A 72,089-nucleotide genomic window follows, 5' to 3' on the forward strand; every position below is an offset into this window, starting at 1 on the left:
TCATTTCTGATGTCCCTTGCGTGTTATTGCTGGAATATTGCTAAAAGCGGCGTAAAACCATACTCACTCACTTACTGCTGTCATTGCTGACCACAGCAAACACAGCGACCGTGTGTGACCTCACAGACTGCAACTGCTGCGCTACAGACGGCCTTTCACGTGGCGAGGTCTATGCTGATTATTTGTCCGCTGTGGACTCAAAGTGCGTTGTGGGATTTTCATTTAGTGTGGAAGCCTCGGTGGCTGAGTGGGTTAGATCGCTGACTTTCTGTGCTGGTGATTAGGTGCATCACCCTGGCAGGTGTGGGTTCGAATCCCGGACGGGACAAGATTCTGTACTCTACTAAGAAAGTGTTATCCCAAATATAACATTTGTTACGTGTGTATCATTGCACACACAAGCAGTGCACGCCAATATTCGTTTTTCAAGGAATGAGAAAACATGACAAAGGCACAACTCTGTTAATCTAAGCAAAATCAAATCCTACAATTTGCCCAGTCAAGTCACTGACCACATAGGGGCGGTCGGGTAGCCTAGTGATTAAAGCGTTCGCTCGTCACGCCGAAGACCAGGGTTCAATTCCCGACATGGGTACAATGTGTGAAGCCCATTTCTGGTGTACCCCGCCGTGATTTTGCGGGCATTTTGCTAAAAGCGGCGTAAAACCATACTCACTCACTCACTCACTAACCACAGTTCGTCATCCATTTAAATGGTGAACCTGCCACCAGATGCGAGTTGTCTGCCTTACGGCACAAAGCCTTAACGTTCCTCAACTGTCACACACACTCACTCAGACATACACACACGAGCCGTGAAGATTCGGGGTAGAATAGGTCTTCAGTAACCCATGCTTGCAGTATAAGGCGACTATGCTTGTCGTAAGAGGCGACAAATGGGATCGGGTGGTCGGCTCACTAACTGGGTTGTCATCGTATCCCAAATGCGTGGTTCGATGCTCATGATGTCAGTCACTGGAATGTCTTGTCCAGACTCGATTATTTACAGACCGCCGTCATATAGCTGGTATACTGCTGAGTGCGGCGTTAAACAACAGACAAACAAAACACACACACACACACACACACACACACACACACACACACACACACACACACACACACACACACACACACACACACACACACGTTATACCCACACATGATACACATACATGATACATGCACACACACATAATACACACACACATTACACACACACATACACACACATAATACACACATACATGTAGTACACACACTGGCTGCAAGAACCAACTAATACGATGCTCCAGTTGTTATCATGCGTGACATCGCCGATTCCTAACATCAGTATGGGGCGTTCCTGTTTCTATCAACCACTAGTAAGCCAGTGTCAGTCACGAATATTTACAGGCTTGCGACATACAGTTGGACGGTGACTGGTTGCTGTGTATTGCATTCCTTCACGCTATCTGGATAAGCTTACAAGTCCACATGCCAAGCAAGTGGTACACTATCTAGTCTAAGGTTTCACCACTATCGTTTACTAATACACAGTAATGAGTGAGTGAGTTGAGTTAAAAGCCGCTTTGAGTGAGTGAGTATGGTTTTACGCCGTTTTTAGCAATATTCCAGCAATATCACGGCAAGGGTCACCAGAAATGGGCTTCATACATTGTACCCATGTCGGGAATCGAACCCGGGTCTTCCTCGTGACGAGCGAACGCTTTAACCACTCGGCTACCCGACCGCCCCAAACGCCGCTTGGAAAAAAATAAGTTATATATGGTGGATAGAGGTTAATGAGGGAGAAAAGCCCGAAGGGATGCAGGCATCAGACGCCTACCACATTGGTAAACCCCACAAGCACGGATGTGGTGCTGACAATCCTAGAAATATAATCTGGGCGAATCGGGATTCGAACCCACAATCACAGGTTTCTGGCGTGCCCAAGGGACGCAACTCTGCACCGAGAATTGAGGCGTCTGGGACGTCAGGCCACCCGTGCCCCCACGTATAATGAGCCAACCATCTTTTTATACATAATATCAATCTTCGTGTTTATTTATCATGCACATCAACCCATTTTCCTTGCCGGCCGCTTCAACAGTTATTCTTTATTTGATTCCTCCACATAAATTGCTGAATAACTGTAAACTCACAGATGGAATATATATCACATGTTCGTTGGTTCGATGCCCGATGCGTTATACAACAACACCCGTTAAAAAGATGGTACTTGTTATTTCCTTACCTGGCGCTCGGCATTAAGTTGTCCGGACTGGTCGGCACGTAGTCAGTATACTGTGTCTAAATAATGTGTTAATGTTAAACTGCGGCATGGTGTCTCAGTAGGCCAGCTTATAAAGTTGTACAAGCAGACATACACAGGTTCGTTTATGCACGTCGGTATATACGAGCAGTGATCTTAAATCCCCATTTCACATCGCCTCACATTAAATAATACATGCTATGTTTATGTTCGAAAGGGTCAACTTTTACCTATACTTGTACCACGAGTATAAACACACGAATTCACACTCAATGCGAGAGATGCTATTATATTTCGTACATCTGCACTGGCTGTGATCTGAATGTATTGTGTCTAATTTAGAACAGCAATGCGCGCGCATGCACATTAAAAACTCGTGACTGGGTGCAGTCAAACGTATCGCTCCTCCCACCATGTCATTGTGACCTATACCGGCAAGGTCAAGGTGAACTATTGTAAACACCGCCTAAACCACAAGCCAAGCTAAAACATGGATTTCCTTGAAACTTGCGTTGTTCTGCTTATGGCATATCTTGTTCTGAAGTATTTAGGGGCACTTGTAACTCCGAAGTTAGATCTGGTGATCGGAGGTTACTGTCATCCTAAGTTTAAGAAGGTTGAGGAGCTAATAATGTAGGTTGCGATTGTACGTGTTTGTATGGCATGTACATATGTGTCAGTGAGTGAATGAGGCTTAACGCCGCTTTGAACAGTAGTCCAGATGTATCTCGGCGTCTCAGCATAATGTGGGAGGAAAGCCCGAAGTGATGCGGGTCTCAGACGGTTATCACTTTGGTGAAACCAACAAGGACTTGTATGGTGCTGACAATCCTAGAACCATAATCGGGGCGAACCGGGATTCGAACCCACGATACTAGGTTCCTGGTGTACTCAAATGATGCAGCCCTGGACAGTGAATTGCAGCGCCTTAGGTGACTTGGCCACCCGTACCCCCATATTTATATAGGATGCTACGTACACCTATAGGATATGTTTAAACTGCAATCATTTGCTTTTGTACCCGTGAAGAAAAGGGTTAGAATTGATCTTCAGCAACCCATGCCTGCTGTTAAAGGCGAATTTGCTTGTCGTAACGGCATCAGGTGATCAGGCTCGTTGACTTGGTTAATGCATGTCATCGTATCTAAATTTAGTAGATCGATGCTAATGATGTCAATCGCTGGATTGTCTGGTGCAGATTCGATTATTTACAGATCGCCTACATATAGCTGGAATATTGCGGAGTGCGGAGTTAAACAACAAACACAATCTGCTTTTGTCATTGCTCTCAACACATAGGTTCGTCCCAAACATACCTCTATCGATATGCAGGTGACCTACATGCGACAGTTCAGTCCAAAAGTCTAAACAAATAGTACTGATAAAGATAGGGCTTCGGAATAGAATGGAGAGTAATATCGCTTTGTTGTATTTATAACTTGCACAGACCGGTGACAGGGATAGACATTAACCAATAAAGCCTATTTGCCTAAATAGTGATAACATTCAGCAATACCCCACAAAAATGTTTTGAAATTCTACTAGCCCTAGGGATCAGTGCAACTGGTCCGGGTTAGCGGTCTCGTGTCGATTTCTATCGCTGCAGGGGTAAGGTCGCTTGGGAAACTTGAATTTAAAGGATTATGGGTCAGTACTCTACTTGAACACACAATAACGATAATCCGATAATTTTGTCTCAACCACATTTGAGATGCTTCGGAATCGTACAATGGAATTTTAGTGGATATTTTCTTTTTCTGGCCTTGACGTTTTATGTGATGATTATCAATGATTTTGTCGCCTTTTATTCCTTACTCTACCAATGTAGGTAGTTAGGTAACAGGGAAACAATAAAGAGAAACATTTTACCATAATATCATGAAACCATGATATGAAATTGAAGGAAGGAATGTTGCACGATAAGGTGACTTATCTGACATTGTCCCATAAGTGAATACTGTTTAATTAAGAAATAAACGACGAGTGGGAGTTTTTTGTTGTACAAACAGGCCCGTGTGTTTTTTTCACCCTGCAGTGTTTTATCGTACGACAAACAACGACCACGAGTCGTTTATTTCATATACATGAGATATCAGTATTATGTACAGCCTCTTAAGGATGTAAATAAAATGTTCAAGCTTCAAAAATATTTATCCGTGTTTAAATAATGATGACTCCCTGATTAGAATAGGACCTTGGAAATGTCGGACAATATCATATTATGAACGGGTGTGTGTGGAGTGTGTGTGTGTGTGTGGGGGGGGGGGGGAATTTGGTCTTTCCCGCATATTCTTATAATTTGAACGTCGATTATCTGCACCTTTTCTCCCAATACCGATTGTCATATCTCTCTACCTTGGGGATGCGATTGTTCGGCCATTGCGTTTATCTACGTTGCCTCCCTCTAAAAAATAACGTCGTCTAATTTACTACGTCATCAAGTTGCGAGTTGTTCGAATATCCACAAATGTCGTCATTATATAATGCAAATTGTGAGGCGTGTTCAAAAGGCAGACGGATAGCCATTTTTCTTTATTGCACTGACAAATGTCTTTACTTCTGATATGGTAAAATGCACAAATATGGCTACAATTAGTGAAAAAGGCAGGTATTTAGAACTTTCAATGAAAATCTAAGGTTGAGAAAGTCCGTGACCAAAGATGTATATATGTTTGTAATATTTTGACGTTAATCTCCTATGTTGATCTCCTATGGGTCAAAAACTTTCCCATGTTTAAATATTGGAAAAGAAACGCTTTATGAAAACCTCTAAAATGACCATTTTGACACATGGTATGCTTACCAGTGCATTATCACAAGTCTCAAAGATGCACTTATTGACATGAACAAAGTTTAGTTCTCATTCACATGAACATGTCTTATAATTTTCGTAATTTCGAAACATTAAAGTTCATTCTTAAAGTATGCAGATCACGTGAGGCAAAAAGGGCCCATATCCTACCGTGTCCGATGCATCACAATTTAGGTTTCCATTGCTAGCCGCAGGGAATTGAACATTTGGAGGTTTACACTTTGATGCCGCAGATTAAGTATCCAACATTTGCTCTCACGTATATCGCACACATTTAATATGTTGCGAGGGGACGCTGTTCTCACGATCATGGACTGGTCGATTGTCTTTACGGTTGGCCTGCGATATGAAGAATTGCAGGAAACGTACGCTTAACTTTGGAATCTACGTAAAGATAATTTTGTTTTAAATTCATTTACAACATTGCTGTAAACCTGCAAAGAAAGAAGTTTGAATTCAGATTCTCTTTGCCTTGCAGGAAGAAAGTGATAAGCGGAAAGGAAAAGGGTGGGGCTTTTGCTGTCTATAATCGAGGTGAGGTGTTGATTGACATGTGGGCGGGGTATGCTGATGAGGAAGCCAAGAGGCCATGGACACGAGACACAATGACAGTCACGTTTTCCACTACAAAAAGTATCGCAGCTATAACTATTGCTAAAAAGGTAGAAAGGTAAGGAACAGTCATACCCATGGAGGCATAACCCGAGCAAATGAATGTTCTGTTCAAATCGTATAGTTACTCAACAAAGAACTGATACTGGTATATAAGAAATTATTCATGTGCTGTGTCTAATTCTTTGCACTTTTGCGGAGAATATTGATATAGTTCTCCTAAAGTAAAGTTTAATGTAACTTTGCATAATACCATCAAAGCTGCAGGAATGTGTTACATGTGGTGTGTTGAAAATAAGAAATTCATCATTACTTTTGTAACCACCATTCTGTTGATCCCATGTATTACTATTTTAATACTGTATTAATGTGAACAGTATTGCTGATTCTTTTATTGTACCAACTGCTAATATACCAGCATTCATGGGGTGAAAACCTATTTAAATGTATTATGGGCCTGTGAACTTACATTTCTGAAATAAGTCTGTGTCTATGTCTATGGAAAGACATAATAAAATGGGTTTTTTGAAGAGGATGTGTATTTTAAAGCTATCGTAAATTTCAGTGGTTGGTTGGACTACAGCAACCTTGTATCCGACTATTGGCCAGAGTTCGGCTGTAACGGAAAAGAAAACATTACAGTTGAAATGCTGCTCAGCCATCAGGTAGGTAGATGAAGAACAGGATGTGCAAATATCAGGACCACCAGAAACACAGTTACTGCATCAAGTAGGTAGATGAAGAACAGGATGTGCAAATATCAAGACCACCAGAAACACAGTTACTGCATCAGGTAGGTAGATGAAGAAAAGGATGTGCAAATATCAAGACCACCAGAAACACAGTTACTGCATCAGGTAGGTAGATGAAGAAAAGGATGTGCAAATATCAGGACCACCAGAAACACAGTTACTGCATCAGGTAGGTAGATGAAGAAAAGGATGTGCAAATATCAGGACCACCAGAAATACAGTTACTGCATCAGGTAGGTAGATAAAGAAAGGGATGTGCAAATATCAGGACCACCAGAAATACAGTTACTGCATCAGGTAGGTAGATAAAGAAAGGGATGTGCAAATATCAAGACCACCAGAAATACAGTTACTGCATCAGGTAGGTAGATGAAGAAAAGGATGTGCAAATATCAGGACCACCAGAAACACAGTTACTGCATCAGGTAGGTAGATGAAGAAAAGGATGTGCAAATATCAGGACCACCAGAAATACAGTTACTGCATCAGGTAGGTAGATGAAGAAAGGGATGTGCAAATATCAGGACCACCAGAAACACAGTTACTGTATCCGGTAGGTAGATGAAGAAAAGGATGTGCAAATATCAGGACCACCAGAAACACAGTTACTGCATCAGGTAGGTAGATGATGATAAGGATGTGCAAATATCAGGACCACCAGAAATACAGTTACTGCATCAGGTAGGTAGATAAAGAAAGGGATGTGCAAATATCAAGACCACCAGAAATACAGTTACTGCATCAGGTAGGTAGATGAAGAAAATGATGTGCAAATATCAAGACCACCAGAAATACAGTTACTGCATCAGGTAGGTAGATGAAGAAAAGGATGTGCAAATATCAGGACCACCAGAAATACAGTTACTGCATCAGGTAGGTAGATAAAGAAAGGGATGTGCAAATATCAAGACCACCAGAAATACAGTTACTGCATCAGGTAGGTAGATGAAGAAAAGGATGTGCAAATATCAGGACCACCAGAAACACAGTTACTGCATCAGGTAGGTAGATGAAGAAAAGGATGTGCAAATATCAGGACCACCAGAAATACAGTTACTGCATCAGGTAGGTAGATGAAGAAAAGGATGTGCAAATATCAGGACCACCAGAAATACAGTTACTGCATCAGGTAGGTAGATGAAGAAAGGGATGTGCAAATATCAGGACCACCAGAAATACAGTTACTGCATCAGGTAGGTAGATGAAGAAAAGGATGTGCAAATATCAGGACCACCAGAAACACAGTTACTGCATCAGGTAGGTAGATGAAGAAAAGGATGTGCAAATATCAGGACCACCAGAAATACAGTTACTGCATCAGGTAGGTAGATAAAGAAAGGGATGTGCAAATATCAGGACCACCAGAAACACAGTTACTGTATCCGGTAGGTAAATGAAGAAAAGGATGTGCAAATATCAGGACCACCAGAAACACAGTTACTGCATCAGGTAGGTAGATGAAGATAAGGATGTGCAAATATCAGGACCACCAGAAATACAGTTACTGCATCAGGTAGGTAGATAAAGAAAGGGATGTGCAAATATCAAGACCACCAGAAATACAGTTACTGCATCAGGTAGGTAGATGAAGAAAAGGATGTGCAAATATCAGGACCACCAGAAATACAGTTACTGCATCAGGTAGGTTGATGAAGAAAAGGATGTGCAAATATCAAGTCCACCAGAAACACAGTTACTGCATCAGGTAGGTAGATGACGAAAAGGATGTGCAAATATCAGGACCACAAGAAACACAGTTACTGCATCAGGTAGGTAGACGGAGAAAAGGATGTGCAAATATCAGGACCACCAGAAACACAGTTACTGCATCAGGTTGGCAGATGAAGAAAAGGATGTGCAAATATCAGGACCACCAGAAACACAGTTACTGCATCAGGTAGGTAGATGAAGAAAAGGATGTGCAAATATCAGGACCACCAGAAATACAGTTACTGCATCAGGTAGGTAGATGAAGAAAAGGATGTGCAAATATCAGGACCACCAGAAACACAGTTACTGCATCAGGTAGGTAGATGAAGAAAAGGATGTGCAAATATCAGGACCACCAGAAATACAGTTACTGCATCAGGTAGGTAGATAAAGAAAGGGATGTGCAAATATCAGGACCACCAGAAACACAGTTACTGTATCCGGTAGGTAAATGAAGAAAAGGATGTGCAAATATCAGGACCACCAGAAACACAGTTACTGCATCAGGTAGGTAGATGAAGATAAGGATGTGCAAATATCAGGACCACCAGAAATACAGTTACTGCATCAGGTAGGTAGATAAAGAAAGGGATGTGCAAATATCAAGACCACCAGAAATACAGTTACTGCATCAGGTAGGTAGATGAAGAAAAGGATGTGCAAATATCAGGACCACCAGAAATACAGTTACTGCATCAGGTAGGTTGATGAAGAAAAGGATGTGCAAATATCAAGTCCACCAGAAACATAGTTACTGCATCAGGTAGGTAGATGACGAAAAGGATGTGCAAATATCAGGACCACAAGAAACACAGTTACTGCATCAGGTAGGTAGACGGAGAAAAGGATGTGCAAATATCAGGACCACCAGAAACACAGTTACTGCATCAGGTTGGCAGATGAAGAAAAGGATGTGCAAATATCAGGACCACCAGAAACACAGTTACTGTATACGGTAGGTAGATGAAGAAAAGGATGTGCAAATATCAGGACCACCAGAAATACAGTTACTGCATCAGGTAGGTTGATGAAGAAAAGGATGTGCAAATATCAAGTCCACCAGAAACATAGTTACTGCATCAGGTAGGTAGATGACGAAAAGGATGTGCAAATATCAGGACCACAAGAAACACAGTTACTGCATCAGGTAGGTAGACGGAGAAAAGGATGTGCAAATATCAGGACCACCAGAAACACAGTTACTGCATCAGGTTGGCAGATGAAGAAAAGGATGTGCAAATATCAGGACCACCAGAAACACAGTTACTGTATACGGTAGGTAGATGAAGAAAAGGATGTGCAAATATCAGGACCACCAGAAACACAGTTACTGCATCAGGTAGGTAGACGGAGAAAAGGATGTGCAAATATCAGGACCACCAGAAACACAGTTACTGCATCAGGTAGGTAGATAAAGAAAGGGATGTGCAAATATCAAGACCACCAGAAACACAGTTACTGCATCAGGTAGGTAGATGACGAAAGGAATGTGCAAATATCAGGACCACCAGAAACACAGTTACTGCATCAGGTAGGTAGATAAAGAAAGGGATGTGCAAATATCAGGACCACCAGAAATACAGTTACTGCATCAGGTAGGTACATGAAGAAAAGTATGTGCAAATATCAGGACCACCAGAAACACAGTTACTGTATACGGTAGGTAGATGAAGAAAAGGATGTGCAAATATCAGGACCACCAGAAACACAGTTACTGTATCCGGTAGGTAGATGAAGAAAAGGATGTGCAAATATCAGGACCACCAGAAACACAGTTACTGTATCCGGTAGGTAGATGAAGAAAAGGATGTGCAAATATCAGGACCACCAGAAACACAGTTACTGTATACGGTAGGTAGATAAAGAAAGGGATGTGCAAATATCAGGACCACCAGAAACACAGTTACTGCATCATAGGTGTAGAGAATGATGGACATATACCAGGGCCAAACAGAGACACCAGATACACATTTACTGCATCGAATTGGGGTGGGGAACGCCTTACATATATCAGGACCTCGCCGAGACGATCGACACCAAGTTACTTCATCAGGTCTATAGATGTAGAAGATGACTTGCATGCACTAGGGCCACACGAGGAGAATAGAAACACATCAAATAGGTCATCTATCCATCCATCCTTCCATCCATCCTTCCATCCATTCTTCCATCCATCCATCCATCCTTCCATCCATCCATCCATCCATCATTCCATCTCTCAAAATATACCTCTCAAAGACAACAGACACACATTCACTGCACCAGGAAGGTAAGTGTTGAGAATGACGTGTAAACACCATGGCCACACTGGGAACACACAGCTACGCCATCGGGTTGGTAGGTGTGCAGACTGATTCCGTGCATTGGGAAGGCCGTTTGCCCAATTCGTGCAATGGGCAATACGGCTTGTCCAATTCATGCAAAGGAGTTTTAAAATCTTATTCACAGAAGTCAAAAGGACAAAGTAATTTGATAAGGATCTATTCACCGAATTATTTTACAAAGATCTGTTCACTGAATTGTTTTCACACACGGATGCATCAACATTAAATCATAAATTACTATTTATATGGTTTCTTAATTTCTGTAAAACACAAATAAAATACAGTTCGAAAAAAACAAATGTAGACTTTAATGTATCAACCATAATTATTTTTGTTAACATTACTGAACGATGAACTTCGCGAAGTTATGTCTAATCACAAAATTTTATTTCCTGCTTAAAAGCATGGGTTGGGTTATATATAATGGACATGCAGTATATTGTTTTTAAATCAATTTACCTGAATGAATATTTTAAAAGGTATTCATTGTATTACATTTAGTTACACTTTGTGCAAACTGTGACTGAACTGAGTGGTGATGTGATTCAGAGACTCTTTATATGCAGATAACACATGTTGATATGTGTTTTTATTTAGAAAATAAAGTTTCTTAAGATCACATATTTGTTTGGGTGTTATCTATTACAGTTTATTCACTTAATAATAGAGTTTACTTTATTCAAAACAAAACATTTAAAACAATACCTATTTCAATTGCGTGTTGAAGGCAGAACAATTACCTGTCCATTGCCTGAAAGGAGCAAGCTGGTTCCCATATTGTGAAATATTTCTAGAATAATTTTTTCATTCACAACTATTACCCATTGCATGCAGTGAGCAGATAATTGTTTGCCCATTGCATTAGGCAAAGGGTATACCTAATGCACGCAATAGGCAGTTGCACAGATTGGATGTAATACATATATAAATAAAGGTGATAAATTCCTCTCCATTGTCATAGAAAGAGTCAATTGTACAACATATAAACATGGGGTGAATATCACATAGTTACTGCATCAGGTAGGTAAATATAGGGGATGATGTACATACATGTACATGTATATGTCATGCCCACATAGGGAGATAAGACCAACAGTTACCGTCCGAATTAAGAGGCGTGGAAAGTCGGTTTGAAATTATTTACTAGCATGGCATTTGTCCCGTGTCTATTACTTAGTTAGTGAGTGAGTGATGATTGTTTAACGCGGCGTCACTCATCTTGCTGCTATCCGCGGCCAATTATAACAGTGTTAGGTACAAAGGTAAAGAAATTGAATCCCGTGATTGTATTGTTATGACAAGCTATATTTTCGAATGAATTCACATGGCCTGTAGTTGAATACAGCGTCCCAGATGCTAGATGTTTGGATCTTATTACAGGAAGAAACAGGCATCAATAAAGTATATAAGATAACGAAAACATTCCTTGCCCAATGTTAGACATCCAAATCGTCCTGTGCATTTTGTCTTCATGTTGCATGACCTCTAAATGTCAGTTTCCGTGTGTTGACGTCGTTGTTGACGTTGCAATGTCGTTCTGGCTCAACATTTCACTTGCAATATATATCAGGCTGGTCGTGTAATCTAATCAAATCAGATGGCTTACTTTCTTCAACATGTCACGAGCTCCCATATCTTACATCACCAACTACTGTAATAACCAATAAATCGCCAACTTGGATATGTTGATGTTTCTCTCGTAAATTTAAGGCTGGTTTGGTGTGGCTTAATGGCGAGAAGACAACATTACGAGACATCCGGGACTGCCCTGCTGAGTTTGAGAAGCTGTTAGAACGCGCAACTCCCGAATGGCAGCCAGGTGAGTGAGTGAGTGAGTCCACTTACGTCATGGCGTTTTGTACAGAGACATTTTATTAATGCTGTCTGTTTGTTGTTTAACGCCGCACTCAGAAATATGCCAGCTATTTGACGGTGGTCTGCAAATAATCGAGTCTTGACCAGGCAATCCATTGATTGACATTATGACCATTGATCCATGCAACTGAGATACGATGACATGCATCAACCAAGTCAGTGAACCTGCCCACCCGATCCCTTCTTACGACAAGCACGGCCCCCCTTTACGGCAGGCATGGGTTCCCGAAGACCTATTCTACCCTGGATCTTCACGGGTCTACCATTTCATAAAAAAACGATTCAGTACGAATATGTGATTAAAAACCACAACAAATGAATCATTACTCAATTCTGACTCGAATTACGTGAAATAAGCAACTTGATACACACATAATTGTCATAACCACTGTTTTATCCGTGAACAATGAAGAAATCTTGTGGAGGAGCAGAAGGAGGTTCCTTAGAGACAACCGCGTCGAGAAGGTAGATTGTGACGTCAGTGTCCATAATGACGTCACCACGTCTCACGTCAATATCTATATATTTATGTCTTAGGTCAAGAATGTTGTTATCATCACGTCAATAATGCCATAGCTCCCTGGTAATCACTATTACACACGTTCTTATAACAGAGTTTAATTAACTTGGTTGTTTCCATCCAAATTGATAATGATCTCAAGTACCGTTAATTTTGGATAGCTCAGTATATATCCAATGCACCAACATATTGTGATCAAAAAGCGGCCAACTCAAAATAGCCCCCGTCCTAATGTTCTCACATACGATGGCCAATTCCCTGCATGTGGACATGTATCTTCTCTCCTTCTCATGCCCAGGTACCAAGCGGGGATACCACACTGTAACATACGGCTACTTTGTTGATACACTAGCAAGGAAGGCCGACCCGAAGCACAGAAATATATCAACAATATTCAAGGAGGAAATTCAAGATCCATATGGTAAAAAAGTAACAGTAATTACCGGAATATGTACGCCTATGTTTGTGGACGAACTGTATAAACTGTCAATGAGGATAAAACAACGTATTAAAAATTAACATATTTCATCCGTTTGTATATTATTTTGAGCTACGATTGTATGATCATTAACTTATGCATGTTGTGACGAGGTTTATACCATAATTTGATAACTATTATTATTATTATTATTATTATTATTATTATTATTATTATTATTATTATTATTATTATTATTATTACATCATTATTATTATTATTATTGTTGTTATTATTATTATTATTATTATTATATTATTATTATTATATATTATTATCTGAGGTGGAATAAAGGATTATCCTACTCGATTGTAAATCCATGATGCGTGACAGAAATAATCCTTATTACTAATAACTGTTATATATTTTTGATTAAAAGAATCTACGGCAAATGTGAGCATTTCGATTTCGATTCTTGTACACGATGTTAAACCCCATTTCACCTCAAATCACTTTGATCACAAATGGAGACACCAGCTCTGTCAATGTCTTGTTGAGAAGTCATCAAATTAAATCAATAGTTGATATCATTTTCAATTATTTGCGACAATTAAAAACATGAAACAATAGACGTGAGCTAACCAATCAGCGTGAAGCAATATATAATATTTGTTATTATGATATCCGTTGCGCTTGGACTTCACTGAAAATATACTGCTTTTACAGATATCGATTTTTATATCGGTCTCCCAAAGGAACTGAGCTACAGGATGGCGAGAGGGCACTACCTCACTATTGCAGAGCTCTTGATAAGCAGTCTTGCCGTCCCTAGAAAGTTTATATTTTTTGCCAAGGTGATGTTTTCGCCTTCCTCCATGTTTGGAAAATGAATCAAAACTATGGATTTTCCAGTAAGTTTGTGTGTATGCTATTTTGAAGAGCATTCGTTTCGCTTTGTTCAAATCTACATTGCGGTTGACCAAAACACTAAGTGACCTTTAAATTCATATAAATTGAAACCTTGTTATTCCGATTCCATCTAGATGTAATGAATGGACATGGTTATCTATTGAAGTAAGACGAGTTCTATGGATGGACAACTTCTTTATTACAAGAGAACTCGTCTTACTTCATCACTCCAACTTCTAAATGCCACTCAAAGAAGTTATGGTTATCTATTGCACCAATGGTGCGCTAATATGGACGATGCCACTAGGAACAGCATCGTCTTGATTAAGTTCGATATTACGGTATAATTAGATTTTGCTAAGCCAGGAATGGTTAACGTCACACAATAACGTAGTTGTAAATAGCTTGATGTAGCAAAGGCCATTGGGTTGATTGGAAATGAGTGAGTGGTGTTTTACGCCGTTAAAGCAATATCTAGGTCGGAGATATGATAGATTGGGTTTAATAGTGGCAAATCGAGCAATGGCCTGCGACAAGCAAACCCTTTAACCTCTGTGCCAGCCCACAGCCGTATTGGCATACAGAATAGACAACAAGATGGTATTTTTTCGAGAAGTTGGTATTCTGGAATGAATTAATTACCTTTGTCTGATATGGTAATAACCGAAGAACATTTATATATTTATCTATGACGTTGCTGGGGCTGTTACATGCCAATGAGGAGAATCCTGGTAACCATTGTATTTGTTCAATATTGCTTCCTTCAGTCTAAAGGGGAAACATATGGCCACAAGAGATAACATTCGCAGATATGTGCATGTTACAGTCAATGTGTAAATGGACTGAAATTGTCACTTAGGCAACTTACAAAATGCTCAAATTTGTTATTTTCAGTTCAAAATGGCTTAAACACATCACAGCACACGAATTATGATCGGATTAGACTAAAATGAAATATTGCAAAAGATACTTTGACATTCGTTTTCTTTTAATCCCATCACTTTCTGTCACTGGGGGATGAAATAGAGCATTAACAAGTTTGGAATTCGTTAAATAGATAGGAAAAAATGTTAAATTAAATGTTACACATTGCCTGATTTTACCCATTTTTTGTGACATATATGGAATAAGGATATCTGGACAAAATGTTAAAAAATACATTTTTTTATTGTATATTATTTCCTGTATGCGTTGTTGAGACCTACATTACTAATATGATTGTATCGTCACTGTTATAGAGTACTGAACTCAATGACCCTGAAACACGAAGCATTGGGTTGTCATCGTTTATCGGTTGCGGGTCTGCTCGATCGTTAGGAAAACTCTACAGCTATATTGCAAATGGCGGCACATGCAAAGGGAAGCAACTCTTTCCACCCAATCTTAATGAGCGCCTAACGAAACCAGTCACTTCAGGATATGACGAATGCATCACCAAGGAAAATACCTATGGACTTGGCTTTATGTTCCGGGATAATCCACAGGTAGTAGGTCACTTCAGTCTAATTTTATGCTCGGCGAATACCAATAAGAAAAACCATACTATACCCGTTTTATCATTTTTAGACTTAGTCTCATAGAACTTAACAAGAGTTTTAATTAAATATTATTGTGTTGATTATATTTTGATACAATTGGGATGCTTGATATCACCCGCACACCTTCCACGTAACGTTGACCAGGGAGACATGCACATGAATATCATAATGAAACGTCTTCGTGTATGTCACAATTTTGCAATTTTGATTTTACACCTAGAATAATAAAGAATCGCATACTATATATTTCTATAGATTTTTTAAAATCGTATTGCCTTAAATTTTATGACAAAACACATATCTTTTATTTTCAATATTACCAACTAATATTGAGATACAGAACCATAAATCGATGACATGTTTTGTAAATTCTCTACGGCAATAGATACCTTTTCAATTACTTCCACCCACTTTTTGTATCATATGATATGAGTACTTACTACTACATGGAGGACCAAATAGTGGTCCTGTACGACGTGCCCAAGGTCTATCGTGGTATCTTGAAAGAAAAAAAATATGAAATAAATGTCATATGGAGATATTTTTAAAATATATATGGAATTTAAATGGCATTTGATGCTAGAGAAGGGTTAGTGCTTGACATTTTTCAAAGTGTATATCTGTATTAACAGGTTCGTATCATGCATTTGGCTTCTTGTGTCTCTTACAAACTAGTTAGCGAAAGGTGTTGTGCTCGAGATATCTCCCAAACTGATGATTACACATTTGACATATACATATATGCTGTAACTGCACTGGGAAAACCTGAAACAATCATCAATGTTTGCATTTGTTCAAGAAAGCGCGTCCAAAATATATTTTTAATTCACATAAACAGGATGAATGTGTACCTTCATAACAGCCAGTTTAACTTTACAAAACATGTGATGATATTGTATATAATGCGTCTTTAACTTTACAGGGAAACCTGGTCTTTGGACACCCAGGTCTTGGAGGTCAAGTGGTATATGCAGACCCAACCAATCAGATTTCTCTTGCATACGTTACAAACTACAACTCCATATTTGGATTCTGGGATGACGCAAGGTTCTTGGATTTGGAGAAGACGTTCTATGAATGTTTCCGCGAATATCAAACTACGTAAACCAACATTCCTATCACAAGATAAATAATGACACATTTTGCCATGTGCTTACAGACTTTACAATGTCAAAGTCGTTACAATAAAAGACTTCGAAGTCGTAAAATTACCGAACGGAACATGTTTTGTCCACATTTTGCAAAGCAACCTATACTTTGGTTTCAATGCAACTGTTCCATCAAGTGTGTATTCCCCTGCTTTATTTAGTCACACTTGTGTAGTTGTTTTAATTGCGTTTATAACGAACACGCTTATAACGAACTGACGGATATAACGAAATGATCCCGTCCATTTGCTGTAAAGTTGCTAATATATATATGATGTATGTATGCTTATAACGAACTACGGTTATAAAGAACTAAAAGTAGTGGTCCCTTTAAGATCGTTATAACCGTAGTTTACTGTACTTACATTATGATGTTAGGTGAAATGGGATTTTCAGTCGCGTTCAAGATTATTTCATTTTTACAGCAGTGTGTGTTTGGCTGCTTGTGTGTGAGGCTGGATGTACTATTCATGACTTCTGTCGGTTTTAAAGTTCTAGCCCTCTGAGATGTCATGCCGCAGTTTAAACATGGGAGTTCGACTGAGACGCTCTGACTCAGAGCCGGACAGTCCTTGTTTACACCCCAATGTGAACGCCAGGCAGGGTAACAACACATCCTTTGGTATGACTCGGCCTGTGGATCGAACCCCGACCTTTCACTCTCCGGGCAGACGCTCTGTCCACTACGCTACGGAGTGTTAAAACGTGTTGAAGACGGGTGTACACGACATGGCGTTTGAGTTAGATATTTGAAAGATATCACATACACAATTTAATACACATTCTTTACTTTTTAAACATTATTTAACATAAGTTATTAAGAAAAAAGCTTTGAGCGATAACATATCGGAGAAGGTTTAAGGGTATGTGATATTTAGTTGTGTTTCACTCAAACAGTAACGTGAAATATTTCATCAAAGTTGGTGACGGGTGTTCAGTTTTGTTTGTTGTTTAGCGCCCCACTCAGCAATATTTCAGCTGTATGACGGTGGCCTATATATAATCCATTCTGGACGAGACAATCCAGGGATACGCAGTTGGGATACGATGGCATACATCAACCAAGTCAGCGAGCCTGACCATCCGATATCGCCAATCGCCTCTAACGACAAACACGGGTGCCTGGAGATCAATTCTAACCGGATCTTCAAGGGTGATGGATGTTTGAGCAGTTGGCAGAGATGTTGGTACCTCGACACAAACGAATCAAGTCATATTCCCACTATAATTCCCACTCGGCTAAACAGTTGCAGTCGCTGGGTTTTTTTCATAAAATAACCAGCCAGTGGTTTAATATTCGACACACCACGCATGGTTTAGTAACGTGAGTAAATTAGCCTCGCCAAACAACAGCGATAAGCATCTCATGTGGGAGTAAATTGATTCATACCATCGTAGAATGTCAATGTTTCTAATTATGAATGCTATACTCTCAATATGAATATACAAGTGCGATAAAATGGAACCAGTTCGGCAGGATCTCGACGAAGTCATTGTATCGCGTCCGTGGTTGACTGATCCCTTTGCTTTTTCAAAAACCATAATTTCCTTAGTGTCATCTGGCCATGTTGTCAACAGCTGTGACTAAACAATAGCTGACGGGGTCCCGGAGAAAGATTTAATTATCTGATACCAGGACCTGGGCGACATCAGCTGCCTCTGAAGATGGGATGAAGGTAAACAGATTGGTGTCTCATTGTCATTGGTATCAATTATTTAATGCTGTGGAAGCGAGGGAGCAGCATGTATACTTTGTTCATTTCCTGTCTTATTTCATGCATTTTATGGATAGTAGTGCTACAAATGAAGATCAGCACCGATTTTCTGCCTTCCATATTCAGGGATGCGTCACCACGGTGGGTACTTTTCACTGTAAAATGATGTCACACGAATAGACAAGCGAAATGGACTTTGTAGAAGGGTAGAATTTGTTTGACGTGGGATCCTTTTCTTCTCAGGTGGGCGGGGGTTGCTTGATGGTGCATGATTCACGGGTGGGTTTACTAGTATCTAGTATGCCCTTCACAGGTGGACGGGTTTGTTTTAGGTTCCATCCACTATGTGCTTCAAACGTTCCGGGGGGTCCTGTACGTGGCATCCTTTATGTGCTACACTGGCGTGCGGAAGTTGTGTGGCGTGGCATTAAGCAATTGCTCTTTTGACGTAGCAGCGTATCTTTATATGAACGTGCTTCACAGATGGTCGGGGATTGTTTAACGTGGCATTCTGCACGTGCTTTACAGAATGGTGGGAGTTGTTTGACGTGGCATTCTGTACGTGCTTCACAGAATGGTTGGTTGTTTGACGTGGCACTCTGTACGTGATTTACAGATTGGTGGGAATTGTTTGACGTGGCACCCCGTACGTGGTTCACAGATTGGTTGGTTCTTTGACGTTGCACCCCGTACGTGGTTCACGGTTGGTGGGTTGTTTGACGTGGCATTCTGTACGTGTTTCAAAGAAAGTCGGGTTGTTTGACGTGTTATTCTGTACGTGCTTCACAGATTGGTGGGTTGTTTGACGTGACATTCTGTAAGTGCTTCACGGATTGACGGGGATTGTTTGACGTGGTATTCTGTACGTGTTTCACAGAATGTCGGGTTGTTTGACGTGACATTCTGTAAGTGCTTCACGGATTGACGGGGATTGTTTGACGTGGTATTCTGTACGTGTTTCACAGAATGTCGGGTTGTTTGACGTGGCATTCTATACGTGCTTCACAGAATGTCGGGTTGTTTGACGTGGCACCCCGTACGTGGTTCACAGATTGGTGGGTTGTTTGACGTGGCATTCTGTACTTGCTTCACAGATTGGTGGGTTGTTTGACGTGGCATTCTGTACGTGCTTCACAAAATGTCGGGTTGTTTGACGTGGCACCCCGTACGTGGTTCACAGATTGGTGGGTTGTTTGACGTGGCATTCTGTACGTGCTTCACAGATTGGTGGGTTGTTTGACGTGACATTCTGTAAGTGCTTCACGGATTGACGGGGATTGTTTGACGTGGTATTCTGTACGTGTTTCACAGAATGTCGGGTTGTTTGACGTGGCATTCTATACGTGCTTCACAGAATGTCGGGTTGTTTGACGTGGCACCCCGTACGTGGTTCACAGATTGGTGGGTTGTTTGACGTGGCATTCTGTACTTGCTTCACAGATTGGTGGGTTGTTTGACGTGGCATTCTGTACGTGCTTCACAAAATGTCGGGTTGTTTGACGTGGCACCCCGTACGTGGTTCACAGATTGGTGGGTTGTTTGACGTGGCATTCTGTACGTGCTTCACAAAATGTCGGGTTGTTTGACGTGGCACCCCGTACGTGGTTCACAGATTGGTGGGTTGTTTGACGTGGCATCCCGTACGTGGTTCACAGATTGGTGGGTTGTTTGACGTGGCATTCTGTACGTGCTTCACAGATTGGTGGGTTGTTTGACGTGGCATTCTGTACGTGCTTCACAAAATGTCGGGTTGTTTGACGTGGCACCCCGTACGTGGTTCACAGATTGGTGGGTTGTTTGACGTGGCATCCCGTACGTGGTTCACAGATTGGTGGGTTGTTTGACGTGGCATTCTGTACGTGCTTCACAGATTGGTGGGTTGTTTGACGTGACATTCTGTAAGTGCTTCACGGATTGACGGGGATTGTTTGACGTGGTATTCTGAACGTGTTTCACAGAATGTCGGGTTGTTTGACGTGGCATTCTGTACTTGCTTCACAGAATGTCGGGTTGTTTGACGTGGCATTCTGTACGTGCTTCACAGAAAGGCGGATTATTGACGCGGCATTCTGTACGTGTTTCACAGAAGGGCAGGGGTTGTTTCGCATGGCATCCGTTACGTGTTTCACAGATTGGTGGGTTGTTTGACGTGGTATCCCGTACGTGCTTCACATATAGACGAAGGCTGTGATGCCATATTCTATAGCACCAGAACATAGTTCACTCTCTTTCAATTACTCTTAGGGTCTTTCTCCAGAAAGCATTTAATTTTCATATCCGCAGACATTTTTTTGTCTATGTTGCTATTTCATCCCTTAGATGATCTTGATCAGGTCATTTATGACATGAAGCAATTATCAACGGACCATTGGCGCTACACACGGTTTTACAACCGCTGGTACTGCTGCTGTAGTCGTGTCCTGGTTGACACTGATATGACGAAAAACGGCCTTTGCGATTCTGTCCAATATTCACAGGGTATTTGAAACTGACGCTTATATTAATAACACTGTGACACAACACACCTGTGCTAATTATTGTCCAGGTACCTTACAGCACGACCCCCGAATAACCGGGGTAGAATAGATCCTCAGCAACCCATGCTTGCCGTAAAAGGCGACTATGCTTTTATTAAGAGGCGACCAATGGGATCGGGTGGTCAGGCTCGCTGACTTGGTTGATGCATGTCATCGATCCCAATTGCGTAGATCGATGCTCATGATGTCAATCACTGGATTGTCTGGTCCAGACTCGATTATTTACAGACCGCCGTCCCATAGCTGGAATATTGCTAAGTACGGCGTTAAACAATAAACAAACAAAACAAATCTTACAGTACACATCACTAATGCTTATTTTTCATATAAGGACTGAGATGTACAACACTCTCCAACATGATCGGTGGATTGTCATTACCACGGTGGCGCCCCCTACACCGGATGTGCAGTACCTTGCACAAATACCCGGATGGAAAGTGGTGGTGGTAGGGGATAGGCAAACCCCTAACAACTGGACGTAAGATTTGTAGATAGACCTACAGTAACTGTATTCAGGCCATTTGGTTATAGACAAGTTTAACATACTTCTATAAGATAGGTCACGCATGAGCGTAGACGTCATATGATATAACGTTTCTTTAAATATTCCTGTAAGGGCCTGACCATTGGATATACTGGTATTAGGGGTTCCGGGGAGTGGGGAGGGTGAGGGGGGATTTTATCGAAGAAAATAGGTTGTCCCTGTACTAAATGCTTGAAAAAATATTTATGCTTCAGACTTTTGAAAAACAAGAAAATGACTGAGACAAAAATTACATTGTTGCAAGGTGTATTCTAATAATAAAAGATATATTAAATTATTAGATGTCTGTGTTTTCCTCAGTAGCTATAACCACTTTTAGTCCCCAGACAAAATCTCAGCATCCCCTCCAAAACAAACTCCCTAACCTGGATCACCGTCTCTAACGCCATGACAGAAAAACAGTGTTTTTGCTATAAACGCCGTTTTTGTGTGACTTTAACTCAAATTAAAAATATAAGTCGTTGTCCCATCAATGTTTTGCGGCATAGTTATGACATAAGGGAATAATTGAAATAAGTGTTAGCAATAATAGTGAGTGAGTGAGTGAGTTGGGTTTAACGCCGCTTTTAACAGTATTCCAGTTATATCGCGGCGTGTCAGCTTAATGTGGGAGGAAAGCCCGAAGTGATGCAGGTCTCAGACGTTTACCACTTCGGTGAAACCCACGAGCACGGGTATGGTGCTGACAAACCTAGAAACATAATTGGGGAGAACCGGGATTCGAACCCACAATCATAAGTTTCTGGCGTGCCCCAGAGACGCAACTCTGCACAGCGAATCGCGGCGCCTTGGACGACTGGGCCACCCGTGCCCCCTTGCAATAATAGTTTACTTGTACTTTCGTTGCTGGCTGTTTTCAGAGACACATTTTAATTATATTTGATTACGAAATGAAATGACAATTTAATCTCCCTCTCTTATTTGCGAAACGATTGCACGTAAAGCAACAACATGGTCCTGTATTTTCATGGTTTCTGTATGTTGTGTCCATTAATGTTGGAAAGGAGAAGAGAGAAAACATTCGTTATTTATGACAGAGGTTTTGAAAGAACTTAGTAAGTCATGGGGTTGTGGTAAACGGGTCCAGCACAGCAGCGGTTGTATCAAAAGACACCCAGTTCGTAGGCAGAGGCTGAATATATATGTAAAGTGTGTCATAAAGTCTAACAGTTTAAAACCTGAGAAACCCAGGCTATCACAAACATGTACAAATATGTCCTGTATGACCCACAATTGTTCTCGTTGAAATCGTATGGTGCGATGACAGTGAGAACTGCTAACTTGTCCCTTTAAGGTCGATTAACTAAAGGCCTTCCAGTTGTTATAATAGTAATGTTGACAAAATAGTAATACATGAAAGTTTTGTTTTTTGCTGAAGCGTAAATTATGGGGTCTATACATGCTGTAACATGTATGTACCTCTACCGGGCGGGTATTATGTTGAAAAAGAAAACCAGAAAATATCTTTTGAAGATTGGAAATTATAATGAGCGTCTAGAAGGCCCTTAAAGTAAGTTGTCTAATATCAAGAACAATACCATGCTAAGATCAAGCGTGAGGTGTGTGTGTTTGATGTATTTTGAGGAGACAATGCGCTGAAATCATTCACTGATATACATTTCAGTGTAAATCATGCGGTCAATACATGCTATAAAATGTTGTTTGTGTCGGTCCGGCCATATGTTGAGCATGTACATGAATTTAGAAAAGTTGTTTAGAAGATTAGTAATGGTTAGGATTGTTACTGAATCATGTAGGCACACCAAGTTTTGTAACAACAACAACAAAATGAAGCTAATATCAAGCTTAATGTACAGTAAACTACGTCTATAACGAACTCACTTATAACGAACTGACCGATATCACGAACTTATTTTTTAGTCCCGGCCATGTGTTGTATATAGGCTATATATATGCGTAGAACGAACCCTTTGAGTTCGTTATAACCGTAGTTTGCTGTATGTACATTTCGTGTGTGTGTGTGTGTGTGTGTGTGTGTGCGTGCGTGCGTGCTTGCGTGCGTGCGTGCCTGCGTGCCTGCGTGCCTGCGTGCGTGTGTGTGTGTGTGTGACCATGCGCTGAATTCCTACACTTATTTACATTTCAGGTATACCAACTGTGTGTTCCTCAGCTATGAACGGCAGCAAAGCCTTGGATATGATACTACCAAGATGTTACCGACTGATAGTTACTCGCGGAAAAACATTGGGTATCTATTTGCTATTGAGCATGGCGCGAAAGTCATTTACGAGACCGACGACGACAACCGGCCCCTGGATCAACTGGCAGATTTTATATATGGCCCTGTCACCTCTGGTTTGATGTATAATGGAACGCATTAATTCAATCCCTACAGACACTTTGGTCAGCCAACATTCTGGCCACGGGGGTATCCTCTCGAGCACGTCACCGAAAACACAGCACCCGACTATAACCTGCATGTCTGGAAATCGCCTCTTATACAACAGGGGCTCGTAAATGGTGACCCGGATATGGATGCATTATTCAGGTTGACCCGTAAGAAGAGAAATAGAATCTTGAATGTGACGTTTGACATAATGGCACCAAACGTTATTGTTCCAAAGGGAACATTTTCCCCTTTCAACTCCCAAAATACGTTATTTTTCTATGATGCATTCTGGGCCTTGATGCTCCCAGTGACGGTGACGTTTCGTGTGTGCGACATATGGAGAGGTTACTGGGCACAGAGATTACTCTGGGAGATTGGCGGCACTCTAGGCTTCATTGCCCCTAATGCTTTCCAGAAACGAAATCCACATTCTGATATAAACGATGCCTATAAGGAAACGGATCTCTACTTCAAGGCGGAAAAGCTTACGCTATATTTGCTCCAATGGTCATGTCCAGTATCCTACAGTCTCTTCGACTGCGCCCTATTATTGTCAGAAAATATGGCGGAGAAAGGCTTCTGGGGTTCTGAAGATGTAAAGTTGACCAAATCTTGGCTGTCTGATTTGACGAAGGCTGGGTACCAAGAACCCAAGAGAAAACCATCCTCAGAGGCAAGCGTTGCCAAATATGGACGGGATCCTGACTTGTTTCATCTTTCAACTTTCAATACATCGGAACAACCGTTAATGGTCCAGTATTCTGCGTTATGGGAACAACCAGATAACAATAACATCACAAAGAGTAGAATACTTTCCGCTTGGAATGTTGTTGCCAAAATGAACAAGATGTGTCCAGAAACAAACTACAAAATCCCCGAATTTGCTCACACGGGTAATTATGCACAACTTGACAACATCCTTCTCGTTATAGTATTCAACTTTCCATACTATCAAAATGTGGAATTGTTGGAAATTTTGTATTCTTTACATTTCCCCCAAAGACTTTACTGTGGTACAAATTTGGAAGAATTTCGGTACCAAACAGGGCGTCTTGAGAATACTCTTTCTTTCGTTCAAGTGAAGGTGCTTGAGGGATCTCTCTCGTATAAGTGTGCCATTGCAGCTATGTACATGCAGTATCGTGTTGCTGGGTATTTGATCATAGGAGACGATACGTTACTGAATTCATGGTCGGTGATCAAGACATCATTTCCTAAGGACAAGCTTTGGATTTATAAACCTCACATTAACCTTCGACTGCACAACACACCGAAGCGTTGCTGCTTATTGCAAAGTATATATGGTGTTCCTGCACTTCAAAAATCTTTATCTGAACTTCAAAGTTATAACAGTATCTACACCAGATACAAGGTATTTATCAAATCCAATACGGGTTGGTCCGACGGTTTCTTCAAGGCATGGTCTGATATCGTGTTTGTGCCAACATCATATGTGAAAAAATTTCTACTTATTACGAACATCTTCGCAAAGAATTGGCTGTTTCACGAACTAGCTTACCCAGCTGCATTTTACGGGATTGAAAAAGAAGAGAATATATTTAGCCCTCCTGGTACCTACGTGTGGGGCAGCGACCGGAGCAATGCCACTATATTTTTTAACTCGAGTGAGTTGTTTCTTCACCCAGTTAAACTGGCAAACATAACAAATGACTACAAGCTAAGACAATTTTATTGCGAGACCGTCTTCCCTCTGATATTGTAAGAATTTCATTATTAGTATTATATGTATTTATTATTAATATGTATATTTGCGTGACGCCCTTTTTACTGTCATGGATTTGTCTGTGTTGTTCCATGAGAGCTGCATAGGTCAGTGACGGACACTCGCCTTTTCATCAAACTCTTGTTTCTGTTATTCAAGTTATATCACGGCGGGTCAGCTTGACGAAGGGTGAAAGCCCAATGTAATGCAGGTCTAAGCCGTTCATCGCTCTAGATAAAGAGTACGATGCTGACAATGGTTTATTGTGACCGCTACATTACCAAAGATCATGCACCATCCAACTAATGCGCTCGTATTCTTACTATTGTTTTCAAATGTTTAATCACGTCTGTATATGTTACTGGTGAAAATAAATAGAGCCAGTGGCTCGTTAGTTCATCTGGTTTGCATTTAACCCACACTTAGACCCTACACATTGCCACACTAAATCCATCACAAATGCAAAATATCCAAACACCACGTTTTTGATCTGTGATATTTTTGCCACGTGAGACTACGACAATTTAAGGTTTGAATTGGTCGGATTGACGTAGAGATAATTTAACAGATGAGTGAGTTAGTATAGTTTTACGTCGCTTTTAGCAATATTCCAGCAATATCACGGCGGGGGACACTAGAAATGGGCTTCACACATTGTACCCATGTCGGGAATCGAACCCGGGTCTTCGGCGTGACAAGCGAACGCTTAAACCACTAGGCTACCCGAACGCCCTTTTTTAACAGTAGTGGACAGTAACCACCTAGCACGTTTATTGCAATTGGAAACATATTTGAAGAAATGCATAATGGAAACATATTTGAAGAAATGTATATTGTATCTTTATCTGGAGCGGTATATGATGAATATTAATTTTGTTGACCTAACACAAAACTTCAAAAGAATATTCGATGTCAAACACTTGATAGAAAAAACTAGTTTGATAAATTAACTTGTAATTGATTTGTAACATTTGAACAACTGTTATTTATTGAAAAGATCTTACATATTAATGGAAATATAATCATTATGTAACCATAATGAACCTCCGACACAGATTCCATTGTGTGAATAGGGCAAAAAAGCGTTGCAAATAACCATAGGAAATATTTGCTGAAAGCAGAATCCATTGTGCGATTCCGGCTTCATCGCAGGTACATTATTTACAATCAAATAGAGATGATACTAGGTGTTCGAAAGGGTGAGCGTTTCCTGCCTCAAAATTGTTCACCTGAAAAAATATGGGGTATAGAATATATAGTGACGTCCAATTGGAGACCACAAATATGGTTAGAATATGTGAGCTGCTATCTGTCGAACAGACTGGCATCCATTCTAAACGAAACTGTGTTGAACATATATACTGAACCAACAAAGAAACGTCGGGCTTTATTTCCACCAAATATATATTTCATTGTCATGATGATGAAAACTATGATATAATATTCCATAACATGCACTGCCCTGTGAGTAGGTATCAACAGAAATCAGTCACTGAAACATCCGTAGAACGATGTGGCTGAAGTTACTGTGGAAGTGGTGTCACAACTGAAAGTCACTTCATCAAAACCGTTTAAAAATTTTGGCCACCCTATGCATCAATCAGAGCTCTTCATCGGCGTCTCATTGGCGTCACTAATGCCTGGATTTATTGTTGTGGATTGCAATTCCATTCTGCAGACAAAGCAGTTTCAGGTTCCCGGATGTTCTGAGGCTGATTCTGACGTCATCTTACACGTCTGTCCAAAGAGTCCCACAAATGTTCAATTGAATTCATGTCGGGAATTTGGGCTGGCTAAGGCATGATATCCACGTGGTTAGCCTGCAGGAAGTCCCGTGTGATGCGTGCGGTGTGACTTGTGGCACTGTCATGCTGAAAGGTCATGTTGGCGTTGGCGTTGAGGTAAGGAACAACATGCTGTGCAAGTATATTGTCCCTGTAGCGCATCGTATTCAGATTTCTACGAATAGGAACAAGAGCTGTGCGATGGCCGTGTGCAATTCCAGCCCAAACCATTACAGATCCAGCTCCTCGAAAAGGATCTCTCTCAGGAACACAGGCGTCAGCATAACGTTCATTCTTCCGTCTGTACACCCGATGTCGACCGTCACCTCTGGAGAGTGAACAGGATTCATCACTGAAGAGCACTCCCTGCCATCCACGTCGAGTCCAACGCAGATGTGCACGAGCCCACTCTCGACGTTGGGTAAAAAAATGCCCAACGTATGGCCTCCTGGCTCTCAAACCATGCTGTCTCAGCCGAATGCGAACAGTTTGAGCACTGATTCTGTTGTTAGGAGTTCCTTGAGATTTTTGTGCAGTAGTAACAGTTGTTGGGAGAAAACGATTGCGTAAATATGACGTCACAGCGGTCTTGAGCTGGTATTGTTACATGTGGACGTCCACTTCTCGTCCACGATCACTGGTTACTCCAGTTGCATTGTAACGCTCCCTCAGACGTTGTACTGACCTCACGGACACACGGACATGTAATGCAACGTCTGCTGAACGTAAGGCTGTGTGCAACATTCGGATGGCTCCGTCACGAACATTAATGGGGATTCTTGGCATTGGTTTTAAAGGTAATCATGGGGAAAAGAATGAGTTTTCGGTGTTTTCTCGTGTGTTCTAACAATTGCCGTCTTTGATAACCAGTCACCCTTTCACGCATACGACATGTTACTCGTGTGACGACCGTGCGTTTTGCATGTTTTTAGGATTGTTGTTGAAACGTTTGATAACGCTCAATTAACTGTGAGGGTTTGATACCCGAACACGCTTGTCTTGTCTATCAACTAAATTACTGCAGACAAAAAATAGAAATATAGTTCATTTTATAAATCGGACGATTCAGCTTACATTTACTTTGTTCCTTGATAGAAAAGAAAAACACTGAATAAGCAGCCAACTTCTGTCGACATGAAAAGGGCATTCCATACCATCAACCACAATTGCCTATGGTTAAAATTGATAGTCATGAGGAAGAATATTGGATGATATATTTTTCTGAGATGTGCATAGTTCTCTGAATTTCAAGCAGTTTTATACAAACGTGTTTCCTGTCACCCTGGGTGTCAAACAGGGATACAAATTGTCACCGACCTAATTCTCCATATGTATGAATGACTCGGCTGAGAAATTAAATTATCAATATTGTGTAGTAAGCTTTGATACCAGTTTGGTATCCGTATTTCTCTGTGCGAATGATACTGCACTGATAGTACATCCTAAAATATGTCTGCAGCAGATGTTGGAGGCCATATAAGTGTATCAACTGAGAGAAAAAAAACCATTTAACTTCAGATCCAGACCCGTAAAGATCCGGGGTCGAATAGGTCTTCAGCAACACATGCTTGCCGTAAGAGGCGACTAGCGGGATCGGGTGGTCAGTCTCGCTGACTTGGTTGAAGCATGTCATCGTATCACAGTTGCTTGGATCGATGCTCATGGTATCAATCACTGGACTGTCTGGTCCAGACTCGATTATTTACAGACCGCCGTCATACAGCTGGAGTATTTTTGAGTGCGGCGTTAAACAACAAACAAACAAACACAAGTAGGGGTACCATAACGCAGTAGCTTTTGTTTTCTGAGGTGTTTTTTCTTTCATAAAAGAGAGCTGAGATTTTTCAACATTTTTCACATTTCACATTATACCTTTCTACTTAAACATATTTTAACTGACAGAGGTAGGTGACTTTATACCAATCCACGGATTTCTGCGCAAACAAGTTATTAATTGATTTATGGCCCTATTTAGGAGCTTTATGGGAGTATCACGCCGTCATGGCGCGTCATGGCAATAATCTAAATACACACATTTCCAAACACATCCTCATGAACCAAGGGTAACGTCCGAACTGTCAGACGGCCTATTGTCAGACAGCTTATACCGTGATTAGGTAAGGTTGATTGCACTAGTAATTGTTACCTGTTTACCTGAGTCGTAAGTGGAACAACCCAACACAAATGACAGAGAACCAAAATATGAGGTATTTGACGAAATGATTATTATATATTTATGTTAATAACAAATTTACACATAATATAGAATTTTTGTCATTTATGTGACAGAATTGTAATATTATCATAGCATATCCGGTGAACATGAAATCACTATATTTGAATTACAGTTCATAACAAATCGTATCCAGCTCTGCACTTGGGGATCTTCTTTGTATTGTACAGCTAGACCAAGGTCTTGAGTTCCTCTCTGCGACTCGGTGAACTCAACTCAACGTATCCCGGCCATATGATTGTTACGACAAAATTAAAGACGCTGGCAGTCTTTCTAACCAGCAAACTGCGAACGTCAATGTATTGAGTCCGTTTCCGGCTTCCCAAGACGTCGACGGGACTTTTGTTACAAAACGCATTGACCATGGATCAGTAAAGCTTTCAAAACGTTTTATTGTAGATATGTGTTGGACATTTCAAAATTTAAAGCATCAGTGACAAAAATTGTGTCTTATGCTGTTCCCTATTTTGACTTGTACCATTATGTTTCCGGTGTTTTTTTAGGCGAACAATTGACTTTCCTTTGCATGTCATCATTCATAAACGCATGTTCATGATATGGTCGGAATCGTACAATCGACTTTGCTTTTGGCGAAGATTTCTTACGAATAAGAAAAGGGTTTTGTCGCTATTGTTATTATTATTTTTCTTTCTAATATGTATTTCATTTAATAAGAATGCAAAATAAATTCCAAGTTCAATAAAAGATTACTTCAAAGATTTGTTCACAGAACACAAGCAACAGGGCACAGATCAAAGTCCTGGCTTCCCATTGTCCATCCCGATCAGTGCTAATTAACTGTTACGTGTTGGTGTTGTCCATTACTTACCACCAGTCCTATCTGCGCCAATTAACTTTTGATACCTGTTCGTTATGTGTCCCACACAATGATAATCAACGATTGTTTATGTTGATTTCTGTTTATATCGAGCACATGTTTACAGCATGGAGTTTGTACATGAACTAATAAGCATGCGCAATTAAAGAGCGATCGTAAGTAAACTGTATCTTAACCAATACTACGACATTAACTGTTGGCTTCCCTTGTTTCCACCTTTGTTGTTCTTACAGGTACATATATATATTCTCTGCTTCATAGCATTTATTCACCTGATGAAGGAGTAAGAATATATTCCTAAACGTTGTGTTCTTCAGACGCTGACATCCATCAGTTCTCTCTTCCTTATACGCATCACTTCTAAATGCCTTTCAAAACTAAATATATACTATTCAAAAGAAAGTAACGAACATCCGTTTCTTTCATATGACTATGGTTAGTCATGAGAGAAAGCGATAGAGCAAGAAAGCAATACAGCGAGGAAGCAATATTGCCCATTAAAAAGCGTTTAGCTCATATTCAATGATACATTCCTATAATTATCATCTCTATTTTCACACACACACACACACACACACACACACACACACACAGACATACATATATGCATGCATGCATGCACGCACGCACGCACGCACGCACGCACGCACGCACGCACGCAGCCAGCATGACAGCTTGACAGAGAAAGACAGACAGTCAACACAACCCACAATTTGACAAAACTATACTTGAAATATACATAAAATATTATAATGACAGCTGATTTAATATGATTTAGCATATACTCTTCAAAACAAAAACGCAAAACGGATATTTTTGGCCATAGAAGCAAAATTAGAGGACCAAGAGGTGCAAAATGAAGAGGTTTAATGTTTTATAGTGTCAGTGACAAATGTCCCGGATCAAAATTATCACAACAAGGACATGCAAACCATTAATCGGGAAACACTACGATTCGGAAAAAACGCACCCAGTGCATTAACAAAAGGGCCATGGTGCTGCACGTACTGCACGTGCAGCAGCACTATGAAAGGTATCAAAGTGCAGGGTTTTTGATTGCCTGGCATCTGCGTCAATCCAACAGTCACAGTTCAACAACATGCCAAGATTAACAGAAGTGCAAAGAAACAACGCCATAGGCCGCTTGCAGGCAGGGGAATCCCGATCAGCTGTAGCCAGGGTTTTCAATGTAGCGCTCAGCACCATCACAAGGCTATGGGATCGGTTTCAACAGCATGGGTCAACACGTGATCGGCCAAGGTCGGGACGACCAAGAGTAACAACCCCCGCCCAAGATCGCTACATCCGACTGCGCCACCTATGTGAAAGGACGACCACAGCCAGCACAACCGCATCCCAAAAACCCGGACTGACCAGACCGTACGAAAACGTTTAAGAGCAGTAGGTCTAAGAGCAAGACGTCCTGTTCGACGCGTCATATTGCGTCGACAACATCGTCAAAAACGACTGCATTGGTGTCGTCAACACAGGGTATGGTCTCAACAGCGATGGAGAGATGTCTGGTTCAGCGACAATAGTTCTCCTCCGTCGATGGGATGGAAAAGCACGCGTCTACAGATGTCGGGGAGAACGTTACGCTGGAAAGAGCGTACAGGAAGTGGACAGGTTTGGTGGGGGTAGCGTAATGGTGTGGGCAGCTATCTCTCATCATGGCAGGACAGGTTTGGTCCATATCCAGGGCAATCTTACGGCTCAACGATACATCAACGAAATTCTCCTACCACACGTACTCCCAATTGCAGCCAACGGCAACGGTGTATTCCAGCAGGACAACGCTCGACCACATATAGCACGGATCACAAGAGCCCGTCAATACAACAACAACGTTGATGTTCTCCCCTGGCCATCCAGTTCCACGGATGTGAACCTGATAGAGCACCTGTGGGATGAATTGGATAGACGGCTACGCAGACGTCAACCACAACCCCAGACGTTGCAGCAGTTGGCTTTTGCGGTGCAGGCCGAGTGGGCTACTATTCCCCAGGATGTTATTCGCATACTCGTCTCTTCCATGGGCAGGAGATGTCAGGCCCCTATCGATTCCAACGGGGGACACACGCGTTATTGATGGAAGCTGACCTTCACCTTGGACTTTTCCTATGTACCGATAACTCAGATGACTACAATCACCAAGTGTTCACTGTACAACATTTTGGCTCAATATCTTGTACGGTTCCTCGTATAAAGTTTCCTACCTCACACAATTCTGGCTTTGCGTTTGTTTTTTTAAGAGTATATGTCATATATAATCATAGTAAAGCACTTCATTTTGATTAACTGTGTGGCCAGACTAATTGGGATGTCTCGCCATATGTATAGTTCACCCAAGTATACATATCAACTGTGATGGGAGCAGTGAGGTAATCTAGTGGTTAAAGCTTTCGCTCGTCATGCCGAAGATTCGATTCCCCACATGGGTTCAATGCGTGAAGCCCATTTCTGGTGTTCCGCGCGGTGATACTGCTGGAGTATTGCTTAAAGCGGGGTAAAACCAAACTCACTCACAGCAGAGTTACTCAAATTATTATATGCAAGTACATATACTTGTAGATTTGCACCAGACAAAAGACACAATACAAGTTGATCATAAATCAAATGTCAAAAAGAATATTTACGGACAACAGTGTTATGGCATTCACACTGTAACATCATATACTGCTCAAAACAAGTTGAAGAACACCCACACTTATAAGATTGTGTTTTGCAATACAATCAGCCATGACGGATTAACCAAAGCCATATGAAAGAATCGGGTGTTCTTTAACTTCTTTTAAAAAGTATATATTTAGATTTTAACCTGATTTATTCAGAGCGTATTGCCATGACCCGCCACGCGCCGACGGCGTGTATCGTCACACAAAAGCCCTAAATAGGGCCTCTTGTTGTCGCTTTCTCATGTCCCGTCTCAGCCACCATCCGTCACAGAGCCTTGCCACCCGGTCCAATTTAGTCCCCTCTTCGGACCAGCAACGAACCAGCGCTTGGGTCATAGGTTCTCGGACGGTCTTATATTTGATGTGGCTTGTGTTGCCACCATCCGTCACAGAGCCTTGCCACCCGGTCCAATTTAGTCCCCTCTTCGGACCAGCAACGAACCAGCGCTTGGGTCATAGGTTCTCGGACGGTCTTATATTTGATGTGGCTTGTGTTGTCTTTGACCTTTAACAATTTGGAGATTCTGTCAGCATTGTTCCGTCACTTGCCTGGATGTCTTTTAATTCTTGGTTTTGTTCCTTGCAAAACAGTGAAATAACATTTTTCTAAAGAATGACACGTTGCAACAATGTAATTTGTTTTGCAGGTATCAAATGGGCGATCCCTTACAAGTCTTTATACATGTAAATAATTCATAGAGGTAACATTCCACACACTACTGCATTGCATACCATCCTAGGTAGCGTTCATATACGTACAGCAAAAATAACATGTCATATCTATATTACTTATTATTTCTAAGGTAGTGTCGATACAGGTTTACAGGAAAGACACACCTATACTTTCTCAGGAAGCATACATTCGGACAATTTCGTATATTGTACAAATCGGTTGCAATTCAGTAAGAACTGCATGCTTGCCGTAAAAGGTGACTATGCTTGTCGTAAGAGGCGACTAACGGGATCGGATGGTCAGGCTCGCCGACTTGGTTGATGCATGTCATCGATCCCAATTGCGTGGATCAATGTTCATGATATTAATCACTGGATTGTCTGGTCCAGACTCGAATATTTACAGACCGCCATCGAATATTGCTGAGTGCGGCGTTAAACAACAAACTGTAAGAACTGAAAATTAATATAACTCAATGCATTACTAGCTAACATAGATTTATTGATTAGAGCTCAACAATATGTGATTCGTCTATTATATGTCGCCAGAACAAACGAATTAATTAACGAGTCTTTTATTCCACGTACCTGGAATAGTTAATGTAATGTCGATACTGCTTCCTCACTCCCGCATTGTGCACTGCCTGAAATATTTTAAGGGATTATTCACATTCACACGTTCATAATATGACATGTTTTAATTAACAAGAAATTGTAAAATGACCACGAGTTAAAGAAAATGATAACGATTTAACGAAAACGAATGTTATTAGAGATCCACGCTCGAATGACTGAAATTTTTTTTGGTATTGTCGAGATGTTAATATTCTGACGGATTTTAGGCCAGAGATAAATCAATAGCCAGTGGTAAGTGTTTGTGTGTATATTTAGACCAGACTGAATAATAAGTAAAGGACCCGTGAAGATCTGGGGTGATATAGGTCTTCAGCAACCCATGCTTGCCGTGAAAGGCGGCCACGCTTGTCGTAAGAGGCGACTAACGGGATCGGGTGGTCAGGCCCAATTGTGTAGATCGATGCTGATGATGTCAATCACTGGATTGTCTGGTCCAGACGCGATTATTTACAGACCGCCGTCATATAGCTGGATTATTGCTGAGTGTGGCGTAAAACAAAATAAATTAAGCATCCAAACCCATTTGGCACTGACTGGCTGATTACTTACAAACTTTGCATCCCTCATCAAGGTTTGAGGGAATGAGTAAGGGTTTCTTTACGATGCATATAGCAATATTCTTGCATTATCACCAGAAATGAGCTGCACACATTGTATGAATGTCGGGAGACGAATATGGCGCTGGATGCAAGAGCGTGTGAGACTGAAGATTTTGTCTGTACATTTTGGTCTTGTTTAGGGTGCCTATGTCAAAAATCTTCACGATACGGTACAGTGCACCAAAACCAAACACATAAATTTTATATATATTACTCGTCCTATTTAATCAAATATATCAAACGTCCTAATGTGCACATATATTTTACTAGGTGACCTAGAGACGTTATACCCTGTTTCAAGTCTACTGAACTATGTTTCTGAAGCCGGATTCGAGGTGGCATAATCGGAGCAGATGTACCAATATCTCTGTTAAATAGTGTCCAATAGCAGTTTGGTCTGACTGCGTGAGATTGTGAGTAATGAGTGAACTGTCTTGCGAAACCAACCTGCTTCTTCAGTTTCATCAACTTGTATTTGAGTTTTTTCATTTCTTTAAATTGTGCGCTCAAAGATCCTTCCATATCCAAAACGTCACTTGTAATGGTATGACAGAGAAATTCATTGTTGCCTCTCGTCTTTGTGGGTTGCCTTTGCTCTGTGAGTAAAATATGATAACAACTAAAACTCATCCAAAATCGATCATACGTGTTCCAATGTCACAGTCAAAAGTTCTTACAAACGGGACAGCCTCCGTGGTCTAGGAGAGAGGAAAGTCCGGGGTTCGATACCCGGCCACGTCAAGCCAAAAGACGTTAAAAGATGGTACTTGTTGTTACCCTGTCTGGCGCTGTCTGACTGGTAGGCTCGGAGTCAGTATACTGTGTATGAGTGGGGTATTGCGGCATGGTATCTCAGTGAGCTAGCACTATAAATCGGCATCAGTCCGGACTAGTACAAGCAGCCACACACACACAGACACACACACGCACGCACGCACGCACGCACGCACGCACGCACGCACACACACACACGTGCATGCACGTTACTATACAAGTGTAATAACCTGGAACGCGACGTTAAACCCAATTTCACCTGGGATCATTTAGCAGCCCCAGTGGCATACGAAGCTCAATGGTAAATGCGTGGTATTAGCCATTACACGTGATTACTTCATATAGGTCTTCAGCAACCCATGCTTGCCGTAAAAGGCGACTATGCTTGTCGTAAGAGGCGACTAACGGGATCGGCTGGTCAGGCTCGCTGGCTTGGTTCATGCATGTCATCGATCCCAATTGCGTGGATCGATGCTCATGATGTCAATCACTGGATTGCCTGGTCCAGACTTGATTATTTACAGACCGCCGTCATATAGCAGGAATATTGCTGGGTGCGGCGTTAAACAACAAACAAACAAACAACAAAGGTGTCAATGTACTTGAACTACTTTTAAACGCAATTAAGTATGTCACCAAACATACTTACATGAAGCAATCATCAAACTTTCACAGTAAAGTACATCTTAAGACAATTCTGCTCTGTCCTTATGATACACTACCTTTCCACCTCTTTTGAGATGCCCCATCAGAACCTCGTCTTTGTTTTGTAAACGGATTATCTTTCTGCAACATTCAAATCATAACATTCACTACCAAACATCAACATTCAACGTCACATAGTTTTCGTACGTATGTGTTGGTCGTGGTAGACAGTTTAACGGAATATATAAATGCTGTTTGCAAAATATGGCATCGTGGACGATGGTGGACCTACTGTACATTTATGAAAAGTAAAGTAATACAGACAAGTATGTAGCATACTGAGATTTTCTACACTTGAACTATTCAAATACATACATTTAGCATATCCAATATAGTCAGGGGTCACAGGTATGTGCAGAGTTGTGTCCCTTTGGCGTGAACGAAAACTATAATCGTTGATTCGATCTTGGTAATGTTTCTAAATATTTTTTGTCAGCACCAAACTCGTGTTCGCAGGTGTCACCAAAGTGGTAAACGTCTCAAGGCCAACGTCGTTCGGGCTTTTATCCCATATAAGTTAATAAGCCGTCTAATAACTCAACTACTGTTCAAAGCGGCGTTAAACCAACTCACCCTTTCACCTTCTCAAAAAAAGGTAAACTGTACTCACACTGACAGGTGGTAAAGGTGCTTTCATCACCTGGTGCGGATGTATTCCATGATTTGGTCCTGGAACACAACAATTTCCTTAGGAGACAACGTATATTTCCTACATAGGAGGGACAGACAATAAGTTACATTCATGCATATATTCTATTCTATTCTTTTATGTCAGAAGAATCCTAACTCATCAAGCAAATAAAATCTTTATCGGAAGTGAAATGACAGATATCGTTCTTAATTTCTACCATACATTGTAATGTGCTGCTTAAACAGTACATGTACATAATCTTTTATAACAGTGAAATACACGACGAATATCTTACTCTGTAGATGATAAAGAGATAGTGGTAACCTTATGCACGAGAATAAAAAATAAACTGACACTTAAGCAATGGTGTATGTCATAAAACCTGGTCCAATGATGGATCAGTAATCGTCTTCTGTGGAAAATCTAAACATATGCGTACATATGATGATGATGTCCCGGATCCTGAGATGACGATACCATCATTCTGAAAAGTAATGATACGCTACTTATTTCTATTCGAATCATAATGGCCACAACCTGTATAAGCAAAACTATACTATCGAGAAGATTAATGTAACTTATATAAGCAATGGTTAAACAATCTTAAATTTATATTTGTGTAAGCTCAGAATTTTAATATATGTTTTAAAGCCATGAGCTGACACAACAAAACATAAATGAAATAACTTTTACATTCATTACGAATCGTTCCTTTCAATATATCGTCAAACCTACATTTCAGCATGTCTCCGACTTTCATGACACCATATAGTACTTACTTGATCAGACTTTCTGACGTCCAATCGCCGTTTGTGAGTGTACATCACCTGCTCAAAAACAGGCATGAACTATGTTTTAGTGCAAACATGTTACAATTGTCTTGATAAATATTACGTGTCAGTCAAAGGGTAATCACCTTGATCAATAGTTTAAAAGAAAGCTATTCAACATCATTTATCATTGGACCTTATCTATCTCACATGCCCAAGCTTGTGTTGTAGATGTAAGCGGTTCAAAATCTGACTAACATAATCTGCCTACAGTGAAGGCTATACAGTTCGGACCGACACTTCGTGAAAAGGGCATTGTGTCGCAGTCGTTGGTTAATTCGCAGGTTCCAAAAATCGTTAATACAAAATATGAATAATGTTTCTAGGTATAATGTCCCGTAAGGGCATGTAAGAATCTAAAAATATCGGATCTACCAACCGCCGTTTATACTTGCCTGATGTATTTGTGATGGTGAATCGATTTCTGATGACAAATCAGACATTCTGGCTACGTCTCCTTCGCCACCTTCAGTGTATGTTGAGGTTGAACACTGACCGATGGTGCTGGTCACATCGCAAGTGCATTCTAAATGCAGATGGCGTTTCCTTTGAAGTTTATTGTAGAGTCTATAATTGTAACTTTGAAGCGCTTTCATCAAAACTGAAGGTATTTTCCGAGTTGCGTGTATCAAATGGTTCCATCTATCTCTGTGAGGGATGTCAACTGAGATTAAATCTAAATGGACAGACTCTGTTATTCCACCCATCTTATATAGGCGACTTGCAAACTTTCGAATGTTTATTTGTTCCTTTGCCTTGCAACTGAGACACTGTTTGAGTGAGGCCATTGAGAAAGACGGGTGCGCTAACCCTTTTGCAAGTTCTGCCGCCAAATAATTATGTTCCACTTTTAGTTCAGGAAGAAAAACAGTCTTAAATGTCTCTGCGTTGAATGAGTGGCGTACGTAACGAATGAAAGCTGCATTTCTTTGCTGGTTTGTTTTACGTGATAAAATGCTTTGCCTACCAGCTTCTGACAACACATCTTTCTCTATTAATCTGTCTAAGAGGACAGTTCCCTCTAATCTTAAATCTTGCTGTAGAATATCCGAATGCATGCGCAATGCATGCACGTGGGCATCATCATGTAGGGACGTGTCTGAAAACAGTCACGTAAATGCTTTACACGGAATGTAAATTTTAATTAAAGAATCAAAATCAATCAAGGATTTCTCAACATAATGAGTTTGTATAGTGACACGCGCTGCCCACAGCAGTATGATTGATGTCGCATCTATTGTATTGCTTTTTCAAAATGATGGTTTTATTTGACTTTCTAGAAAACCAAACCACCTTGAACGGTGGTAAATTCATTGTATTAATTGACCAGTATACCCAACTGTACTTAATTGTCAAATTGCCAATGCTTGTATATCAAGTTTCTTATGGTGAAATCAAGAAAACAATTAATAACTCTCGTTAACGCTTATGTTACAATGACATGAATACCATTTTTATAACTCTACCCTGTGTGATGTATTTGTATTGCATAAAAGTATACGGTAATTTAGGTTCGTGCTAACTTAAATCTGCTGTTTAATTGTCCTGTCTTGCAGTTGTCAACCTGCCCACTTTTGCCCAACTCTTAGGTTGACAGATTACTCAGTGAATGGGTGTGGATTTAAGCCGCTTGAAGCAACATTCCAGCGTTATCACTGAAATGTGAACCATTGTGAACCACTTAGCTCCCCCACTCCCCCACCCCGTGACATATGAACCGTAGTCATATGAAGTATTTTTTTAACTTTTTTAGAATTGTAAATATGTTGTTTATAAAATTATCTGGAACAGTGATGCCGATGTTGTCCTTCATTCTCCTCAATAGCTAATTCCTGCGAGGCAACACGGTGTCACCTGAGAACTGATCTTGGTCCTGGTGATTACACGTACATAAAAGCGAAAATCACACATGCCGTCCACACAAGAAATAATTCGAGATATTTATATCGATCCGATTTAACTTTTTCATGTCATTTCACCATCTTGCATTTAAATCACGAATCAATCAATAATAATGTCTATTTGATGATCTCATAAACTACTTAGATAATATACGACAAGTATGGCCGATGATCATGGCAATTTGATATCAGATGCGACCCGTGAAGATTCCGAGGTAGAATAGGTCTTCAGCAACCCCTGCTTGCCGTAAAAGGCGACTATATGCTTGCCGTAAAAGGCGACTAACGGGATCGGGGGTCAGGCTGGCTGACTTGGTTGATGCATGTCATCGGTCCCAATTGCGTGGATCGATGCTCATGATATCAATCACTGGATTTTCTGGTCCAGACTCGATTATTTACAGACCGCCGTCATATAGCTGGAATATTGCTGAGTGCGGCGTTAAACAACAAACCAACCAACCAAGATATCAGATGCACATCATGACCATACATTGTACCGAGTATTCAGTGGGACAAGGCACCGGATGCAGTTACAGGCTGCCAGAGCATCAATTGTTAACGAAATGTGTGGTTAGGGTTGAGGGGCGCAGGAGACCTGGCAGCTTCCTCGCCTGCAGTCAAATTGATAACATTCTATAACTTGTCATTAGGCGGAGGGTTTTCGATATTTGACACAAATAATGAGAAAGGTTGAGAATTATCGATTCAGAATTATCATTCTTTCATACTACATACTTATTATATAATAAAAATATTTTCATTTAATGTTTTCAAAAATCTTTACATCAAGTAAATATCAAAATGCAAATATCTTTCGATCAAATCTGCAGATCAAGCATATGGGATATTTAAGTTTTACTGAGTTTAAATCTTTTACATACGCAAGACAATAAATTTGATAAAATCTTAATACTGAAATGTTCATTTACATATATATACTGAACCGCAAAAGACACGTCACCATGGATAGATATATGAGAAACCTTATTTGCCCAAACACTGTAAACATACTTTGAGACATATTAAAAATATGAAACTTGGCAAAACTGATCATCAAGGTTAAAATTAAAGTATCAAAGGTTCATAAAGTGAAACACAACACTAGTCTCTGAGTAAATGGCATCTGAAGTCAGTATCTCGTGTGTCCGCAATGTGCATTAATAACTGCCGTGCAACGTCGATACATGGAATGGATGAGGCGGTTCATGAAGGCCATAGGCACTTGAGCCCAAGCTCTGAGGAACGCCTGACGCAGTTCAGATGCAGTTGTCAGCCTTGGTCGGACGTCATTCAGCCGTCTTTGAATCTCGTCCCACAGGTGCTCAATGGGATTTAAATCGGAACTGAGGCCAGGCCACTGCATGGTTCTGATGCCATTCTGCTTAAGGAAGCCTCTTGTTGCTCTCGCAAGGTGGGCACGGGCGTTATCATGCTGAAACTCGTGGTTGCGGCGACGTGCCAAATGAGGTATGGTACGGAGTTTGCTTGTGCCAGTATAAACATTATTTTTCCAAATAATTGCAAGCTTTTCAGATAGTTTTCCATATTGTATTTTGCTGAGGAAGACCACATGGCCGACACCCCACGAGTCTCTCTCAACAACACAAGCATCCGAATAATGTTCCCCACGACGTCGCCAGACTCTCTCTCTCTCTCTCTCTCTCTCTCTCTCTCTCTCTCTCTCTCTCTCTCTCTCTCTCTCTGCCATCTGCTGTTGAGATACAGTAACGGCTCTCGTCTGGGAAGAAGACTCTTCTCCACTGTTGGTGGCGCTGGTGCTGTGTTGCCCACTGAAGACGGTCCCGGCGATGACGTGGTGTCTGAATTGGTCCTCGGTGTGGCCTGTGACAGTGGAGGTGTCTGCTCGTCAATCGTCGACGCACGGTGTCCGGACTAATGTGTCGCTGGTGTGTCCCCATGGTCTGTCGAGTAGTTTCCACAGCAGTAACAAAGTGATCTTGATGATGCTGTCGCACAATCTGACGATCATTACGTCGGGTGGTGACCCTTGGTCTTCCACTACGTTGTCGGTCATGTGTATTGTTGGTGGTCTGGTACCGTTGCTGGAGCCTGTATATTGTCCCTACGTGGACTTGAAATGCATTGGCGGTTTGTCCAGCTTGGTGTCGCTGATTTCTTGTCCATCTTGGCATGTGGTAGCAATTCAATAACGAATGAATGTTATCCGATCTGGGTGGAATTTTATAAGGCAAGAAATGGAGGAACGCATGTGCATTTCAATTTGCACGGAACTCACGTGCATCGGGTTATCATGGCCGTTGCCGTGATGCGTTTGGGCGATTGGTTTTATTGTCATCTGCTTTGTTTTTTTATCATCAAATTATTTTTTTCTGGACAAGGTAATGTTAAATTTTAGAAACTTTGACAAAAATTACCCAGATATTTAAGTGACAACTTTTCATGCAATGTTACTTGAGGTGACGTTTCTTTTGCGGGTCAGTATATCATTAATTAAAGGTCGTTACAAATAGGAAATGCGTTTCCCACGCTTATTTGATTTCTGATTGTTTAGTATACGCATGTATATGTACTTGAACGCATGTTCATCCTTTAACATTACTAAAAATTATAGCTGCTACATCTCATTGGTAGCCAAAGTGTACAACGTTTTAATGCTAATTTAACTGCATGTATTTAGGAATCCAATATCAACCCGTGCTTTGTCACTTTGGCACAGAAGAATGCCACCTATGAAACAAGTAAACAGGTTCCTACCTTTTGATTCAAACAGCTCCAAATGTCTCTGTCGGAAACACTGTGTCAAAAAATCCTCCATATGAGAATTACAACGTTTCATTTCTTCATCGGTTCTGTCCGCTGCAAGTTGCTCTTCAATAAATGTCCGATATCGCTTTTCTGCTTGTTCTAAATTGTCATAGATCATTTGCCTGATCGCCTCCTGTCTTGCACTGCTGACAGGTTGATTCGAGACTATTGTTTGCGTTATGCAATTGGACAGATTGTATCTTCCCTCAACATCAGGGGACCTGTCCGTGTTTCCGGCCATTTACTCGCCAACTAAAACCTAAAAAATGAAAATGCAAACGGTTGTATAAACTAAAATTATTTTTGGGAAATCACAAGCTCTGCAGAGTGATAAGATCACCCGATGAAAAGGCAAAAAGCCCTGAAATGTCATTACAAATAATAAGGTTAACAAGCCACACGTTTCTTGTTTTCATGCTCTTCCAACTTTTTAAATCTTGATTTCACAAGGTACAAAAATGGAAGCAATTGCCTACTAATTATCGACTACATTAGCAGTACTGCCTGCAAATTGAATATTCATACTAAGGCTGTCAACTATTTCTAATTATTACTTTATTTATTTCTGAGTTAATGATCATTTTAATGATCAAAAGCTTTCAAATTCATCATTCCTTAACATTTCACTTACTTATCCATAAGTAGAAAAAAAACGTTTTACCCATATAGCAATAGCTTTCTGCGTTGAAATATTAAAAAGCAGGTTTTAGCAGTGGCATATAGCTCATGTTTAAAAGGACACACAATTTCTCATTGTTTGATAGGTTTAAAAAGCTGGACATTTTAGCCATTATACCCGTAAATAATGTGGAACGTAGATCATCGTAAAGTGGACATTCGAATAAAACATGTTTTTCATCTTCTAGATGGTCATTACAATTAAAGCACACTCTGTCCTCAACCTTTAATATTAATATATCTGCCTGCTTCGATCCTTGAAGGCGCAATACCACATCTAAATTTTGTAAAGGCAGATCCGTAACTCCGGGGCAGAAAGCTCTTGACATAGTTTTCACAGCAATAACAATCCTATACGTACGGAGTTTGCTTGTGCCAGTATAAACATTATTTTTCCAATTAATTGCAAGCTTTTCAGATAGTTTTCCATATTGTATTTTGCTTGAAATATCTTCCGTATTTGAGTGAGTGAGTTGGGTTTAACGCCGCTTTTAACAGTATTCCAGTTATATCACGACGTGTCAGCTAAATGTGGGAGGAAAGCCCGAGTGAGTGAGTGAGTATGGTTTTACGCCGCGTTTAGCAATATTCCAGCAATATCACGGCGGGGGACACCAGAAATGGGCTTCACACATTGTACCCATGTCGGGAATCGAACCCGGGTCTTCGGCGTGATGAGCGAACGCTTTAACCACTAGGCTACCCGACCGCCCCGAGGAAAGCCCGAAGTGATGCAGGTCTCAGACGTTTACCACTTCGGTGAAACCCACGAGCACGGGTATGGTGCTGACAAACCTAGAAACATAATTGGGGCGAACCTGGATTCGAACCCACAATCATAGGTTTCTGGCGTGCCCAAGGGACGCAACTCTGCACAGCGTATCGCGGCGCCTTAGACGACTGGGCCACCCGTGCCCCCTTCCGTATTTGAACCAGTGGTGATGTTGAATATGTATATGCTGTATGTTTAGGTCGGCCAATTTTGACAAAAAAACGTGAGTTCGAGTTCTTTTGAATGGCTGAAAACCTTTCCGCCCATAAAATAACATGTGTATTTAATCGATCAGGCATATTTATAAAACGACACCACTGTCAAGCTATACATATCCACTGACAATCGGAGGTATCCACCCACAGCTATAATAAAGTAGTACATTGTTTGTATATACTACTCAATACATCGTAGGGGCATTCTGAGGTTTCAGGTGGGGGATAAATCTGACTGGGTGTGTGGAGATCTTGTCGTTCTAATAGGGTGCAATTTGACCATGAAACTATCGCACGTTAAGCTTCATTTCAAGCAATAATATACAAACATAGTTATATACATTTATCATCCAAAACTGGCTCCCACGGGAGATATCGTTTGGGTGAGATCAAGCGATATCTACACCGTAGATATCGCTGCAATGAAATTGCATCACAATGCTTTGCAGACAATTGTGACGTCATTGGTTACCCTGACATCACAATCAAATGTCATCACTAATGGTTCTGCTACTGAAGCTTTTAGCAGTACTTTTTCACTTAAGACACTGCTTACTACTGTCTACAAACTGAAAGAGTTGGAAGAATGATGTTTGATGATAAATAAAATCTCACCTTCGTGTCTTTTGATATCAAATTTATCAACACTCGTTGATAACAGTGGAAAAGCTCGTGTTGATATATTTGATATCAAAAGACACGAGGGTGAGATTCTCTATATGTACGTTGTTGTCTTCCGACTTTCGTAAGCGTCTGAGCTATTATTAGTGTTAACTGCAGCTGAATGAAACGTTGCAGACAGCAAATTGCCTGTGTATAATGCTTTTGGTCGTTGTATAGGTTGCACAAAATATATGAAAGAAAGAATGGATGTGCATTCTTAAAACAATGCATACAACCCACTATGATATCCATACACGTTAGTGTACCATAGTCAGTGTTGTACTCACTATATATTATAAGCATAGCAGACTAAACAAGTTTAAATAGAAATGTGACAGGTATACACGTGTGAACAGTATTCATGTGTTTGCGTGTTGAAAACAATTTCACAACATCCATGATTTGATTATTTTTATTTTATAACCCTTGTCCCAACTATGTAAATAATGTATTTGTTCTTTGTTTGGGTGTTTTTCGAGCCCGTATTGTAGCTGTTTCATTTTTATGGGTAGCAAGAAGATGTATACTTCAAGTCATTGTCTCTTGGTATCCAAATTGCTGTTAACGGGTACATTTTCTATTTGTTTGGGCATATTTGATATATAAATTTGCATTGGTTTGTCTGTTGACTTCGCCCTGAATACAAACATAAAAATAGAACAGGTTTTTTTTTCCAATTGTAGCTATATGTAGAAGGGACTTCTCGTTATTCAGTCGTGATTCAAACTATTTGATTATTACGCATACTTTCTGAAGGTATTACATGAATGCATCAACTAACTGTCTATCTCTGACCGTAACTATGTATATGTACATAAACATGTGACATGTATACTTGTATGGATAGTTTGTATATATCTAACTCATTTTCTAAACATCCACGATTTCACATTGTCAGGTGTTTTTTTTAAATATCTCATAACCATTTTCTAAACTGTCCAAACAATGTATTTGTTAGGGTTATTTTCGAGTACGTATATATCGAAGCCTTTTTAGCCATTTTGGTATCTATGTGTATGGACCCGGTGTATAATGTATTTTGTCTTGCAAATTCATTACATAACAAACAATTTTTTATTTGTTTGGACACATCTCATAGTTTTTTTGGATTATCTGTTGACTACGCGCTGAATAAAAGAAAACATATAGCCTGCAACCTCGGGGTATCGCGGTACTTGTCATGTACGCTAAACGGAACAAAATGCACTCACTAACCTTTATGTTTATTTGTGTTCTCTGTATCAGATATCATTCATGTTATCAAACAATGCATATTTTACTGATAAAAGTTCATTATTTACATTAGCAGTTCCGAGTAAAAGCCGGGCCTCGCGCTCTGTTTGACAAGGTAGAGAACTCCATCGTATCGCGGTACAGAGAAAAGTTGTGTATGGAGGTCCGAATTGGACAAAAAGAGGACATAATTCTACCAACCACTTGGTATGATCATGCCAGACATCAGTGTTTTGTTCAGACAAGTGCAAATTTAAGACAGCACAAGTAAAATTCTAAATGTGTTATCAGCAATAGGTATTCAATGCATATTACCGAAAAGTAAGAGAAAAATATTTTTATAAGTCTACATCAAAATATCAGAAATGATATTTTAAGATTGTTTAAAAAAAATTGGATGACAATAATTTGTCACAAAATGGAAAAATGTTAAAAGTCAACAATAAATATATAAAAAGCACTCCTAGTATGCCCAAAGTATGTATTTATCTTTTGGTTACTAGTGAAGAACGTATTTTTAAGTTTGGCATTATGGCCCTTATGATCTCCCAATAGATTCTGGGCACCGAGCGGGAAAAAATGTGCGGACTACGTAACTTCCGTTACCTCATTAGTCGCCATGAATATGCAGATGATCTAGTTCAGGTCGATAGAGAAAGTTTATTTGGGGAACTGCGGGTTATATCGTTGGCCATTGATAGATGGGGGTAAGGCAATATTACAACAGATGCCAGAAATATGTATCAACGGATTAATAACTCCTTACTTACAGCAGACAGAACATTCCGAGGAAATTGAAATTGTTTACGAAGTGAGCACTTCCTGGTTACTGATTTGCATTAATAGACAGCCGCTAAGAGGCGTGTCCCGCGTGAACTATCGGAAATCACAAATGCCGCGATACGATGAATGCCGCGGTACCACGGGGTCCGAGTATAAATAGAACTGGTTTGCCCCCACTGTAGCCATATTTAGAAGGGACTTTCCCACACTCTCGGGTCTCAATTCAAACTACAGGTGTCTGATTTTATCGCATCTCACGTTACTTTCTAAAGGTATTAAAATAGTAAATGAATGCATGTGGACATCATGCATCGACTAACTGTCTTTCTGTAACTGTAATCTGTACATGATTTCTTTTGTACACGCAGCATGTCATTCTAAATTTAGAGTACGAACACTAATAACCTCGCACACACTTGGCGCATATATCAGGTATAGCGCCTCTATAAAAAACGCACTAATGGAAATAAATGCGACAAAATCCTTTCCATAATCGTAAAAACTCTCTGCTGAAAGCAAAAACTCACCTGATGTATTCTGGATACCGACCAAGGGGACAATTAAACTCGTCTAAGGCCCGATTGTACGGTCACAGCTCTAGAACGGCAGTCACGTGACATTAACAGCCAATCAGCACGGTCACGAGCCTTCCCGCTGAAGCTGTTATCGACAAGAGGAGACTTCTGTCGCGCCTGTCTTTTTGTTTGGGCTTACGGTCGGTCTGTGCTTTTTAAGTATGCAGAGCAGTTCAGTGGTTCACTAATGACCAATACTTTAGAAATAAACGACTCCTGACCGTTGTTTATCGTACAATAAAACACTGCAGGGAGAATAAGCTATGATAATAATAAGAATGATTTATTCTCCGTGCAGTGTTTTATTGTACGTTAAATAACGGCCACGAGTCGTTTATTTCTTATATGAGATAGCAATATTATGTACAGCCTCTTTAAGAATGTTAATAAAATGTACAAGCCATAAAAATATTAACCCGTGTTTAAATAATGATGACTCCCTTTATAGAATCCGACCTCGGCAGTTTCGGACAAGTCCATATTATGAACAGAGGGGATAAATTTGGTCTTACCCACATATTCTTATAATTTGCACGTCGATTATCTGCACCTTTTCTCCCAATACCGATTGTCATATCTCTACCACTTTTGGATGCGATTGTTCGGCCACTGCGTTTATCCACGTTGCCCAGCAATGCGGGTAAGAAAACTCACTGGACACCATTCTCTCAAAAATAACGTCGTTCAATTTGTTTCGAGCGCATGGTCAAATCTCTGGAAATGACGACATGATAGAACAATGGGTTTTTTTCGTAAAATAAACCGCGCTTCGTTCTTCACTGTTCTTTGTGATTTATCGCGTAGTTATCATATATAGTGAAATAAAAGCGAAAGAACCCTTTTAATATTCATAAGAAAACTCTGTCGAAAGCAGTCGATTGCACAATTTAGTTTGTTTGTTCCTTTGTTGTTTAACGCTGCACTCAGCAATATTCAAGCTATATGAAGAATCTAGTCTGGGCCAGACAATCCAGTGATTGATATTATGAGCATCGATCTACGCAGTTGGGATGCGGTTACATGCATCAACCAAGTCCGCGTACCTGACCACCCGATCCCGTTAGCCTCCTCTTCTGAAAAGCACAGTCGCCTCTTATGGCAAGCAGGGGTTGCTGAAGACCTCTTCTAACCCGATTTTCACTTACAACTTACATTAAAATACATGTTTTGATGAAGAAAATCATTGATGTAAGATCCAGAGTAGTCTCATAGTTTCGGTTATAGGTGTTAAAATGTATTAATTTAGTATAATCTTAAACAAATCAAAGTCATAACACAAAGGTCTACACCAGCTGCTTATATTCATTTGGGTCCAGATATAGTGTGGTTTTTCATCTAATTTGTTTTCTTTCATTCCAACAAACATTGTACAAAAATGTATTTGTCAACTGTGGCAAAAACACATGATTATGATACAAGGGAGTTTGTCAGCCATTCAGTCATACAACCTATTGAATTTGGTAATGTTTTGTTATTTTTAGGCATTTTATGTGCAATGATTTTTCAAATCTTAATAATATCCTTTAAAATTGCAATAAATGAATCAAGGCATTGACATTTGCTTCTTATGCTATGAATAAAACCTAGATTACTTATTCCACAGACATTAAAGAGTGAGTGAGTTGTATTTAACGCCGCTTTTAACAGTATTCCAGTTATATCACGGCGTGTCAGCTTAATATGGGAGGAAAGACCCAAGTGATGCAGGTCTTAGACGTTTACCACTTCGGTGAAACCCACGAGCTCGGTTATGGTGCTGACAAACCTAGAAACATAACCGGGGCGAACCGGGATTCGAACCACAATCATAGGTTTCTACCGTGCCCAAGGGACGCAACTCTGCACAGCGAATTGCGGCGCCTTAGACGACTGGGCCACCCGTGCCTCCAGACATTAAAGAAAGTGTGAGTTTCAGTCCAGAACACATGTACATGTAGACAATCATTAAATGTATGACAGTTTCAGGTTCTGAGTTACGGGAACTACAATTCATCCTGTAACAGCTGAAGTGAGTTTGATTCTTGATTGATGAGCGTGGATGGTAAAGGGGGGTAACTGTTCACGCCTTTTACTACGCCTGTAGTGTTGTGTGCTATATTCAGTCCGTGATGACTACAGGCTGGGATTCACGTACCATAGTCTGCCTGCCAGGGTTAGATTATATACAAGGAAGTACTGGGACATCCTACAAGGTATTATCAAATTTCAAACCTCGAATTGATAATATTTATGAAACAAAATGTGAATTATCGATATGTATTGCAATTTAAAAGAGGGCTGTTTATTTACAATTCATCCATTTGCCAAATATATAATTATTGAATTGTATTAACATGTGCGTGAAAAGATGTTCAAATAGTTTTCTAGTATTCATCACAATGAACACGATATATTTACAAACTTAACTTTCGAAAACAGGAAATGTTCCTCCTCACTGATTAGTTGAAGCAATAGTTGGTGAAGGTGTTTGCATTTTTGTATCAGAATTATTATATTTGTGTTTGTTTGTCTGTCTGTCTGTTTGGTGCATAATAGGTTGAAGTAGATACGTTGTATATCTAAATATCTAGTCATGGCTAGGGGATAACACTCTCTGAAACCGACATTCGATATATCGCGATAAACGGTTGGTGGACAACTTGATATACCTTAGAGTGTAGTCGGTGGACTAGAGATCTCCCTAGGCTTGAAAAACAGAATGGCATCTGTTCGTACAGATAATACATTTATATTGCAGCGGTGATGTGGAACAGTGGTTATAACGTCCGCTTGTTACCTCTGTACGGAGACCAGAGACCGATTCGCCACATATTAATGGCGATGAGTTGACTCGTGAAAAAGCGGTGAAAAATTACTTTCACTCTGTCACAGATCTGTGCTCCAATGATCAGGGGTGTCATAAACTAAGAATAATGTGATAACGAAAACGTGGTAATAGGTTTATTGAATAACTGTTAATTGTATTAATGACAAAAAGATGAGATAAACCTCAATCTGCGCAAATTACTGAGAGAGAGAGAGAGAGAGAGAGAGGGAGAAGTAGTTTATTTCAGTGTCAAGCCTTACAATGTTACAAATTATTTATATACAATTCATAAATAAATATTTAACGCCCAGCAATAAGGCTCATGAGACACGATGGAAACATACAAAACATATAATTCATAAAAAGTATGAAGCTATAACAATTTCAGCACTTTGTTAAAGACAATTCATATAAAAGATAATAATCGTTTAAACATTACTTAAAGGGTCTTAGATACACAATACTGTAAGTCAATTTTGCTTCTCCATATGACATGCCACCAGCAGCCTCAAACTTAGAAGATAAAGAGGACAGTGGCAGATTTATACAGTTCTCTGTCAGATTTCTTCCTATCAAGATGTTTCTTCAACCAGACACCGAGGTATCATTAACACTAAACATACTCAATGGTATTACCATTACATGTGTAAACAAAATTAGATTTCGTCACTGAAGGACATCTAAAATGTACAATATTTGTTTTACTTGCATTTACAGTTAATTTCCAATGTTTTCACCACACATCTAAAACATTCAATATTCTCCGCAAAGACGTTTCGTCAGGCTCTACAAATTGAACGGCCACGAGCGTAGCGACTAGAACTGGGATACGACCAGAACTGGGATAAACAGTCCACGATTTCGTAAAACCCCATTTACTGAGGTTATGCTTTCGGTTAGCTCTAAAACGCATGGCGATAGAAATACGGAATATGATTCAGTTTATATTATTTTGGGGAACCATACTGAATAAGATCTTTTGTATATTTCCATTTTCCATTTAAAATAAATAACTCACATTAAATTCTTCACTATAAATTGGAAACATCTTGAGTTATTATTATTGTGTTATTTTTTACTTGTCAAATATTCACATGCCCTTCTTAGCGGCAATTCCCATTCATGCACAAATGTCACTGTGTCTGTCCCCCTCATCAACTAGAATCACCCTATTAACTAGAATCAACACGCGGTAACAACACATCACACACGATCACCTTGTTACAGGCTTCACGGTTCCTCCACTGTCATCATTTCTCACCATTGTTTTTTTCTGTTAAGCTACGTAAACAATCCAGTTGCTTATCACTTGCGTGATTAAGTACTAAAATCCTCAGCGCAATGTCGCATTATAAATGATGAAGTTGAAATTCATTTAAGTGAACTCCGCATTCCATGTGGAAGTCATTTCCAAATTCGAATTTTCGAACAAAATGACGTTTAATGCAATTCCGTGTTTGTTTAACTTGACACTTGACTTGTCTTTGCATGTGTTTGTCACAGGTACTAACGGTGGGACAGAATCCGCCCACCACTTTGCCAACACCTAGTATCATCCCTATTTGATTGTAAATAATGTACCTGCAATGAAGTCGGAATCGCACAATGGATTCTGCTTTCAGCAAATATTTCCTATGATTATTTGCAACGCTCTTTTTGCCCTATTCAGACAATGGAATCTGTGTCGGAGGTTCATTATGATCACATAATGATTATATTTTCATTAATATGTAACATCTTTTCAATAAACAATAGGGGTGGTCCGGTAGCCTAGTGGTTAAAGCGTTCGCTCGTCACGCCGAAGACCCGGGTTCGATTCCCGACATGGATACAATGTGTGAAGCCCATTTCTGGTGCCCCCCCCCCCCCCCCCCAAAAAAAAAAAGTGTGTGCTAGTGTCACATCTGCCCGTCATTGACCTATGCAGCTCTCATGGAACAACACAGACAAATCCATGACAGTAAAAAGGGCGTCACGCAAATATACATTTTAATAAATACATATAATACTAATAATGATATTCTTACAATAATATCAGAGGGAAGACGGTCTCACAATAAAATTGCCTTCGCTTGAGGTCATTTGTTATGTTTGCCAGTTTAACTGGGTGAAGAAACAACTCACTCGAGTTAAAAAATATAGTGGCATTGCTCCGGTCGCTGCCCCACACGTAGGTACCAGGAGGGCTAAATATATTCTCTTCTTTATCAATCCCGTAAAATGCAGCTGGGTAAGCCAGTTCGTGAAACAGCCAATTCTTTGCGAATATGTTCGTAATAAGTAGAAATTCTTTCACATATGATGTGGGCACAAACACAATATCAGACCATGCCTTGAAGAAACCGTCCGACCAACCCGTATTGGATTTGATAAATACCTTGTATCTGGTGCAGACACTGTCATAACTTTGAAGTTCAGATAAAGATTTTTGAAGTGCAGGAACACCATATATACTTTGCAATAAGCAGCAACGCTTCGGTGTGTTATGCAGTCGAAGGTTAATGTGAGGTTTATAAATCCAAAGCTTGTCCTTAGGAAATGATGTCTTGATCACCGACCATGAATTCAGTAACGTATCGTCCCCTATGATCAAATACCCAGCAACACGATACTCCATGTACATAGCTGCAATGGCACACTTATACGAGAGAGATCCCTCAAGCACCTTCACCTGAACGAAAGAAAGAGTATTCTCAAGACGCCCTGTTTGGTACCGAAATTCTTCCAAATTTGTACCACAGTAAAGTCTTTGGGGGAAATGTAAAGAATACAAAATTTCCAACATTTCCACATTTTGATAGTATGGAAAGTTGAATACTATAACGAGAAGGATGTTGTCAAGTTGTGCATAATTACCCGTGTGAGCAAATTCGGGGATTTTGAAGTTTGTTTCTGGACACATCTTGTTCATTTTGGCAACAACATTCCAAGCGGAAAGTATTCTACTCTTTGTGATGTTATTGTTATCTGGTTGTTCCCGTAACGCAGAATACTGGACCATTAACGGTTGTTCCGATGTATTGAAAGTTGAAAGATGAAACAAATCAGGATCCCGTCCATATTTGGCAACGCTTGCCTCTGAGGATGGTTTTCTCTTGGGTTCTTGGTACCCAGCCATCGTCAAATCAGACAGCCAAAACTTGGTCAACTCTACATCTTCAGAACCCCAGAAGCCTTTCTCCGCCATATTTTCTGACAATAATAGGGCGCAGTCGAAGAGACTGTAGGATACTGGACATGACCATTGGAGCAAATATAGCGTAAGCTTTTCCGCCTTGAAGTAGAGATCCGTTTCCTTATAGGCATCGTTTATATCAGAATGTGGATTTCGTTTCTGGAAAGCATTAGGGGCAATGAAGCCTAGAGTGCCGCCAATCTCCCAGAGTAATCTCTGTGCCCAGTAACCTCTCCATATGTCGCACACACGAAACGTCACCGTCACCGGGAGCATCAAGGCCCAGAATGCATCATAGAAAAATAACGTATTTTGGGAATTGAAAGGGGAAAAAGTTCCGTTATAACCGTAGTTCGTTCTACGCATATATTTAGCCTATATACAACACATGGCCAAGACTAAAACATAAGTTATCGGTCAGTTCGTTGTAGACGTAGTTTACTGTACATTAAGCTTGATATTAGCTTAATTTTGTTGTTGTTGTTGTTGTTACGAAACGTGGTGTGCCTACATGACTCAGTGACAATCCTAACCGTTACTAATCTTCTAAACAACTTTTCTAAATTCGTGTACATGCTCAACATATTGCCGGACCGACACGAACATCATTTTATAGTATGTATTGACCGCATGATTTACACTGAAATGTATATATCAGTAAATGATTTCAGCGCTAGTCTTCTCAAGAATACATCAAATACACACACCTCACGCTTGATCATAGCATGGTATTGTTATTGATATTAGACAACTTACTTTAGGGGCCAGCTAGACGCTCATTATAATTACCAATCTTCAAACGATATTTTCTGGTTTTCTTTTTCAACATAATACCCGCCCGGTAGACGTACATACATGTTACAGCATGTTTAGACCCCATAATTTACGCTTCAGAAAAAAACAAAACTTTCATGTATTACTATTATGTCAACATTACTATTATAACAACTGGAAGGCCTTTAGTTAATCGACCTTAAAGGGACAAGTGAGCAGTTCTCCCTGTCACAACACCATACGATTTCAACGAGAACAATTGTGGGTCATACAGGACATATTTGTACATGTTTGTGAGGTGTTTCTCAGGTTTTAAACTGTTAGACTTTATGACACACTTTACATTTATATTCAGCCTCTGCCTACGAACTGGGTATCTGCTGATACGACCGCTGTTGTGCTGGACCCGTTTACCACAACCCCATGACTTACTAAGTTCTTTGATAACCTCTGTCATAAATAACGATTGTTTTCACTCTTCCCCTTTCCAGAATTAATGGACACAACATGAGAAAATACAGGACCATGTTGTTGCTTTACGTGCAATTCGTTTAGCGAATAAGAGAGCGAGATTAAATTGTCATTTCATTTTGTAATCAAATATAATTAAAATGTGTCTCTGAAAATAGCCAGTACAAGTAAACTATTATTTATTATTCCATTATTCCCTTTTGTCATAACTACGCCACAAAACATTGATGGGACAACGACTTATATTTTTAATTTAAGTTAAAGACACCCAAAAACGGCGTTTATAGCGAAAACACTGTCCCTGTTTTTTTTCAAGCATTTAGTACTATTTTAGTACTTATTTTCTTCGATATCTTTGCCTATCCCCTACCACCACCACTTTCCATCCGGGTATTTGTGCAAGGTACTGCACATCCGGTGTAGGGGGCGCCACCGTGGTAATGACAATCCACTTATCATGTTGGAGACTGTTGTACATCTCAGTCCTTATATGAAAAATAAGCATACTTAAGTATAAGGGATGTGTACTGTAAGATTTGTTCTGTTTGTTTATTGTTTAACGCCGTACTCAGCAGTATTCCAGCTATGGGACGGCGGTTGGTAAATAATCGTGTCTGGACCAGACAATCCAGTGATGGTCATCATGAGCATCGAACTACGCAATTGGGATATGATGACATGAGTCAGCCACGTCAGCGAGCCTGACCACCCGATCCCGTTGGTCGCCTCTTACTGAAAGCATAGTCGCCTTTTACGGCAAGCATGGGTTGCTGAGGATCTATTCTACCCCGGATATTCAGGGGTCGTGCTGTAAGGTACATGGACAATTATTAGCACAGGTGTGTTGTATCACAGTGTTATTAATATAAGCGTCAGTTTCAAATACCCTGTGAATATTGGACAGAATCGCAAAGGCCGTTTTTCGTCATATCAGTGTCAACCAGGACACGACTACAGCAGCAGTACCAGCGGTTGTAAAGCCGTGAGTAGCGCCAATGGTCCGTTGATAATTGCTTCATGTCATAAATGACCTGATCAAGATCATCTAAGGGATGATATAGCAACATAGACAAACAAACGTCTGCGGATATGAAAATTAGATGCTTTCTGGAGAAAGACCCTAAGAGTAATTGAAAATGTGTGAACTATGTTCTGGTGCTGTATAATATGGCATCACAGCCTCCGTTTATATGTGAAGCACGTAGGGGGTGCCACGTCAAACACCCCCTGCCATTCTGGGAAGCACGTATAGAATACCACGTCAAACAACCCAGCATTCTGTGAAGCACGTACTGAATACCACGCCAAACAACCCACCAACTAGACTAAAATCTAGTCTCTGAAATGAACATATCGTACATAAAAAAAACAGTAGTTCAGTTTTCTTAAAAAAAATATAATAAAAAGGAGCCCAGTGACTCTCTTCATTTTCAGACTGCAGTGATCTAGACTTGCCAAACATTATAGACTTGCATGGGCTGTATTTGATATATATTTGTATCAGGGTCTGTAAGACTACCCACCAACCTGTGAAGCACGTACAGAATACCACGTCAAACAACCCGACATTCAGTGAAGCACGTACGGGGTGCCACGTCAAACAACTCCCACCATGAGTGAAGCACGTACGAGGTGTCACGTTAAACAACTCACCATTCTATGAAGCATGTGCAGAATGCCACGTCAATCAATCCCTGACCATCTGTGAAGCACGTACATATAAAGATATGCTGCTACGTCAAAACAACAATTGCTTAATGCCACACCACACAACTTCCGCGCGCAAGTGCAGCACATAAAGGATGCCACGTACAGGATCCCCCCGAAACGTTTGAAGCACATAGTGGATGGAACCTAAAACAAACCCGTCCCCCTGTGAAGGGCATACTAGATAGCGGTAAACCTACCGTGAAGCATGCAACGTCAAGCAACCCCCGCCCACCTAAGAAGAAAAGGATCCCACGTCAAACAAATTCTACCCTTCTACAAAGTTCATTTCGCTTGTCTATTTGTGTGACTTCATTTTACAGTGAAAAGTACCCACCATGGTGACGCATCCCTGAATATGGAAGGCAGAAATTCGGTGTTGATCTTCATTTGTAGGAATGCTAACCATAAAATGCATGAAATAAGACAGGAAATGAACAAAGTATACATGCTGCACCCTCGCCTCCACAGCATTAAATAACTGATACCAATGACAGTGAGACACCTATCTGTTTAGCTTCATCCAATCTTCAGAGGCAGCTGATGTGGCCCAGGTCCTGGTATCAGATAATTAAATCTTTCTCCGGGACCCCGTCAGCTATTGTTTAGTCACAGCTGTTGACAACATGGCCAGATGACACTAAGAAAAGTATGGTTTTTGAAATAGCAATGGGATAGGTTAACCTGGGATGCGATACAATGACTTCGTCGAGATCCTGCCGAACTGGTTCCATTTTACCGCACTTGTATATTTCTATTGAGAGTATAGCATTCATAATTAGAAACAATGACAATCTACGATGGTATGAATCAATTTAATCCCACATGCGATGCTTATCGCTGTTGTTTGGCGAGGCTAATTTACTCACGTTACAAACTCATGCGTGGTGTGTCGAATATTTAGCCACTGGCTGGTTATTTTATGAAAAAAAACCAGCGACTGCAACTGTTTAGCCGAGTGGGAATTATAGTGGGAATATGACTTGATTCGTTTGTGTCGAGTTCCCAACATCTCTGCCAACTGCTAAAACATCCACCCCCCTTGAAGATCCGGTTAGAATTGATCTCCAGGCACCCGTGTTTGTTGTCGTTAGAGGCGATTGGCGATATCGGATGGTCAGGCTCGCTGACTTGGTTGATGTATGTCCTCGTATCCCAACTGCGTATCCCTCGATTGTCTCCTTCAGAATGGATTATATACAGGCCACCGTCATACAGCTGAAATATTGCTGAGTGGGGCGCTAAACAACAAACAAAACTGAGCACCCGTTACCAACTTTGATGAAATATTCACGTTACTGTTTGAGTGATACACAACTTAATATCACATACCCTTAAACCTCCGATATATTATCGCTCAAAACATTTTCTCAATAACTGATGTTAAATAATGTTTAAAAAGTAAAGAATGTGTATTAAATTGTGTTTGTGACATCTTTTAAATATCTAACTCAAACGCCATGTCGTGTACACCCGTCTTCAACACGTTTTAACACTCCGTAGCGTAGTGGATAGAGCGTCTTCCCGGAGAGTGAAAGGTCGGGGTTCGATCCACAGGCCGAGTCATACCAAAAGATGTGTTGTTACCCTGCCTGGCGTTCAGCTTCATTGGGGTGTAAACAAGGACTGTCCGGCTCTGAGTCAGAGCGTCTCAGTCAAACTCCCATGTTTAAACTGCGGCATGACATCTCAGAGGGCTAGAACTTTAAAACCGACAGAATCCGGACAAGTACATCCAGCCTCACACACAAGCAGCCAAACACGAACACATTGCTGTAAAATGAAATAATCTTGAACGCGACGTCAAAATCCCATTTCACCTCACATCATAATGTAAGTACAGTAAATTACGGTTATCACGATCTTAAAGGGACCACTACTTTTAGTTCGTTATAACCGTAGTTCGTTAAAAGCATCCATACAGCAACTATGCAGCAAATGGACGGGATCATGTCATTATATCCGTCAGTTCGTTATAAGCGTGTTCGATATAAACGCAATTAAAACAACTACACAAGTGTGACTAAACAAAGCAGGGGAATACACACGTGATGGAACAGTTGCATTGAAACCAAAGTATAGGTTGCTTTGCGAAATGTGGACAAGACATGTTCCGTTCGGTAATTTTACGACTTCGAAGTCTTTTATTGTAACGACTGTGACATTGTAAAGTCTGTTAGCACATGACAAAATGTGTCATTGTTTATGTTGTGATACGAATGTTGGTTTACGAAGTTTGATATTCGCGGAAACATTCATAGAACGTCTTCTCCAAATCCAAGAACCTTGAGTCATCCCAGAATCCAAATATGGAGTTGTAGTTTGTAACGTATGCAAGTGAAATCTGATTGGTTGGGTCTGCATATACCACTTGACCTCCCAGACCCGGGTGTCCAAAGACCAGATTTCCCTGTAAAGTTAAAGACGCATTATATACAATATCATCACATTTATAAACTGGCTGTAATGAAGGTACACATTCATCCTGTTTATGTGAATTAAAAATTATTGTTTCAGTTTTCTCAGTGCTGTTAAAGCATATATGTACATGTCAAATGTGTAATCATCAGTTTGGAAAATATTTCTATCATAACACCTTTCGCTAACTAGTTTGTAAGAGACACAAGCCGCCAAATGCATGATAGGAACCGGTTAATATAGATATACATCTGGGCAATTGTTAAGCGCTAACCCATCTCCAGTTTGATATGTCATTTAAATTCCACATATTTTTTTTTAAATATCTCCATATGACATTTATTTCACTTTTTTTTCAAGATACCACGATAGACCATGGGCCCGTGGTACAGGACCACTATTTGGTCCTCCATGTAGTTGTAAGTACTCATATCATATGATACAAAAAATGGGTGGAAGTAATTCAAATGGTATCGATTGCCATAGAGAATTTACAAAACATTTCATCGATTTATGGTTCTGTATCGCAATTTCAGTTGGTAATATTTAAAATAAAAGATATATGTTTTTTTCATATAATTGAAGGCAATACGATTTTTTTTAAATCTATAGCAATATACTGAACCGCAAAAGAAACGTCACCTCAAGTAACATTTCATACAAAGTTGTCATTTAAATATCAAAGTAATTTTTGTCAAAGTTTCTAAAATTTAACATTACCTTGTCCAGAAAAATGAGATTTTTTGATAAAAACACAAAGCAGATGACAATAAAACCGATCGCCCAAACGCACCACGGCAACGGCCATGGTAACCCGATGCACGTGAGTTCCGTGCAAATTGAAATGCACATTCCCCCATTTGCTTCCCTATAAAAATCCACCCAAATCGGATAACATTCATTCGCTATTGAATTGCTACCAAATGCAAGAAATCAGCGACACCAAGCCCTTGGACGATCTCAAGCTGGACAAAACGCCCGACAATTGGCCAGTGCATTTCAAGTCCACATAAGGACCAAATACAGGCTCCAGCAACGGTACCAGACCACCAACAATACACTTGACCGACCACGTAGTGGAAGACCAAGGGTCACCACCCGACGTCAGGATCGTCAGATTGTGCGATAGCATCTTCAAGATGGCTTTCTTACTGCTGCGGAAACTGCTCGACAGACCAAGGGGACACACCAGCGACACATTAATGCGGACACCTCCACTGTCACAGGCCACACCGACGACCCATTCTGACACCACGTCATCGCCGGTACCGTCATCAGTGGGCAACACAACACCAGCACTGGCGCCACCAGCAGTGAAGAAGAGTCCTCTTCTCAGACGAGAGCCAACCAAGGCCCACAACTTCAGCTGAACTGCGTCAGGCGTTCCTCAGAGTGTAGGCTCAAGTACCTATGGCTTACATCAACCGCCTCATCCATTCCATGTATCGACGTTGCACGGCAGTCATCCTTGCACATGGCGGACACACGAGATACGGACTTGTGATGTCATTTTCTAAGAGACTAGTGTTGTGTTTCACTTTAAGAACATTTGACACTTTAATTTCAACTATGACGATCAGTTTTGCCGAGTTTCATCTTTTTAATATGTCTCAAAGTATGTTTACAGTGTTTGGACAAATAAGGTTTCTCATATATCTATCCATTGTGACGTTTCTTTTGCGGTATATATAGTATGCGGTTTTTTATTATTCTAGGTGTAAAATATCCAAATTGCAAAATTGTGACATACATGAAGACGTATAGTTATGATATACATGTGCACGTCTCCCTGGTCAACGTTACGTGGAAGGTGTGCGGGTGATATCAAGCATCCCAATTGTATCAAAATATAATCAACATAATAATATTTAATTTAAACTCTTGTTAAATTCTATGGGACTAAATCTAACATTGATAAAACCTGTATAGTTTGGTATATGTTAGTGGTATTCGCCGAGCAAAAAATTAGACTGAAGTGACCTACTACCTGTGGATTATCCCGGAACATAAAGCCAAGTCCATAGGTATTTTCCTTGGCGATGCATTCGTCATATCCTGAAGTGACTGGTTTCGTTAGGCGCTCATTAAGATTGGGTGGAAAGAGTTGCTTCCCTTTGCATGTGCCGCCATTTGCAATATAGCTGTAGAGTTTTCCTAACGATCGAGCAGACCCGCAACCGATAAACGATGACAACCCAATGCTTCGTGTTTCAGGGTCATTGAGTTCAGTATTCTATAACAATGACGATACAATCATATTAGCAATGCAAATCAATAGAGGTCTCAACAACGCATACTGGACATAATATACAATAAAAAAAATCTTTTTTTTAAATTTTGTCCAGATATCCTTATTCCATATATGTCACACACAATGGGTAAAATCAGGCAATGTGTACCATTTAATTCAATATTCCAAATTTGTTAATGCTCTATTTTATCACCCAGCGACAGAAAGTGATGGGATTAAAAGAAAACGAATGTCAAAGTATCTTTTGCAATATTTCTTTTTAGTCTAATCCGATCATAATACGTGTGCTGTGATGTGTTTAAGCCATTTTGAACTGAAAATAATAAAAAAATAAGTACAATTTTGAGCATTTTATAAGTTGCCAAAGTGAAAATTTCAGTCCATTTACACATTGACTGTAACATGCACATATCTGCGAATGTTATCTCTTGTGGCCATATGTTACCCCTTTAGACTCGAGGAAGCAATATTGAACAAATACAATGGTTACCAGGATTCTCCTCATTGGCATGTTAAAGCCCTAGCAACGTCATAGATAAATATATAAATGTTCTTCTGTTATTACCATATCAGACAAAGTTAATAAATTCATTCCAGAATACCAACTTCTCGAAAATATTCCAGTTTGTTGTCAATTCTGTACGCCAATACGGTTGTGGGCTAGCACAGAGGTTAAACCGTTCGCTTGTCGCAGGCCGTTGCTCGATTTGCCACTATTAAACCCAATTTATCACATCTCCGACCTAGATATTGCTTAAAACGACTTGAAATGGCGTAAATCACCACTCACTCATTTCAAATAAACCCAATGACCTTTGCTACACCAAGCTATCTACAACTACGTTTTTGTCTGACTTTAACCATCTGGCTAAGCAAAGTCTAATTATACCGTAATATCGACTACTAGTGGCATCGTCCAGATTAGCGCATCATTGGTGCAACATAACCATGTCCATCCACTACATCTAGATGGAATCGGAATAACAAGGTTTCATTTTACATGAATTTAAAGGTCAACCGCAATGTAGATTCGAACAAAGCGAAACGAATGCTCATCAAAATAGCATACACACAAACTTACTGAAAAATCCATAGTTTTGATTGATTTTCCAAGCATGGAGGAAGGCGAAAACATCATCTTGGCAAAAAGTATAAACTTTCTAGGGACGGAAAGACTGCTTATCAAGAGCTCTGCAATAGTGAAGAAGTGCCCCCTAGCCATCCTGTAGCTTAGTTCCTTTGGGAGACCGATATAAAAATCGATATCTGTAAAAGCAGCATGTTTTCAGTGAAGTCCAAGCGCAACGGATATCATAATAACAAATATTATTGGTTAACTCACGTCTATTGTTTCATGTTTTTAATTGTCGCAAATAATTGAAGATGACATCAACTGTTGATTTGATTTGGTGACTTCTCAACAAGACATTGAGTGAGGTGGTGTCTCTATTTGTGATCAAGGTGATGTGAAGTGAAATGGGGTTTAACATCGTGTTCAAGATGTTTGCGCTTTTGTTGCAACGACTATTCGTGATCGAAATGCTCACATGTTCCTTATATTCTTTCAATCATCAAAATTTAACAGTTATTAGTAACAGGGATTATCTGTCTGTCGCGCATCATGGATTTACAATCGAGTACTAGGATAATCCTTTATTCCACCTCTAATAATAATAATAATAATGATAATGATGGTAATGATGATGAATGATTATGGATGAATGATGATGATGATGAATGATGATGATGAATGATAATGATGAATGATGATTGTTGATGATTATGATTATGATTATGATTATGATTATGATGATGATGAATGAATGATGAATGATGAATGATGATGATGATGAATAATGATGATGATGAATGATGATGATGATTGATGAATTATGACGGTGATGAATGATGATGATGATGATGAATGATGATGATGAATGATGATTGATGATGATTGATGATGAATGATGATGATGATGATGATGATGATGAATGATGATTGATCATGAATGATGATGATGATGATTGATGATGAATGATGATGAATGATGATGAATGATGATCATGAATGATGATGAATGATGATGATGATGAATGATGATGATGATTGATGAATTATGACGATGATGAATGATGATGATGATGATGAATGATGATTGATGATGATTGATGATGAATGATGATGATGATGATGATGATGATGATGAATGATGATTGATCATGAATGATGATGATGATGATGATGATGATGATGATTGATGATGAATGATGATGATTGATGATGAATGATGATAATGAATGATGATTGATGATGATCATGAATGATGATGAATGATCATGAATGATGATGAATGATGATGATGAAGAAGATTATGATGATAATGATAATAATAGGTACTCAAATTATGGTATAAACCTCGTCACACCATGCATAAGTTAATGATCATACAATCGTAGCTCAAAATAATATAGAAATGGATGAAATATGTTAATTTTTAATACATTGTTTTATCCTCATTGACAGTTTATACAGTTCGTCCACAAACATAGGCGTACATATTCCGGTAATATCTGTTTCTTTTTACCATATGGATCTTGAATTTCTTCCTTGAATATTGTTGATATATTTCTATGCTTCGGGTCGGCCTTCCTTGCTAGTGTATCAACAAAGTAGCCGTATGTTACAGTGTGGTATCCCCGCTTGGTACCTGGGCATGAGAAGGAGAGAAGATACATGTCCACATGCAGGGAATTAGCCATCGTATGTGAGAACTATAGGACGGGGGCTATTTTGAGTTGGCCGCTTTTTGATCACAATATGTTGGTGCATTGGATATATACTCAGCTATCCAGAATTAACGGTACTTGAGATAATTATCAATTTGGTTGGAAACAACCAAGTTGATTAAACTCTGTCATAAGAACGTGTGTAACAGTGATTACCAGGGAGCTATAGCATTATTGACGTGATGATAACAACATTCTTGACCTAACACATAAATATATAGATATTGACGTGAGACGTGGTGACGTCATTATGGACACTGACGTCACAAGCTACCTTCTCGACGCGGTTGTCTCTAAGGAACCTCCTTCTGCTCTTCCACAAGATTTCTTCATTGTTCACGGATAAAACAGTGGTTATGACAATTATGTGTGTATAAAGTTGCTTATTTCACGAAATTCGAGTCAGAATGTTCTAAATTCCCACTCGCTTTGTCTAATATTCATTTCGTTCAATCATGTAACCTTTTCCAAGCATCTTCAGATAACAATTCGTTACTACACTCACATGAATCAACATATAGTACTTTACATCATACAAAATAACTCAAAGGCCCCTCATGTTGAGTCATGATTCATTTATTGTGGTTTCTAATCATATATTTGTACTGAATCGTTTTTATGAAATGGTAGACCCGTGAAGATCCGGGGTAGAATAGGTCTTCGGCAACCCATGCCTGCCGTAAAAGGCGACTGTGCTTGTCGTAAGAGGGATCGGGTGGGCAGGTTCACTGACTTGGTTGATGCATGTCATCGTATCTCAATTGCGTGGATCAGTGCTCATGATGTTAATCAATGGATTGTCTGGTCAAGACTCGATTATTTGCAGACCGTCGTCAAATAGCTGGCATATTTCTGAGTGCGGCGTTAAACAACAAACAGACAGCATTAATAAAATGTCTCTGTACAAAACGCGATGACGTAAGTGGACTCACTCACTCACTCACCTGGCTGCCATTCGGGAGTTGCGCGTTCTAACAGCTTCTCAAACTCAGCAGGGTAGTCCCGGATGTCTCGTAATGTTGTCTTCTCGCCATTAAGCCACACCAAACCAGCCTTAAATTTACGAGAGAGAAATCAACATATCCAAGTTGGTGATTTATTGTTTTTTTACAGTAGTTGGTGATGTAAGATATGGGAGCTCGTAACATGTTGAAGAAAGCAAACCATCTGATTTGATTGGATTACACGGCCAGCCTGATATATATTGCAAGTGAAATGTTGAGCCAGAACGACATTGCAACGTCAACACTGACATCAACACGTGGAAACTGATATTTGCACATCCTTTTCTTCATCTACCTACCTGATGCAGTAACTGTGTTTCTGGTGGTCCTGATATTTGCACATCCTTTTCTTCATGTACCTACCTGATGCAGTAACTGTGTTTCTGGTGGTCCTGATATTTGCACATCCTTTTCTTCATGTACCTACCTGATGCAGTAACTGTGTTTCTGGTGGTCCTGATATTTGCACATCCTTTTCTTCATGTACCTACCTGATGCAGTAACTGTGTTTCTGGTGGTCCTGATATTTGCACATCCTTTTCTTCATCTACCTACCTGATGCAGTAACTGTGTTTCTGGTGGTCCTGATATTTGCACATCCTTTTCTTCGTCGACCTACCTGATGCAGTAACTGTGTTTCTGGTGGTCCTGATATTTGCACATCCTTTTCTTCATGTACCTACCTGATGCAGTAACTGTGTTTCTGGTGGTCCTGATATTTGCACATCCTTTTCTTCATGTACCTACCTGATGCAGTAACTGTGTTTCTGGTGGTCCTGATATTTGCACATCCTTTTCTTCATCTACCTACCTGATGCAGTAACTGTGTTTCTGGTGGTCCTGATATTTGCACATCCTTTTCTTCATCTACCTACCTGATGCAGTAACTGTGTTTCTGGTGGTCCTGATATTTGCACATCCTTTTCTTCGTCGACCTACCTGATGCAGTAACTGTGTTTCTGTTGGTCTTGATATCTGCACATCCTTTTCTTCATGTACCTACCTGATGCAGTAACTGTGTTTCTGGTGGTCCTGATATTTGCACATCCCTTTCTTCATCTACCTACCTGATGCAGTAACTGTGTTCCTTGTGGTCCTGATATTTGCACATCCTTTTCGTCATCTACCTACCTGATGCAGTAACTGTGTTTCTGGTGGTCCTGATATTTGCACATCCTGTTCTTCATCTACCTACCTGATGCAGTAACTGTGTTTCTGGTGGTCCTGATATTTGCACATCCTTTTCTTCATCTACCTACCTGATGGCTGAGCAGCATTTCAACTGTAATGTTTTCTTTTCCGTTACAACCGAACTCTGGCCAATAGTCGGATACAAGGTTGCTGTAGTCCAACCAACCACTGAAATTTACGATAGTTTTAAAATACACATACTCTTGAAAAAACATTTTATTATGTCTTTCCATAGACATAGACATAGACTTATTTCAGAAATTTAAGGTCACAGGCCCATAATACATTTCAATAGGTTTTTTTCACCAAGAATGCTGGTATATTAGCAGTTGGTACAATAAAAGAATCAGCAATACTGCTCACATTAATACAGTATTAAAATAGTAATACATGGGATCAACAGAATGATGGTAACAAAAGTAATGATGAATTTCTTATTTTCAACATACCACATGTAACACATTCCTGCAGCTTTGATGAGATTATGCAAAGTTACATTAAACTTTACTTTAGGAGAACTATATCAATATTCTCCGCAAAAGTGCAAAGAATTAGACACAGCACATGAATAATTTCTAATATACAAGTATCAGTTCTTGGTTGACTAACTACACGACTTGAACAGAACATTCATTTGCTCGGGTTATGCCTCCATGGGTATGACTGTTCCTTACCTTTCTACCATTTTAGCAATAGTTATAGCTGCGATACTTTTTGTAGTGGAAAACGTGACTGTCATTGTGTCTCGTGTCCATGGCCTCTTGGCTTCCTCATCAGCATACCCCGCCCACATGTCAATCAACACCTCACCTCGATGATAGACAGCAAACGCCCCACCCTTTTCCTTTCCGCTTATCACTTTCTTCCTGCAAGGCAAAGAGAGTCTGAATTCAAACTTCTTTCTTTGCAGTTTTACAGCAATGTTGTAAATGAATTTAAAACAAAATTATCTTTACGTAGATTCCAAAGTTAAGCGTATGTTTCCTGCAATTCTTCATATCGCAGGCCAACCGTTAAGACAATCGACCAGTCGATGATCGTGAGAGCAGCGTTCCCTCCAAGCATATTAAATGTGTGCGATATACGTGAGAGCAAATGTTGGATACTAGGTCTGCGGCATCAAAGTGTAAACCTCCAAATGTTCAATTCCCTGCTGCTAGCAATGGAAACGTAAATTGTGATGCATCGGACAAGGTAGGATATGGGCCCTTTTTGTCTAACGTAATCTGCATAATTTAAGAATGAACTTTAATGTTTCGAAATTACGAAAATTATAAGACATGGTCATGTGAAAGAGAACTAAACTTTGTTCATTTCAATAATTGCATCTTTGAGACTTGTGATAATGCACTGGTAAGCATACCATGTGTCAAAATGGTCATATTAGAGGTTCTCCTAAAGCGTTTCTTTCCGAAATTTGAACATGGGAAAGTTTTTGACCAATAGGAGATCAACATAGGAGATTAACGTCAAAATATTACAAAGATATATACATCTATGGTCACGGACTTTCTCATACTTAGATTTTCATTCAAAGTTCTAAATACCTGCCTTTTTCACTAATTGTAGCCATATTTGTGTATTTTACCATATCAGAAGTAAAGACAGTTGTTAGTGCAATAAAGAAAAATGGCTTTCCGTCTGCCTTTTGAACACGCCTAACATTTTCATTATATAATGACGACATTTGTGGATATTCGAACATGCGCACGCAACTTGATTACGTAGTAAATTGGACGACGCTATTTTCTAGAGGGAGGTGTCTCGTGAGTTGTTCCCCGTAGATGCAGCTGGGCAACGTAGATAAACGCAATGGCCGAACAATCGCATCCCAAAGGGAGAAAGATATGGCAATCGGTATTGGGAGAAAAGGTGCAGATAATCGACGTGCAAATTATAAGAATATGCGTGAAAGACCAAATCCCCACCCACCCACCCCCGCGCCTGTTCATAATAAGGAATTGTCCGATATTACATAGGTCCTAATCTAATCAGGGAGTCATCATTATTTAAATACGGATAAATATTTTTGAAGCTCGAACATATTATTTACATCCTTAAAGAGGATGTACATGTTATTTATGACCCATATATGAAATAAACGACTCGTGGTCGTTGTTTGTCGTACAATAAAACACTGCAGGGTGAAAAAAACACACGGGGCTGTTTGTACAACAGACAACTCCCACTCATCGTCTATTTCTTAATTAAACAGTATTCACTTATGGGACAAAGCCAGATAAGTCACCTTATCGTGCAACATTCCTTCCTTCAATTTCATATCATGGTTTCATGATATCATGGTATCATGTTTCTCTTTATTGTTTCCCTGTTGCAATGGTAGAGTAAGGAATAAAAGGCGACAAAAAACATTGATAATTATAACATAAAACGTTAAGGCCTGAAAAAAATCTCAACTAAAATTCCATTGTACGATTCCGAAGCATCTCAGATGTGGTTGAGACAAAATTATCGGACTATCGTAACGGTTATTGTGTGTTCAAGTAGAGAACTGACCCATAATCCTTTAAATTCAAGTTTCCCTAGCGACCTGACCCCTACAGCGATAGAAATCGACACCAACCCGGACCAGTTTCACTCATCCCAAGGGCTAGTAGAATTTTAAAACATTTTTGTGGGGTATTGCTGAATGTTATCACTATTCAGGCTCGTAGACTTTCTTGGTTAATGTCTATCCCTGTCACCGGTCTGTGCAAGTTATAAATACAAGCAAGCGATATTACTCTCCATACTATTCCGAAGCCCTATCTTTATCAGCACTATTTGTTTAGACTTTTGTACCGAACTGTGGCATGTAGGTCACCTGCATATCGATAGAGTTATGTTGGGGACGAACCTATGTGTTGAGAGCAATGACAAAAGCAGATTGTGGTTGTTGTTTAACGCCGCACTCCGCAATATTCCAGCTATATGTAGGCGATCTGTTAATAATCGAATCTGCACCAGACAGCATCGATCTACTAAATTTAGATACGGTGACATGCATCAACCAAGTCAACGAGCCTGATCACCTGATGCCGTTAGTCGCCTCTTACGACAAGCAAAATCGCCTTTAACAGCAGGCATGGGTTGCTGAAGATCAATATTCTAACCCTTAACTTTACGGGTTCAAAAGAAATGACTCATTTAAAACATATCCTATAGGTATAGCATCCTATATAAATATGTGTGTGTGGGGGGGGGGGGGGGGGGGGGGGGGTGTTTGAGACCCGCATCACTTCGGGCTTTCCTCCCACAATATGCTGGGACGCTGAGATACATCTGGACTACTGTTCAAAGCAGCGTTAAGCCTCACTCACTCACTGACACCAATATGCAGCTATACAAACACGTATAATCGCAACCTACCTTATTAGCTCCTCAACCTTCTTAAACTTAGGATGACAGTAACCTCCGATCACCAGATCTAACTTCGGAGTTACAAGTGTCCCTAAATACTTCAGAACAATATATGCTATAAGCAGAACAACGCAAGTTTCAAGGAAATCCATGTTTTAGCTTGGCTTGTGGTGTAGGCGGTGTTTACAATAGTTCACCTTGACCTTGCTGGTATAGGTCACAACGACATGGTGGGAGGAGCGATAGGTTTGACTGCGCCCTGTCACGAGTTCATTAATGTACATGCGCGCGCATTGCTGTTCTAAGTTAGACACAATACATCCAGATCACAGCCAGTGCAGATGTACGAAATATGATAGCATCTCTCGCATTGAGTGTGAATTCGGGTTTATACTCGTGGTACCAGTATAGGTAAAAATTGCCCCTTTGAACATACACATAGCATGTATTATTTAATGTGAGGCGATGTGAAATGGGGTTTAACGTCGCGTTTAAGATTATTGCGCTTATATAGCGACGTGCATAAACGAACCTGTGTGTGTCTGCTTGTGCAACTTTAAAAGCTAGCCCACTGAGACACCATGCCGCAGTTTAACATTAACACATTATTTAGACACAGTATACTGACTACGTGCCGACCAGTTCGGGACAACTTAATGCCGAGCGTCAGGTAGGGAAATAACAAGTACCATCTTTTTAACGGGTGTTTTTGTATAACGCATCGGGCATCGAACCAACGAACGCGTGATATATATTTCCATCTGTGAGTTTACAGTTATTCAGCAATTTATGTGGAGGAATCAAATAAAGAATGATAACTGTTGAAGCGGCCGGCAAGGAAAATGGGTTGATGTGCATGATAAATAAACACGAAGATTGATATTATGTATAAAAAGATGGTTGGCTCATTATACGTGGGGGCACGAGTGGCCTGACGTCCCAGACGCCTCAATTCTCGGTGCAGAGTTGCGTCTCTTGGGCACGCCAGAAACCTGTGATTGTGGGTTCGAATCCCGATTCGCCCAGATTATGTTTCTAGGATTGTCAGCACCACATCCGGGCTAGTGGGGTTTACCAGTGTGGTAGGCGTCTGATGACTGCATCCCTTCGGGCTTTTCTCCCTCATTAACCTCTATCCACCATATATAACTTATTTTTTTCAAAGCGGCGTTTAACTCAACTGACTCACTCATTACTGTGTATCAGTAAACGATAGTGGTGAAACCTTAGACTGGATAGTGTACCACATGCTTGGCATGTGGACTTGTAAGCTTATCCAGATAGCGTGAAGGAATGCAATACACAGCAACCAGTCACCGTCCAACTGTATGTCGCACGCCTGTAAATATTCGTGACTGACTCTGGCTTACTAGTGGTTGACAGAAACAGGAACGCCCCATACTGATGTTAGGAATCGGCGATGTCACGCATGATAACAACTGGAGCATCGTATTGGTTGGTTCTTGCAGCCAGTGTGTGTGTATGTGTGTATTGTGTGTGTGTGTGTGTGTGTGTGTGTGTGTGTGTGTGTGTGTGTGTGTGTGTGTGTGTGTGTGTGTGTGTGTGTGTGTGTGTGTGTGTGTGTGTGTGTGTGTGTAATGTGTGTGTATGTGTGTGTATATTATGTGTGTGTGCATGTATCATGTATGTGTATCATGTGTGGGTATAACGTGTGTGTGTATTATGTGTGTGTACGTGTGTGTATTAAGTGTGTGTGTGAGTGTATTATGTGTGTGTGCATGTATCATGTGTGTGTATCACGTGTGGGTATAACGTGTGTGTGTATTATGTGTGTGTGTACGTGTGTGTATTATGTGTGTGTGTACGTGTGTGTATTATGTTTGTGTACGTGTGTGTATTATGTGTGTATGTGTTTTGTTTGTTTGTTGTTTAACGTCGCACTCAGCAATATACCAGCTATATGACTGACGGCGGTCTGTAAATAATCGAGTCTGGACAAGATAATCCAGTGACTGACATCATGAGCATTGAACCACGCATTTGGGATACGATGACAACCCAGTCAGTGAGCATGACCACGCCTCTTACGACAAGCATAGTCGCCTTATACTGCAAGCATGGGTTACTGATCACCTATTCTACCCCGAATCTTCACGGGCCGTTTGTGTATGTCTGAGTGAGTGTGTGTGACAGTTGAGGAACGTTAAGGCTTTGTGCCGTAAGGCAGACAACTTACATTTGGTGGCAGGTTCACCATTTAAATGGATGACGAACTGTCCTGGTTGGACTGATCGTAAAGTCAGATATGTGGTTAGTGAGTGAGTGAGTATGGTTTTACACACCTTTTAGCAAAATGCCCGCAATATCACGGGAATCGAACCCGGGTCTTCGGCGTGACGAGCGAACACTTTCATCACTGGGCTACCCGACCGCCCCTATGTGGTTAGTGACTTGAT

General features: G+C 40.3%; 3 protein-coding genes across 6 annotated transcripts; 1 reads left to right on the top strand and 2 right to left on the bottom strand.

Moving 5' to 3' along the window:
- Positions 1-2,608: 2,608 nt before the first annotated feature.
- On the top strand, positions 2,609-16,979 carry LOC124121614 (beta-lactamase domain-containing protein 2-like). The gene is made up of 8 exons (XM_048389764.1): positions 2,609-2,887; positions 5,545-5,736; positions 6,244-6,343; positions 12,175-12,283; positions 13,158-13,280; positions 14,004-14,164; positions 15,425-15,673; positions 16,647-16,979. The coding sequence occupies exons 1-8, from the start codon at positions 2,745-2,747 to the stop codon at positions 16,827-16,829; spliced, it is 1,260 nt and encodes a 419-aa protein (XP_048245721.1). The 5' UTR covers positions 2,609-2,744; the 3' UTR covers positions 16,830-16,979.
- A 16,546-nt stretch (positions 16,980-33,525) lies between these two features.
- On the bottom strand, positions 33,526-47,764 carry LOC124121609. 3 transcript variants are annotated; one of them, XR_007219387.1, is made up of 10 exons: positions 47,681-47,764; positions 42,759-43,068; positions 38,514-39,217; positions 38,068-38,115; positions 37,728-37,772; positions 37,268-37,326; positions 36,675-36,738; positions 35,626-35,774; positions 34,532-34,587; positions 33,526-33,776 (listed from the first exon to the last, which is right to left on the bottom strand). XR_007219387.1 is itself a non-coding variant. In XM_048389491.1 (6 exons), exons 2-6 carry the CDS (start codon positions 37,292-37,294, stop codon positions 33,725-33,727), a joined length of 348 nt encoding a protein of 115 aa, XP_048245448.1. In that variant the 5' UTR covers positions 37,295-37,326; positions 37,643-37,734; the 3' UTR covers positions 33,526-33,724. The 3 variants fall into 3 exon arrangements, 1 of the variants encoding a protein (XP_048245448.1); XR_007219386.1 differs by having other exon boundaries at positions 33,526-33,850; XM_048389491.1 differs by lacking the exons at positions 38,068-38,115; positions 38,514-39,217; positions 42,759-43,068; positions 47,681-47,764 and having other exon boundaries at positions 37,643-37,734.
- Positions 47,765-58,772: 11,008 nt separating this feature from the next.
- Positions 58,773-69,912, bottom strand: LOC124121611 (beta-lactamase domain-containing protein 2-like). Of its 2 annotated transcripts, none has more exons than XM_048389616.1 (8): positions 69,682-69,912; positions 66,987-67,178; positions 66,381-66,480; positions 65,062-65,170; positions 63,916-64,038; positions 62,412-62,596; positions 61,064-61,312; positions 58,773-59,071 (listed from the first exon to the last, which is right to left on the bottom strand). In XM_048389616.1, the coding sequence occupies exons 1-8, from the start codon at positions 69,822-69,824 to the stop codon at positions 58,889-58,891; spliced, it is 1,284 nt and encodes a 427-aa protein (XP_048245573.1). In that variant the 5' UTR covers positions 69,825-69,912; the 3' UTR covers positions 58,773-58,888. The 2 variants fall into 2 exon arrangements, with proteins under 2 accessions (XP_048245573.1, XP_048245574.1); XM_048389617.1 differs by having other exon boundaries at positions 61,067-61,312; positions 69,682-69,910.
- Positions 69,913-72,089: the final 2,177 nt, after the last annotated feature.

This window comes from Haliotis rufescens, unplaced genomic scaffold (genome assembly GCF_023055435.1).
Source record: "Haliotis rufescens isolate VD_foot unplaced genomic scaffold, xgHalRufe1.0.p SCAF_8, whole genome shotgun sequence".
Lineage (NCBI taxonomy): Eukaryota > Metazoa > Mollusca > Gastropoda > Lepetellida > Haliotidae > Haliotis > Haliotis rufescens.

Coding starts and splice junctions, on each gene's coding strand:
- LOC124121609 (XM_048389491.1), bottom strand. CDS start 37,294: ATGAAAGCACCTTTACCACCTGTCAGT. Junction 34,588..35,625: donor TGATGAAACTGAAGAAGCAG/GTTGGTTTCGCA, acceptor AAAATATTTCAG/GCAGTGCACAATGCGGGAGT. Junction 33,777..34,531: donor CATTACATTAACTATTCCAG/GTACGTGGAATA, acceptor AAATTGTTAAAG/GTCAAAGACAACACAAGCCA.
- LOC124121611 (XM_048389616.1), bottom strand. CDS start 69,824: ATGGATTTCCTTGAAACTTGCGTTGTTCTGCTTATAGCATATATTGTT. Junction 67,179..69,681: donor AAGGTTGAGGAGCTAATAAG/GTAGGTTGCGAT, acceptor TTTGCCTTGCAG/GAAGAAAGTGATAAGCGGAA. Junction 62,597..63,915: donor AGAAATTCAAGATCCATATG/GTAAAAAGAAAC, acceptor CTGCTTTTACAG/ATATCGATTTTTATATCGGT.
- LOC124121614 (XM_048389764.1), top strand. CDS start 2,745: ATGGATTTCCTTGAAACTTGCGTTGTTCTGCTTATGGCATATCTTGTT. Junction 6,344..12,174: donor AAATGCTGCTCAGCCATCAG/GTAGGTAGATGA, acceptor CGTAAATTTAAG/GCTGGTTTGGTGTGGCTTAA. Junction 13,281..14,003: donor GGAAATTCAAGATCCATATG/GTAAAAAAGTAA, acceptor CTGCTTTTACAG/ATATCGATTTTTATATCGGT.